The sequence below is a fragment of the Rhipicephalus sanguineus genome, chromosome 10, assembly GCF_013339695.2.
Source record: "Rhipicephalus sanguineus isolate Rsan-2018 chromosome 10, BIME_Rsan_1.4, whole genome shotgun sequence".
In the NCBI taxonomy this organism is placed as follows: domain Eukaryota; kingdom Metazoa; phylum Arthropoda; class Arachnida; order Ixodida; family Ixodidae; genus Rhipicephalus; species Rhipicephalus sanguineus.
In genome coordinates this window covers 123545903-123617991 of record NC_051185.1, presented here as the reverse complement: position 1 = coordinate 123617991, position 72089 = coordinate 123545903, and the positions used below count along the sequence as shown (strand labels likewise).

The window sequence follows — 72089 nt, the reverse complement described above, 5'->3', positions numbered from 1 at the left end:
TCGTACCCTCATCATTGCGACCAGAAGTCCTCCAGGCCCTACACGACGACCCGACGGCTGGACACCTTGTTGTTTCCCGCACGCTCGCCAGAATACAGGAAAAATACTACTGGCCACGCCTTGCTGCCGACGTCGCCCACTACGTTAAGACTTGCCGAGACTGCCAGCGACGGAAGACACCGCCGACTAGGCCAGCGGGACTTCTGCAGCCAATCGAACCACCTCACCGGCCGTTCCAGCAAATCGGGATGGACCTACTGGGGCCGTTCCCGACGTCGAATTCGGGCAATAAGTGGATCGTCGTAGCAACTGACTACCTCACCCGCTACGCCGAGACAAAGGCCTTGCCCAAAGGCAGCGCCGCCGAGGTAGCCAAATTCTTCGTGGAGAACATCGTCTTGCGACATGGCGCCCCAGAGGTCCTCATCACAGACAGAGGTACCGCCTTTACTGCGCTACTCCGGACTCCGAAGGGCCCACGTGCCCCCCCAAAAAGCTACTGCGCGTCATGCCAGTCGCCAGCCCACCTCATGACCAAGCCTCTTATCGAAGTGAATTCTGTCTCTTTGGAAACCGCCCCACCTGTGCACCTCCCTGTTATATCCACTACCTCGAAACCCTTCTCTCGACTAATTCGCCATATATCTCTTTGTTTGCGTCGACAACTGCTCTTTGTATGTTCCCAATGGGCAACCAATAACTTTGGGACGTCTATCGGACCACTTTACTGGACATTACGTACATCCGGCGGATGCACGACAAATACCGTGGGACGTTCAACGGGACGTCCGCAGGACTATATGGCGCAAAGGAATTGAACATCCCGAGTTAATCCCACCGGGCGTCAAAACCGGATATTCGGACGTGCTTGGACGTATGCAAATTCAGTAAAAATATTACCCGACTTACCCAGTAAACGTCCGTGGAATGACCCATATGCTGGACAAAGTGAGGCTTTTGGTCATTATCACGTGCAGAGCTGGACTTTCTGTGTATTTTTGGCACCTTCAGGATATCATATCCTGAAGGTGCCCAAAAATCCACAGAAAGTACAGCTCTGGACGTGATAATGACCAAAAGCCTCACTATATATCCAGCGGGGCACCAATGGGCTCATTGTAAATACAGCTCAAAAATCGAGACGCAGACAATAAAAGGACACAAACAAGCGCTTCTTTGTGACCTTACTTTTCTTCTGCACACTACTTATATCCAATTTCCATGTAGGATTCACATCGGTTTACTACTGAACAAATAATAAATCTGAACATGCAGAGGATGAACACGTACTTCATAAATGACGTTTAGTGTATGGCGCACAAATAATCATGCTTATCAGAAACAATAAATTATCCAATGATCTTGTAAAAGCGGCTTTATTAATGAATAAAGCGCACCGAATGTGGCACAAAATACGACAGAAGGTGACCGCACAAGGTGAAGCTGATTGACGCAGCAGCAACATAAATTCAAGTTCTGCATGAATGCACTCCAGGTCCCGTCAAAGAAACTGCGCTGGCTTTCACACAAGCTGGCGTGGTCTCGGGCCTCATGTCTTGTACAAACAGCGGTGAAGAAAAGCTGCATACAAGAAGAAGCAAGTAAGCTAGGTATAATTTACAACAAATAATTGAGCATCAAGTCATTCTAAAGACAGATTTCCAATTACAGATGTGCAAAAATGCTGTCATGTATTTATTAACGACAATCATAACTACTCACAAAGCGAGGCACCTGTTGTAGAATCGTTGCACTATTTGTCAGCGACAGGCCGGCATGGTTGTAAGCAAGCAAGCAAGCAAGCAAGCAAACACTCGCTCGCACGCATACACCCACCCACACACGAGCTGTAACCCGCAGAAGAACAAGATGACCGACCTGGAATAGGGCAAGTAAGTCTGGCTTACGATTCGCAACGGCGCGTCCTCCGTATATAGTTTCGCGTTCGACCAAGATTCAACCACCAGCAAAGAACTGTCAAAAGTTCTAGCAGTAATGACGAAAAGTCAGGCACACTTAATTTCACTTACCGAAAGAAGTAGGTTATCCGAATAGCTGCTTGCTAGCTGCAACGAAGGTGGCGAGCAGATCAGGCCATTGTTGTAACGGACCGTCGGCGAAAACACACAGTATATCTTGTTTCACGAGTCACTGATGGAAAATATGCGGCAAATGGCATGAGCACAGTTACTTCATGCCAGATAACAGCCAGTGAACCGTACAGAAAAGCTGGCACGCTACACAAAATGCGAAACGATGACAGCCGAGCTGCTGCCAACGCAAAACGACGCGACGACGCCAACGGCGTCTCCGCAGTCGCCGGTGCACAGCACCCCAATGGACAACGAATATCCTGACGACGTCCGAAGAAGAGCCTAACGTCCGCGTCCCAGAACGGCGGTTCACGGGGCGTGCAGCGGACGTCGCGTTTTGGATGTCCAAAGAAGGTCTTCCGACAGACGTCCAAGAATATATAGCACGTGGACGTTTTCAATAATCCAGGCGTGGATATCAAGAGGACGTCGACAGGAGATGGCCGTGCGGACATTTCAAAGCTGTTTGGATGCAAACCGCTACACGCTAGTTCATCTGACAATGCGTGAAACTGATTTTGCAACATATGGAAACCGCCGCTAATTTTTATCTTTCGGAAAATATGTGATTGAGGAAATAATTCATGGATAATTGTGCGAGCATGTATGCATTGCATTCGTGGCATTTCTCGCGATTATTTGCGTGCTTAGGAGAAAGGTGAATGGGTGACGCACATACGTAAACGTGACTGCAGTTTCTTCCCACGAAACACAAAACCTCTAAAAAACGTCTTAGTTTACGAGAAGACCAAAAATATATGCATTTTTTTTAAATATAGCATTAATTCTCCCCTCAAATGTGCTTGCATAATCTTTATTAGCATTTTCAACAGCTACGGCATACCCAGAGTCTATTTTGCCAAAGAAGTTCATAACGCCTAGTTCGAGACATTTTTCAGACATTTTGTCTGAAAGTACGAGTGCACAACGACTATCTCAATGATTCTTCGAATGTTTTCTCGAGAAGGGCCAATATACAAAAACGGCATGTCAAAAGAGCGGTTACCGTCGGTTTTACTCAAACAAATGACGCAGACAACCATACCCCCAAAATAATTTGTTTCACAACGATGCCTGTAACAGCACGCTCGCACAGCAGCGACTGACAACAGTAGTAAAACCGGCAAAACGCAGGCTAGGCTCCCTAACGCAGGCACGCACGCAGCGCACCCGGCGCACCATGCGGCGCACCGTGCAATCAGCTTCGGCGGCACTCATGTTGAAACGTGTCCTTCGCGATCGTGCTGTGCACCGGCGACTGCGGAGACGCCGTTGGCGTCGTCGCGTCGTTTTGCGTTGGCAGCAGCTCAGCTGTCATCGTTTCGCATTTTGTGTAGCGTGCCAGCTTTTCTGTACGGTTCACTGGCTGTTATCTGGCATGAAGTAACTGTGCTCATGCCATTTGCCGCATATTTTCCATCAGTGATTCGTGAAACAAGCTCTACTGTGTGTTTTCGCCGACGGTCCGTTACAACAATGGCCTGATCTGCTCGCCACCTTCGTTGCAGCTAGCAAGCAGCTATTCGGATAACCTACTTCTTTCGGTAAGTGAAATTAAGTGTGCCTGACTTTTCGTCATTACTGCTAGAACTTTTGACAGTTCTTTGCTGGTGGTTGAATCTTGGTCGAACGCGAAACTATATACGGAGGACGCGCCGTTGCGAATCGTAAGCCAGACTTACTTGCCCTATTCCAGGTCGGTCATCTTGTTCTTCTGCGGGTTACAGCTCGTGTGTGGGTGGGTGTATGCGTGCGAGCGAGTGTTTGCTTGCTTGCTTGCTTGCTTGCTTACAACCATGCCGGCCTGTCGCTGACAAATAGTGCAACGATTCTACAACAGGTGCCTCGCTTTGTGAGTAGTTATGATTGTCGTTAATAAATACATGACAGCATTTGTGCACATCTGTAATTGGAAATCTGTCTTTAGAATGACTTGATGCTCAATTATTTGTTGTAAATTATACCTAGCTTACTTGCTTCTTCTTGTATGCAGCTTTTCTTCACCGCTGTTTGTACAAGACATGAGGCCCGAGACCACGCCAGCTTGTGTGAAAGCCAGCGCAGTTTCTTTGACGGGACCTGGAGTGCATTCATGCAGAACTTGAATTTATGTTGCTGCTGCGTCAATCAGCTTCACCTTGTGCGGTCACCTTCTGTCGTATTTTGTGCCACATTCGGTGCGCTTTATTCATTAATAAAGCCGCTTTTACAAGATCATTGGATAATTTATTGTTTCTGATAAGCGTGATTATTTGTGCGCCATACACTAAACGTCATTTATGAAGTACGTGTTCATCCTCTGCATGTTCAGATTTATTATTTGTTCAGTAGTAAACCGATGTGAATCCTACATGGAAATTGGATATAAGTAGTGTGCAGAAGAAAAGTAAGGTCACAAAGAAGCGCTTGTTTGTGTCCTTTTATTGTCTGCGTCTCGATTTTTGAGCTGTATTTACAATGAGCCCATTGGTGCCCCGCTGGATATATAGTGAGGCTTTTGGTCATTATCACGTCCAGAGCTGTACTTTCTGTGGATTTTTGGGCACCTTCAGGATATGATATCCTGAAGGTGCCAAAAATACACAGAAAGTCCAGCTCTGCACGTGATAATGACCAAAAGCCTCACTTTGTCCAGCATATGGGTCATTCCACGGACGTTTACTGGGTAAGTCGGGTAATATTTTTACTGAATTTGCATACGTCCAAGCACGTCCGAATATCCGGTTTTGACGCCCGGTGGGATTAACTCGGGATGTTCAATTCCTTTGCGCCATATAGTCCTGCGGACGTCCCGTTGAACGTCCCACGGTATTTGTCGTGCATCCGCCGGATGTACGTAATGTCCAGTAAAGTGGTCCGATAGACGTCCCAAAGTTATTGGTTGCCCATTGGGACGATCGCGAAGGACACGTTTCAACATGAGTGCCGCCGAAGCTGATTGCACGGTGCGCCGCATGGTGCGCCGGGTGCGCTGCGTGCGTGCCTGCGTTAGGGAGCCTAGCCTGCGTTTTGCCGGTTTTACTACTGTTGTCAGTCGCTGCTGTGCGAGCGTGCTGTTACAGGCATCGTTGTGAAACAAATTATTTTGGGGGGTATGGTTGTCTGCGTCATTTGTTTGAGTAAAACCGACGGTAACCGCTCTTTTGACATGCCGTTTTTGTATATTGGCCCTTCTCGAGAAAACATTCGAAGAATCATTGAGATAGTCGTTGTGCACTCGTACTTTCAGACAAAATGTCTGAAAAATGTCTCGAACTAGGCGTTATGAACTTCTTTGGCAAAATAGACTCTGGGTATGCCGTAGCTGTTGAAAATGCTAATAAAGAGTGTGCAAGCACATTTGAGGGGCGAATTAATGCTATGTTTAAAAAAAATGCATATATTTTTGGTCTTCTCGTAAACTAAGACGTTTTTTAGAGGTTTTGTGTTTCGTGGGAAGAAACTGCAGTCACGTTTACGTATGTGCGTCACCCATTCACCTTTCTCCTAAGCACGCAAATAATCGCGAGAAATGCCACGAATGCAATGCATACATGCTCGCACAATTATCCATGAATTATTTCCTCAATCACATATTTTCCGAAAGATAAAAATTAGCGGCGGTTTCCATATGTTGCAAAATCAGTTTCACGCATTGTCAGATGAACTAGCGTGTAGCGGTTTGCATCCAAACAGCTTTGAAATGTCCGCACGGCCATCTCCTGTCGACGTCCTCTTGATATCCACGCCTGGATTATTGAAAACGTCCACGTGCTATATATTCTTGGACGTCTGTCGGAAGACCTTCTTTGGACATCCAAAACGCGACGTCCGCTGCACGCCCCGTGAACCGCCGTTCTGGGACGCGGACGTTAGGCTCTTCTTCGGACGTCGTCAGGATATTCGTTGTCCATTGGGTTGATATCGCGCACTGGTACTTCCGGTATTGTGCATACTACAATTTGCACCTGGGAGGACACGGTGCGCATGTTATCGACCCCTTTCACCAAAGTCGTCGCTAGTCCTGACGTGCTTGTGCTTGACCAACGTTACTAGATTAGCTTGACATCGGGGCACGCTTTTGGCATTCGCTTTAACGCGGTGGTGTGAAGCAACTAAACACAAAATATCAGTTACAGAGAACCACTTTATGTCACGCTAAAGCTCGAATTGCAAATAAGTGCTCATTGCGGAAATAGATTATCGTTCAGCTGCTCAGAAGGCGCTGTTGCCCCTGCGCGCAGCTCGCGACAGTCGGCGCGTTTTAAATGCACCTAATGTAGGCGCGTTACAATATCCTTGTAACTGTGGCGTCTGCGTCGGTAACTTTTATATGCTATGGGAGCGGCAGCCGCGAGCGCGCCAACGGTAGAAGAGAACGATGGACACGGACATGCTCGCGGCTCGCGCTCAGTGGCCGTTGACAGTGAGTCGCGGCCGAATCTAGGAATGATAAAGACATGTTGCTCAGTGCACGTGGATATCGAGCGGCCGTGCTCAGCGTCTCGTCCTCGTCTCTGAGGGGTTCTGCGCGGCGGCTGGCCCAGACCCCTACAATGCAAACACAGGTGGTCTTCAAGTCAGCACGAGATCCGTGTCGTTAGAACTCAACGAGACACAAAATCTTGTAAGGTTTGAGGCCAGTTATGACGTACAAGACTAATCGAAACAAGCGAGGCACAAGAATCTGCGATACCGAAAAGGTCGTGCGGCGAAATTTACGCTCGAACGTGCGCGGGCGCACCGAGTTCAGCAGACGACAGTTGGCTTCTACCGTAAGTGAGTCATCTTTTCGAAAACTTGCAACGAAGTTTTTCTATATTTCAGCCTGTTTATTTAACTACAACAACTATTATACACAGTGTCAACGGGAACAAGCGCATCTGATCCAAACACCGCTCTTGATTTATGTCGGCTATTGGCCAATAAGCATGCTATGTCTCTTGCGACGTAAACAGGCAGATCCGCGACGTCAACGTGCAGACGCACCGCCCACCGACGAGAGTGAGAACCGGGCTCTGTTTGAAAAGAGGGCGCCTGAGGAAACGGCAACTTCGCGCTCCGCTTGTGGCCTTTGGCAGAGCAGTTCGTAGCCTTGTCAGCTTTCCGCAGGATGTGTTTTTTAAATTCGAATGCATTTCTTAGTCGGGCTATGTCAGGCGTCCGGCGTTGTCCGCGGCACCCTCTCCCATAGCAACAGCTGCGGGCGCACGCGCTTATCCTCGCCCCTAGCAACCGGAGCATGTGGTGCGAGAGAGTGTAGGAAAGGGTAGGTGCAGTGCTTCGCCGCTCCTCTCTCCTCCCTGCGCCCCACTCTCCCGTCCGCTCGCGCCTCACTCTCGACCATTCGCTGGCTGGGCGCCTCTCAAGGCGATGGCAGAAGTCAGTGAAGGCGAATGTCTGACGGCAACGGTACCCTCTCTCGACGCAAGAAATGCATTCGCATTTCCTCACGATTCCCTTCGGGGAGGTGGGGGCATTTTTTTAGGGGCGAAGCTCCTTAAAGCGGCACCCGTTCGTCCCCGTCGTAGTGCGTAACCAGTCTTAACGCTAGTACCAGATCTTGACCTCCAAGGTGGTGCCGGTGGGAGATTTCTCCTGTGCGTTGTTGAACAATAAAAAATTCGCAGCGTGCGCGTTAGCTAAAAGCCGACTTCTTCTGTCTCTCATTCCCATTAGCAGCCATTGTTTACCTCCAAGGTAGTGCCTGGTGAGATTTCTCCTGTGCGTGATTAAACAATAAAAATTTTGTTCAAAACGCCGTTGATTGATGAAATAAACCAACGAAAGACGCCAGATGTCTTCTAAAAGCAAAACGAAAAGACGCCAGATGTTTCTAAAGCAAAACGAAAAGACGCCAGCTGCTTAACGAAAGACGCCAGATGTTTTCTAAACAATGAAAATTCACAGCGTACATGTAAAATTAAAGTGAGCTGCAAGTCGTCATAACTCTCATCGAACCTTTAGTATAAACGCGCCCGATCTCACGTCGGTGATGATGTACTGGGCAGAATTCACGGAAGATTCACGGTTTACCGATGAACCTCCGCAGCTTCGCCCACTCATCATCATTCACTCCGTGGATATGCTGTGATTTTTTTTTCAACTAGCCCAAGGGCAGGGGCGGCGCCAGTGGGGGGTTTGGGGGGGCTCCAGCCCCCCCAAAATTTCCGCCTGCCCCCCCTTTGCCCCCCCAAGAGCAAGCATAGTCAAAATATAATGCATATGTTCCCAGCCTCTCTGCCCCCCCTGAAGGAACCCACTTGTCGTGGGTGCCCCCCCCCCCCCAGTAAAAAAATCCTGGCGCCGCCCCTGCCCAAGGGGTGCTTCATGACCCCTTTAATGTAATTTGCGGGGCCATAAGCGGCGCACGAAGTCACCATGGCCTTGTAAGACGTTTCACTGCTTTACAAAAGTATTCCCAGGTGAAAATTTGAAGTGGGATTTCAAGTGGTTCCACTTGCTGCCAAGTGGTCTCTAAAGTGGTACCACTTGCAGCCAAGTGGTCCCTTAAGTGGTCCCACTTGCTGCCAAGTGGTCTCTCAAGTGGTCCCACTTGCTTTCAAGAGGGACCACTTCAGAGCAAGTGGAACCCATTAATAGGTCCCATTTGCTGCCAAGTGGTCCCACTAAAGGGTTCCACTTGCCACAAAGTGGTCCCACTTGCTTTCAAGTGGGACCACTTCAGCGCAAGTGGAACCTATTACATGTTCCACTTGCCACAAGGTGGTTTTCTGCCCCACTTGTTACGGGACTGTTCCACTTGCAGTTTCTGAAGTGGTCCTACTTGCTTTCAAGTGGATACTAAGACGGTACCGCTTAGACCATAACAGGTTCCATTTGCTGCTAAGCGGTTTGGTATTTTGTGCTTCTGTATAATCATGCTTTACAGAACGAGTTAAACATGCTCAAGTTTTGCTATATCAAATGCATGCCACATGCACTTGCAGTAACTATTGACACTTTCTTGTACTTCAAAAAATTTATTTATTCGGCACAAAAAGGCACAGACAGATATTTACACGATTTACACAAGTAATAGCATAATTATATGTGAAAAACGGAACTTATAAAGCTTTTAGTTTCATACACACTCACCCACGCAAAATAATCAACAGTAGAGCTTATGTATATGCGTAATTGAGTACCATTAAAGGGGGATGCATATAGAAAATCTGCAACATATTATGACAAATTTTCCAAACAAGAGGTTTCTCAGAAATTGATACAGTCACTTTAGCTAAGCAAGAGGCCATAGGGCCACGATAGAATTTGAAAACGTGTAGTCCTTTCCACAGCACATGCCAGACACAATGTTGCGCTCACTTATAAGCTGCCACCCGTCTTGGCCAGCAGCCGATTACAAAACGGGCAGTAAAAGTAGAACTTCATGTCTTCTGGTGAGGTTGCACAGAACTTTCGGAAAAGGTACTTGCTGTCTGGAAGCACACCTGAGCCTAAAATATTATTACACAATCTCAGGAGATCTTCTACAGCGGTCCATGACAGACCATGCTTTATGGCGAAGTCCATAACAAGTACAAGTGCATCCCCAACAGACAAGGAGTTTGTGTTGCCAAGCGGGCGCGCAAACTCCAACCGGAAGAAGTCCGAGTTTGGGAGTCCATCACACGGCTGCGTCGCATTAGAGAGATTATCTTCGGCGAACTCATCGTCAGTAGTGTCGCAGTCACTAGCCGACTCATCTCCCACAAATGAACTCACGTAGTTTTGTCGTCCAGTATCCACGGCTGACTCACCAGCTTCATTATCGTCCGAGGATTCAGAAGCGCTTGAGACCGTACGTTCTCCCGAAAAAACGTCCGTAGAAGGCTGTGCAGGAGCATTCTTCCTTACTTTGTGTTGCGTCGATTTTGGCAAGCGGTCATTCCACGCTTCAGGCTCCAGATATCGCTTGCGAGTTTTTTGACTCGTGTTCATCACGCCTACCACAGATTGTCTATTTTTGCTGATGAGCACGCTGCAGCGGTCTAAAGACGTCCAAGTCAACAATGAATAATAAAAAAGTTAGCGGTAATCGAACATCAATAGCCATGTACGCACGCGTGCGCGTGCGAAGACGGTGGCAAAGATTACCGACATTGCTTGACACGGCTTGGCCTTGGCTTGACCGTAGATGCACAGAACACTTATGTAGATACGTGGACTATTTTTTTAGTGCTAGACAAATTATTATTAGGCCCCTGCATGTAGTACTTTATATTATATATTCTGTTCATTTCATTAAATCAATAGCAATTTATATTTTGACGTTATGACTTGTTTTAACAGTAATCTCTAGCCAAGCCAAAGACGAAGCGCCACGTTTTGACTTTGTCGACAGTCGGACACTTTTGTCTCGTGGTGCACGGCGTGTGAGCGTCAGGATGTTCGCGTTAGTGCGATTCTTGAACAGTTTTGATAAGAAAGAGTATATAATACCTGCCAATAACATTAAGGACTTTTACCCAGAAAGCAAGGAGGACTTCATTAAAAGTAAAGTCTACAGGACAGAGTGGGTTGATCATGAAGACCCGGAAAACACAGGATCGTACACGTGTAGAATTCTGCTGCTGGCAGGTAAGTAAATGAAGCTAGAAATTTATTGCGATTCGACACATGCTATATATATAGGTAGCGTCATTGCATGCCAAACGCATCACCCATCATATCGGGCTCTGGCCACAACCTGTGCCCGCGCTGACGCGATAGCGCGTGGGCGATCGAGAGGCTGGCATATGATTCCACGTGCGTACAGTCATGTGATCTACAACTAACGCTATTCGTTATTGGTATATGCTTGTAGGATTAATATAGGAGTCATCATCTAAATTATGTTGCTTGCTGAACAGTGCCGGCCGCGTTGAATTAACCAGCATTACTCTTGTTGGGAAAAATTCGGACATTTTTATTGTATCGCAGGGTATGTCCTTTCAGTAATGTCGATATATTATGGCTTGTTGCCTTTTTTATCTTAAATTTAATACCTACGCTGAATTTCGTTGCGCTTTTCACTGGCGCAAAACTGCTAAACACACACACACAGTGTTTATACGTATAGCAGCTTTTCCAGACTAATATTGGCGCATTTTGACTTCATACGTGTGCCTAACAGACTCGGAACAAGAGCTACATAAACAAAGGGGCAGCAAGCGCCTTCCACGGCTTCTGATACACCAGTCAGATATTGACCAAGAGGAAGAGCTCATTGACCTGCAGCTGTCAGCAGTAAACACCAAGCAGACTGCAAAACAGTTACTACCCTAATTGCGCTAAAATTTTGCCACGTTTCTGTCGAAAATTGCTTATTGGTCTTCATTTCTTTTTGCAGGCACACAAAAAAATGAAACAGAATCAGGCAGCATCAAGAAGTGCTGTTTATGAGGAAATTTTGAGCAAGCATGCCTCTCGTGCCCTTGAAAAAAATAAAGCCGCCCGAGCTTTGCAAGTAGGCATTAAAATGTACACTTCTCAGTTTTATTCAGCACTTTTCAACTCCTTACTCTCTTTTCTTGTGCACAGACACCCTCAAACAGGCGTGTGGAGTTCAATGAAGACACCACAAACAAAGAACGCAAACACAAGCAAATGAGGAAAGAGACTTGACAGGAACCTTATGAGAGTGTGCTGAAAGAGCGCAATGAACTGCGACAAGCGGTTGCCAAAATCAATGAAAGAATTGATTGAATAGACGTGAAGCTTTCAATGAGTAAGTATACTGCCATTTCTTATATTGCTATATCTTTGTTGTCAAAGGCTGCTTTGGTAGAACCTCTAAAAAAGTGTCAATGGTCTGGACAGCGTGCACTATACCATTTCTAATGCTTGCGGCTGTTCGTGCTTTATTTGACACCGATAGCACAACATCTTATTCTATGTGCTCTTTAGATTTATTTATAGTGTTACCGGCATATATTTCTTAAGTGTTCTTTTCTATACCTGCAGTTGTAGAAATGCTGCAGGCGAGAAGTGCCCCTCAGCCTCAAAAGGCACAAAAAAGTGTCCCACTTCTCGAGCAAGCACAACAGTCCCCTACAGGTAAAGTCTGCACAACTGCATGAACATTAATGTTTCTAAACTTTTTTTGCTGGTCAAAAAGCTGAACCCTCAGCTTTTTGACTAGATATTGAGAATTAGAGTTGTATCTTGATAACAGCCACTGTAAATTGTTTGTACACTGCTCTACTGTGGGTGCAGATCTGTGGGAGGATGGCCAAGACCTTAATGGTTTGGATTACGAAGTTGAACCGTCACACACAGCCCCCACACCACCACCACCAGCACACATGGACACTACATCCAAGCCTGCTGCAGACGCACTCCCCAAAGGTAGAAGCCCAAACGCTTTAAATGCCATTATGTTGCTATTATTTTGCTGTAAACATCAACTTCACTCCTTATTTCTCATCAGCTGCATACCCAAAAGCCCACACTCCTTTTACTGACATTGGTGATGGCAAGGTAAGTGCACGACTGTGTTCCCTTCATTTCTTTTTTAAAGATTTTGTTTTCATTTACAGTATCACGTGAAAGATGGCCTCATGATTGGAAGCAAGCAGGCGGAAAAAATCCTGGGCCATAAAAAACCTCCACTCGTTGTAAAGGATATTGCCACGCCCACTTCTTGTTTCATTTTATGTTTTTTGGGTTTGACCAGCAAGGACGGTTATCAACGCTCGAGGCTGTCCGCGAAGCAGTGTTCTGTCGACAGCCTACACCGAAGCGCACTCGCTAGGCACCGACGACCTACGGGAAACCATCAGAGCGATAGTGCGGGAGGAGCTGCGCAAGCTGTTGCCTTCAGCGCAGCCTCAAGTGGATTCGATCGCCGACATGGTCCGCGAGGAAATCCAGCAATCGCTGGGCACCCCCTATGCAGCGCAGCCGCAGCTGCAAGCAATGAACTATGCTGCTGCAGCCCGACGCAACGCCCCCCCTCCTCGCCCGCGTCAAGACGCCGCGCCGCCGCAGCAGTTACGCCGCCAGGCACCGCCGCCACCACCAACGACGCCATACCGCCCGCCGACAGGACAAGGTTCCCCCCCCCCCCCCGAAAGACCGACGTTTGGCGTGCCCCTGACAACCGCCCGCTCTGCTACCACTGCGGGGAGGCCGGCCACACGTAACGCCGCTGCCAATACCGACAGATGGGGCTACGCGGATTCGCCATCAACGCGCCGCGCCCGCAGCCAGGCGAACGGCCTCGCGACATTGACGACTACCTCACTGGAACACAGTGGCAAGAACGACGACCTTCCCGATCGCCGTCACCCGGCCGCTACATGTCACCGCGCCGCCGGCAGTACACGGGCCCAAACCGGGGCCGGTCGCCTAGCCCGTATCCGGGAAACTAAGGGCAGCAACCGATGGAGGTGCGGTTGCTGTACGACGAAATGCCGAAGATCCTCCGCGGCCGCCGACGACGACAGCGCGACGAGACCTTCAGAACACGACGCAAACCGGACGGAGCCCTCACGACGAAATTTCGCGGCCCGAAGAAACCTGACGACGCAACGTCGAAACAGCGGGACCAATCGACGAAGCCGTGATCCGACGCCACGACCTAACCGCAACGCAAGACGACGGACTAGCGACCTCGATGTTCTTATCGACGGCCTCAGCGTCACAGCTCTCGTCGACACCGGAGCCGACTATTCCGTCGTCAGTGGGCCATTCGCCACCAAGTTGAAGAAAGTAAAGACCGCTTGGAGTGGACCCGAAATCCGGACAGCTGGAGGCCACCTGATAACGCCGATTGGTGTCTGCACGGCGAGAGTCACCATCGATAACCGGACTTATCCTGCGAGCTTTGTAATCCTACAAAACTGCTCCAGGGATGTGATACTCGGAATGGACTTCCTAAGTGACCACGGCGCCGTTATCGACCTGAGGTCTGAGTCGATAACACTAACCTCAGACAAAGCGCTCCCACCCCACGCGACGCCAAGGAACCATGCACTGAAGGTGTTAGAAGAGCAGGTGACCGTTCCGCCGCGCTCCAGCGTCATTATTTCCGTCGGCACCGAAAAACCTGCGAACCTTGAAGGCGTAATAGACGGCGATCAGCAACTACTCCTGAACCGTCAAATTTGCGTCGCAAGAGGTATCGCCGAGCTGCATGACGGTAAAGCAAAGGTACTGCTGACAAACTTCAGCCACGAATATAGGCACCTCAACATGGGTGCGACGGTTGCCTACATCGACGAATGTGTAGCCGCCAGCGATGCTTTCGCCCTCTTCGATGCTGCCGAACCTGCTTCGACGAATAGAGGTCCCGAACCGGATTTTGACGTCAACCCGAGCCTTCCGAAGATCAAGCAAGACCAGCTCAAAACCCTGCTCCTGCAATACAAGGACTGTTTCTCGTCGTCATCTCGGGTCCGACAAACGCCCCTTGCTAAGCACCGCATTATAACAGAAGAAAATTCTCGACCACTCCGACAGAGCCCCTACAGAGTTTCGACGCGAGAACGTGAGGCCATAAAGAAACAAGTGGACGAAATGCTTCGCGACGACATCATCCAGCCTTCAAAGAGTCCGTGGGCGTCACCCGTGGTGTTAGTGAAGAAGAAGGACGGGACACTGCGCTTCTGCGTTGATTATCGGCGCCTGAATAAAATCACGAAGAAGGACGTGTACCCCCTCCCACGGATAGACGACACCCTGGATCGACTTCACAACGCGACGTACTTTTCGTCGATGGACCTCAAGACCGGCTATTGGCAGATCGAAGTAGACGAAAGAGACCGAGAAAAGACCGCTTTTATAACGCCCGACGGCCTCTTTGAGTTCAAGGTCATGCCTTTCGGTCTTTGCTCGGCACCTGCGACGTTCCAGCGCGTCATGGACACCGTACTGGCCGGATTGAAGTGGCAGACGTGCCTTGTGTATTTGGACGACGTCGTCGTGTTTTCCTCGACCTTCGACGAGCATCTCCGGCGGCTTGAGGCAGTACTTCAAGCAATCAAGACCTCCGGACTGACCCTGAAGCCAGAAAAGTGCCGATTCGCATACGACGAGCTCCTGTTTCTGGGTCATGTGATCAGCAAGTCTGGAGTGCGCCCAGACCCGCGGAAAACAGCTGCCATCGCCGACTTTGCGCCACCCACCGACAAGAAGGCCGTGCGCCGATTTCTCGGCTTATGCGCCTATTACAGACGCTTCGTCAAAAACTTTTCACGGATCGCCGAACCACTGACGCTTCTCACGAAGGCTAACGTGGAATTCAGGCGGGAAACGGCGCAAGTGCAGCATTTCAAGAACTTAAACGACGCCTGCACGCGCCACCCATACTTGCGCATTTCGACGATTGCGCCGATACGGAAATACACACCGACGCAAGCAGCGTAGGACTCGGTGCCGTCCTTGTGCAAAAGACTGACGGGTTTGAAAGGGTTATCAGTTATGCTAGCCGGTCACTATCCAAGGCAGAAGCCAACTATTCCACAACAGAAAAGGAATGCCTTGCCATCATCTGGGCTACGTCAAAGTTTCGCCCCTACCTCTATGGCAGGCCCTTCAAAGTTGTCAGTGACCATCACGCCTTATGTTGGCTAGCTAACTTGAAGGACCCTTCAGGTCGTCTCGCACGATGGAGTCTGAGGCTTCAAGAATTTGACATTACCGTCGTGTACAAGTCCGGACGAAAACACTCTGACGCCGACTGCCTGTCCCGAGCCCCCGTCGACGCGCCGCCGCAAGAGGACGACGACGACTGCTTCCTCGGAACTATAAGTACCGACGACTTCGCCGAAAGGCAACGAGCCGACGCGGAACTGGGGGGCCTTATGGAGTACCTCGAGTGCAAGACCGCCGTTGTTCCGAAGGTATTCAAGCGAGCACTGCCGTCGTTTTTCTTACGAAACGGCGTTCTCATGAAGAAGAACTTTTCGGCACTTCGAACCGACTACCTTCTTGTCGTGCCCTCATCATTGCGACCAGAGGTCCTCCAGGCCCTACACGACGACCCGACGGCTGGGCACCTCGGTGTTGCCCGCACGCTCGCCAGAATACAGGAAAAATACTACTGGCCACGCCTTGCTGCCGACGTCGCCCACTACGTTAAGACTTGCCCAGATTGCCAGCGACGGAAGACACCGCCGACGAGGCCCGCGGGACTTCTGCAGCCAATCGAACCACCTCACCGGCCGTTCCAGCAAATCGGGATGGACCTACTGGGGCCGTTCCCAACGTCGACTTCCGGCAACAAGTGGATCGTCGTAGCAACTGACTACCTCACCCGCTACGCCGAGACAAAGGCCTTGCCCAAAGGCAGTGCCGCCGAGGTAGCCAAGTTCTTCGTGGAGAACATCGTCTTGCGACATGGCGCCCCAGAGGTCCTCATCACAGACAGAGGTACCGCCTTTACTGCGGACCTAACTCAGGCGATCTTAAAATACAGCGAGACGAGCCACCGCCGCACCACCGCCTACCACCCGCAGACCAATGGCCTCACCGAGCGTCTAAATAAGACCATCGCCGACATGCTGGCCATGTACGTCGACGTTGAGCACAAGACGTGGGACGCCGTCCTTCCGTACGTGACCTTCGCTTACAACACGGCCGTCCAAGAAACGACGCAGATGACGCCGTACAAGTTGGTCTACGGAAGGAGCCCGGCGACGACGCTCGACGCCATGCTACCGAACGTCACCGACGAAGAAAACCTCGACGCCGCGGCTTACTTACAACGTGCCGAGGAAGCTCGACAGCTCGCCCGCCTGCGCATCAAGACCCAGCAGCACACCGACAGCCGTCGCTACAATCTTCGACGACGCTTCGTGGAATACCAGCCCGGTGGCCGTGTCTGGGTCTGGACGCCGATACGCCGACGTGGACTTAGCGAAAAACTCCTTCGGCGATACTTCGGCCCATACAAGGTTCTTCGACGTCTCGGCGCTCTTGACTACGAGGTCATCCCGGACGGCATTACCAACTCCCAGCGACGCCGCGCACGACCTGAAGTCGTTCATGTCGTGCGCCTTAAGCGGTTTTTTGCACGTTAGCGAACCTGGGGACTCTACTTTTACCTTTGTTATTGTAATTTATTTATGTATGCACTTGTTTTTTTTCTCTCTTCTTTGATCTTTCACAAGCATCGGGACGATGCTTTTACAGAGGGGGGCAATGCCACGCCCACTTCTTGTTTCATTTTATGTTTTTTGGGTTTGACCAGCAAGGACGGTTATCAACGCTCGAGGCTGTCCGCGAAGCAGTGTTCGAGAAGCTTCTCGATTGTAGTAGATTGTTTTGTTAAGATTTCGCGCCGCACGCGAATGTTCCAGCTTTATCGAGAGATAACGCCGCCACCAGCGATATCGCTGGAAAGTTCGATAGCGCCTGTATAAAAGCCGACGCACTTGGCCGCTGGTCAGTTGATCGACGGACGACGCCCTGTTCGCCGCTATCATTGTACAGCGTGTATTGCTGTAGTTCTAGTTCTCATTTTCAAGTTCGGCCAAATAAACAGTTTCATTCTGCAAACGCCGACTGCTGTCTTCGTCGACGTCACGACCACGTGACAATATGGCGCAAGCCATATGGGGTCGCGAAGGATTGGCGGAGCGAAGTTATGGTGGCAAATTAGCACCCAAGGACTACAAGAACCCCAACGCAGTCGTGCGGAAGCAACTGAGTCCACACAAGGTTGCTTTGATTATTGGTAAGATTGTGATCAATTTAGTTGTGCTGTACATAATTATGTATCCCACGGCTGTTTTAATTTCTGCTTCCTTTGCAGACACCGTGACAAATTGGGGGTCAAGCGGAGTCCCAGTTAAGGAAACGCTGGACAATTTGTCTACCATTTTGTCTCAAAAAATTCAAGACGTCAGTAGGACAAAGAGAAAGGAAGATTGAATGCTTCAAAAATCTTTTCTTTTGACTTCACATTATTTCCTTTTTTTTAAGTGCCATTCACTTATCAATAAATTATTGTAAAAACAAGTTTTTGTTTCTAATATTCATTGAAGTGCACCAGTGGTTCCTAAGACCACTTGGCAAGAGGATACGTTAGGCAGGCGGTCCCACTTGCGAAGTGAGACCACTTGGAGAAAATTTTCGCCTGGGTTTAAAGACCACTACAGCGGCGGCGCGACGAAGCGCACTCCGTCGTCTGCTTCTTTCCTCTAGCAAGATGGCGGCGACTGGCTTCAGTTACCCAGCCTCCACTCCAGAAGGCTGCTGACATCTTCGGCGGATGGCGTTTTCTGTGGGCCACGACCTACTTTCACACGTTCGCCGGGCTGTAGCGGAGCGTGAAACTCAGGTGGTGCTTGACGTAACTAGAAATAAATAGCTATGTAAACGCTATGTAACGTCAAAGAGAAAGAGAAGGACGAAACGCGAGTACGCGACGTAAATAAGTATTTCATCAGAGATCACGAAGCGCGTGATTTTTCTTTCTCCGCTAGCAGAATCTCACGATAGAGAGCTGTGCCTGAATCTGTGCCTTTATTAGTACGGCCGAGCTCAAGTCCGTTTCTTCTCCTCGAGAATTCTGGCTCCATGTTTCCAGAGCCGTATATTCCCATGTTTCGTTCTCGGGGGACATGGTTTCTCTTTCGTCTCCTGCCATCATCATCAAGGAACTTTGTCACGTGGGTAGGCAGCAAGATGGCGACTTCTTGAGTATGTGGTGCATCGTCAGCTGATGCGGACTTGCGAATTCGGACCCAGAATCAGGAAACAAGTAACCAAGTAAGAAATCATTCCTCGCCAAATTAGTCAGCCCAAGCAAGCCGTTCCCAGTGCAAACCATGTCCCGGTAGCGCTCTTCCTTCGCTCGCCAGCGAGCGACGCCGAAGAAGCGACGATGGACAGCAAGGACTACGACCACACGAAAAACATGACGCTGATGTTCTTCCTGGACCGACTGATGGACAAGGGTCAGCCGCGCACGCTGCACGACCTGTCCTGTCAGTTCGGCACCAAGGGCTTCACTAAGGAGATGCGCCAGATCGCCGGCGGCAGCCAATCGGGGCTGCGCAAGTTTCTGCAGCAGTACCCGTTCCTCTTCACCATCGACGGCGACCAGGTGTCGGTGACGAGCTTCGAAGGCGACAGCTCGGGCAACTCGCCGCAGCGCGACTACGTGCAAGAGGCCATCGACTACTTCCGGGCCAAATTGGAGCAGTACGGCAACGCCGAGGTGCCCATCAAGTCGCTGCTCGGGCACCGGTCGCAGGCGACGCCCGAGATCAGGCACGTCTCCGGACAGCACGGAAGGTGGGTTCGTTCATTTCATTCAGCGGTGCCTTCCCGGAAGAGAAGATGTCCCTTCTCACCCTTTGCTCCGCCGCATTCCGCGGCGTCGTCACATTTGGAACGTCTCTCTGTTTTTGTTTACTCTTTTCGCGTCCACTTCGCGAGCCACCGAGATGGAGCATTATCGAAAACAAAAGCCACATGGTCACCTGTGGGGTGGCTTGAGCTACTTCGCACATGCTGCTGTAACGCACGAAAAAACGAGGATAAAAAAAAGAAAAAAAAACTAGAGCAAAGACGAAATGACACTACACGAGCTTTCACGGGCCACGCGAGCGCCGCTTCCAATCTGAAGCAGCGGTGTTTTAAGTAGCATCGCAGTGTGATGGTACTGCATGTTTCATAGCGCAACAAGCTTCACACATTGCGTGCATTTTATCGCGTGCATTTTATCAACTGGCGCCTTCTTGCCTTAGCCACATTACACCACTCATCAAAGGGGGTCAGGGCTACATATTGAAGGTTACGGTAAAATAGCGCGAGGCACGAGAGAAAAAACGTCAGGACTGTCGTGTGCTTTGCACTATTTAAACTTTCATCGAGCCTTTCTTTTGCATGCTAGCTACTCAACTATCCTGTGTAGTTGAGCTATTTGGTAGAGATTAATCGCAGAAAAAGTTAGGCATGCGGACACAACTCGATGGAAACGAGCAACATAATTTGTTGTTTAATTCCTGGTTCGTTCAGAACATTGACCATTAAGTCTTCTGGAAATGGCAGGAACACATTGATGTCAACATTGGTGCGAAAGAGTCTTTGTAAGCCAAGCTAAACGTTTGTAGCTGGGTGGCACAAACTCTTTGCTTATTTTACTTTCACGAACAGCGATGATGTTTAAGTAAAAGCTTTGCAGTCTGTGATATGGCATGCTGAAGTCGTAATTCAATTATGAGATGTTGCTCCAAATTAATTTTGATGACCCTAAGTATGAGTAATTGAAGTGCGGTCACCCCCTTATTCAGGAATCAAACACAGCACCGTAGCCATCATGGAAGGTATTAGAAAAGGTCTACTATCCTGAATTTAAAATAATGTACGGCGTTTGGCAAATACCTAAATAAAGCGTAAGAAAATTTCATGAATCACAAACATACGTTACGCGGTGACACACATTGTGGACATAAAAAGCATTAGGGTTTCACAAGCCCAGTTGGCACTTGTTAAAGGTCACTGTGACGTTCATAGATGGCCATGCATAATTTCAAATGAGAATGCATGATCTAAATATTTGCAGTGTACTACAAGTAGAGGCAACACTGAACCTCTACAAATCATCCTCTGTTGTAACATATTTGCCCCACTTGTAAAGCAGGCAAATAAGGTGCCTTTATACATGTTTACTTTTTTTGACAGTAGTGTTTATGACAACTCGGACAAACTCCTACTTCGTGTAGACAAATATAACGACAGTTTTGCTGGAAGGGTGAAGCAGTTGGATGGTTATACCAAGTAAGGCAATACAAATTGTAGCAAACGTAAGTAAGCAGGTGGCATGGCCAGACATGGGGGTGACAAGTGGCTCTCGTTTGCGACCCTGCCAAAACACAGGGCCACTTGCAGAGTGGCCGCAGCAGCATTGAGCGAATGGTTGTGGGCACTCACTCGAGTGCAAACTGAGGGGGGAGAACACATCGTACCAGAAGTTTGACGCGACCACACTTGTTGCCCTCTTTCAAGGTGGGGCCCATGAGGCTGTGCATAGCCGAACCCCAGGCGTTTTACTTGATCCTGCAGACAGGTAGTGAACAAGCCTCTGCAACGCCGAAGAAGCTCAGAGGCACACAGATCACTAACTCCGGTGAATGTCTTTAATAGCTCACCAGTTGTACATACTAGCATCTATGCGCTCATGTCTCAATTAAGGCGTCACACCACAGAGCAAGGGGTCGGTGGTTAAATTCCCTGGTCGCTCACTATGGACAAAATTTTCTTTTTAGGTCTGTTTTTCTTTGTACCTTGAACACACCACACACACATATATATGGAACATCAGGGCAACGGCGGAAATGCATCTGTAGTGCCCGTATGATTGCTTATACAAGTATATAGGAATACATTTATGACATGAAAAACATTTCGTTGCCCCCAAAATTAGAGCTAATGATGCCACTGTTCATTCAACCCTGAGAGGACTGATGAACCTTGAGATGACTTCCTGACCCAGTTCTGCTGCGGCGCACCTTTTGTGTCACGCAAACTTTCAGTCTGACATGGTGCGCTCAGCTTCGATACTGCCTGGCTTTCCATTTCCATGATTAGTATGTCAAATTACATGTGGTATTGTGGATTTTTAAAAAATGGCTATGCCATAAATTGCCACGTCCTACAACTTTTCTATATAAACCACTGCCCTCAAGCTAATAATTAAAACCCTAATTAACGAGTTTTTGTTATTTACTCTTTTCAGTGAAGCTTTAGATGTGGCAAAGTCTTTCTGCCTTGCCGTAGTGTTAATTTGCGAAGACCACAGGGGTGCGACTTCAATAGCATTTTTATAAAAAATCTGTATTGTCTTAAAAAAAACAAGAACACACCCTGTATACCACAAGCAGGGGCCATTGGGACAGTACAGCACTGCATTGATGTTAATGGACACATTCGGTTCCAAAATGAGCATGGGACCAGTGTCAGTGGGTTTCTGGATTTTCATGGATTGTTTTTTGTACAGAGGGACGGCATATGCATCGAGTCGTGCCTGGTTTCAATCCTGTCGAACCTGTTTAAGGCAAAGGGTAGCTGCAGACACGTTTGCAGCAGGGGTGCAATATTACAGGGTGTTTTCTCCATTTAGAGGACCTTTCGTTATGTTTTCCTTTCACAAAGAGTGGTAACGTTAACATCGAAGATATCATATTGGTCAAACATTCTCCCATTTAAACTTTGCTTATGAACTGCCAACGAATGCTGGCATTAAGTTTTGGATATCATGATTCTTGACAGTAAGGAACATACTAGCTGAGATTATGATGTCAGGGGCAACAAAAGCCTTGCGAGGATTCCAGACAATCCAAGCTTGTACAAAGAAGTGTTGGGTATTGTTGAATAGTTGCTGAAAATTATGCCGCCATGTTGTGGCCCGATGAACCACGTGGACAGTCTAAGAAACACCTTGATGGCATGATTGCCTCACTGGCTGAAAAGCTCTTGTAATAAGAATAGTAAGACGACTGTACAACCAAAAGAGAAATCAAAGGAGTGGCCTACTGATCTGCTTTGTGTTCACAGCGTATCGCGAGGAATAAAAAAAAATCACGAGCACATTCCGCATGGTTTTCACAGCTTCCTTCTATGTTCCTGCAGAAAGTACATTGTACAAGTACATTGGGCCAACTGGTAGGTGCATTAACACGTGGCTGCACAAGCATGACTACTATAACTGTAACTAAATTACTCACTGGGGAAAGATTTTTCACAGACATACAGCGCCACCCTGTTGGGCACGGCCAGGGCACATATACGAATACAAGTGACCGTTAAAGCGAAACGGTAAATCAGTTTAGACTGATAAACTATACTCTGAAAAATCCATTGTTGTTAACTTCAACATCATAGGCTCATTAATAGAAGAGAAAATCAAGGTCAATGTCTTATTTTTAAATTTTGTGCCAAAACCTCTGCACATGACGTCACGGATTTCAAAATGTTTCATTCGTATTTTGGCCACACTGGCTCACTTACCTTTTCTGAAAGTTGTCTCTCGCCCCCTCAGAGGACTTCATATTTACCGATTAAGAACTATGTAGGCACTAGATGGCACCAAAGATCTATGATGTGCAGGAACCTGAAAGTGGCGTCGCCACCGGAATTTTCTTTTTGAGCGTCGCTTGCCAGGTGTCTTCTCCTGGTAAGTGTGGTGATTTTGGTATTGCAAGAAAGTAATTTATTAATACAAGAAAAATGGCGTTTCTCTTTAACACGAACCATGCCACCGTGTACAATGATGAAACGATAAAGAAGCATCGAGGGTGGTGGTATAATTGTGTTCATAAATTTCACAATGAAGAAGGCTTTTAATATCTGAAAAATAATACAGAACATAGCTGACTCCCCTCGGGGCAGCTTTCCACCAACGCTTCTGTGCTCATTCAGGGTGTGTACGCGATTGTTTTATTATCAGGGTAGTATTTTGAAGTAATGCCATTTATACAACACACAAGTTGCATGCGCATCCTTCCCTCTGCATCAGCCAAAAAAAGTGGTTGCCACGTTGAGCTGAAAAAGCAAAGCGATAAACGCTTTATGCTGCCAACTTTATTTTGCCATTCACAAAGGAGAGTTGAGCTGCGGGATTGCAGCAAAACGTGACAGCAGTTTGTCCAATCTAAACAGGCCCCGAGTTTTAAATTGTTCTGCAGAGACTACAGCATACAAAAGAAACGCTGACTTTTGCAGGTGCTGTGTCTTCCACGCACAAAAAATAATGCAGCATCATTGAGCAGTTGACAAGTTACTGCACAGACGTGAGATGAAAAATTCCTGAACACAGGGTGTCGCTGGAGCCAACATTTCGACAATTGTCTTCTTCCTCAAGGCCAACCTTAGCGCATGTGTGTGCGTACCCTCTTCTCCAACCCATTCAAAGAAACAAGTGTGCAATTGAGGCTGGGGCGAAGGAACTGTCAGTGTACCAAATTGGGTGAGGCTTGGTCCTAACCGGTTTTCGTCATGTATGCACCATATTGCGTGGATTCAAGAGCCCCCTTTGAAACTTTTATACCTGTTGTTGTGGTGTGTATTGAGCTTGTGAATAAGGTATGACTCTCTACATATTTTGTCTCTCGGGGACCGGAAGGCTGACCAAGTATGTAAAGCTTGAGATTGTCCAAGTTGTGGGCTGCCGTTATGTTTTTCTTGTAACCTGCTCCAGATTTCGATTTTCGTGCTTCAAAAGCAACATTCTGCTGCTCCAAAAATTGCTGCAAATCCTATTTCGGCTGTTGCACCCCTGAACGTCATTTTCAAGGTGTTTGCAAGTCTTATATTTGAGACGAGAACAAAGTGTTATGTGGGCGGTAGAGAGAGGGTTCACTTTTGCATGCACTAACATGTCCTTGAAGTTTCTCTTACAGTGCTACACAACCCTTGGCACTTTGGGAAACACTTTTTGAGGTCGCTCGTTGCTTGCTAATATTGGATAATACTTACGAAGGATAATATTTAATTTTGGTAGCGCATTTCAGTATTTGGTTATAAATGCTAGCGGGGTGCATCCAGATAAGATTGGACGTGAGGTCCCGGTCACCATTCCCGATTTTGATTAAATTTACTATAGGTCTAGGCATTAGACACAGAACGATGGTTTAAAAACTAGTTTTGTGAAAAAAATTTTGTTTGCCTGAAAAAAAATAAAGCTGTTTTAGCCGCAAAAAACACTTTTCCGCCAATTTCATGGTTTCTGAATTTTGAGTCACCTAGGGAAAAAACGGTGCACTGCTTGGTCACAATATTTGTTGCCCTTGAAGAACAATTGAAGTGCTATCTTATGAGTCTATTCTTTCTCTTACCTGTTGAAGCACATCTGATAAAAAAAAAAATCACAGAATGGGGTGGCAAATCGCACAAATTACCTGTATTTCAGGAATTTATTGCTGCAAACAAGTTAAACTGAGGGTAATAAAAATTGGTACATATTAACTTTGATATTTGCGCTCTCTTTTAAAATAATTTCTGTGGTTTTATCGCACTTCATTTTACTCCATAATTGTGCTTAAACGGAAGTGGTTTACCAAAAACTCTGAAGTTTGAAAATATTTTTCTCAAAAGACCATTTCTTTAATTTTTTTTAAATCCCTCCGATTGAAGTCAAGGGTGTCATCGATTATCCTGCGTAAAAAAATGTTGCATTATTTTGGTTGCTAACGAGTTTAATGCGTCACATGTGACCAAATCAACCTAGCAGCCGTGCCGTTCGTTATGTGCTGAAAATCGTATGTAAGTTGTTCAGTGGTGCCTCTTTTGGAATTGCACACATATGTCACTTTTGCAGCAACTGAAGCAGCTATCCATTTCAGAGTTTCTGTTTGCCAAAACCGACTCTAGAATCCAGCAACAGATGGCACTGCAGTGTAATAAATAGAGGCTGCAGAAACAGCCACGTCCTTGGCTGCAGAATGACACACTGCTTTGTTCCTTGTATACCGTAATTGCTGTGCGATCACTGCAATATAATTGAATAGATCCCTGCCAAAGTTTGCATTATCAAATTCTACCTTAATCCGATGAAAGCAATACAACCACATGGGATGAGACGCAGGGTGCGTAGCTGTAGGGTGTTGTGAAAGAACTAGAATGAATTCTTTGCAAGTTCCAACACAGCAGTGTCCAACCATAGGAAGCCTTGTTGAAATGCATTACATGCAGCAAAATGATAGTGAAGTGAATGAAGCTGTTTTTGTGCAGGGAGTTTCGGGACTTTCTGGCCAAACACTCGGATGTGTTTGTGGTGAAGGAGGAGCATGTGGTACTGCGCAGCGTCCTCCAGAATGCTGCCCAGGGAGATGCAGTCATCAAGGTAACATACTTATTCCGAGCACAATTTTGAGAAAAACGACAAATTTTTTAGAAAAACGACGAATATACAGTAAATGGGCATCCCACTCCTCGAACAACAGTTGATGGCTACCGCGAAGCAGCTCCCACCTCGGCCCTGGCATGTTTGTAGACTGTGACGTTTCTTATTTTTAAATGTCACGAAGCATGCAGCATTTGCACATATCCTATGTACTTGCTCAAATTACAACAAAAATACTCTTGTCCTGAATTTTTTACAGATGCATCGAAGTCTCATGCTGGGATATCTTAGCCAACTGTCAGTCCATCCTTTGCAGATGCCGGCATTCTGCACTCAAATGCAAGCATCTTCATAGCAGAGGCCTACGAAATATTACCTGCTGTTAAGTACATTAAACAATCAAACATACCCAAGCCAGTTATATACACGCACTCTTTAAGCATTGTGAAAGCACTGAAGACCTAAATAGCACAGAAATCTAGTAATTTTACTGCTCTCTTCACTTTTATGCACCAGTTATTTGTCCAAGCAGCATGTTGTGGCATGCTGGGTGCCAGGGCACCATGCTATGAAGGACAACGTACTGGCTGACCTGCTTGACGCATCTGTCCATGTAAGCAGTGCCCACACATCCGTGGCAGTCCCGGTAGCGGACCTTAAACCTCTTCTATGGAAAACGCTCAGGGCGTACTGGCAGCGTCTGTGGGACAGTGAAACATAAAATAAACAGCACATGGTTAAGCTATACCTCGGTAACTGGCCACTCACATAAAAAACATATCGTACAGATGTCACACTTTGAGGACAACATTTAGACGAGTAAGCATCACCAGGAAAAAAACGAAGCACAGGAAAAGCACAGGTGGTACTTAGGCGTCTAAATTTTTTCCTCAAAGTTATGTACCAACTAGCCCAGCAACAAGTTCTTGTATGTCGCTCTTTGCAGACTTAGAATAGGACACACGCAGCACACACTCACGCCTTTTGTCCGGCGTTGACCTAACCAGCTGTGACAGATGCGGTGAACCATTTGCGGTGCTCCACATACTTCTACAGTGCACAGATCGTACAGGAAAAAGCGTTTTCTATTATTGTACCAGCAACAAATACCACTTCATCCGTAAGCAACCTGTCTTCAAACATGAAGCACTATTGGCATTTTTAAGAGATGTAAGTACTTGTAACGTTATATGCCCAGCCCAACCATAGCACGGCATCTCAGCAGGGGTTGCTGCTGCGGCAGTTAGTACATTACAGAAAGCACCTGTCTCCCAGCCCCTGGACTCAAGGGTGTTGACGAGGCATTTGAGCTAATGCCACTCCCATATTTTAGCGTCATCATCACTTGTCATTCATTCTCATCACTCATGATTCTTATAAGCGTATATGTTATTATGCATGTAAACTCGACTTATGCACCTTTAGTGTGCAGGATTTTAGGCCCTTATACAGCCACTGAACACCATCATTGATCACATCCTATATCATGACATGGAGCTCTTTGCCCATCAGTGGCCCTTGCGCCATAAAGCATCATATATCATCATCAGTGTTGTCAGCATACTCGATTCGTGATCTAAGGCGCAATACCTATTCTTCAAGTCTAGCTTTGAGAACACTTTGGCTTGTGTGAGTTCCGGCAGTATGTCCTCTATTATTGGCAGTGGGTTCTGTTCTCTCCTGAAAGCTTAGGTGAGTGTCCTTGGGTCGTTGCATACCCGTAGCTCAGCTGACTTCCACACCACAACCATGCACTTGACCCACTTTGTTGGCTCATCTACTCTGGTGATGACCTGTTGCTGTTGAAGCTCTTTACGTGTTCGCTGTAGTATATGCAGTTTGATGCTTCCTGGTATGTTGCCGACTCCTTAGATGCTTGATGCACAGCCCCTGGGAAGCTACCTTCTTCTTCATTGAACAATTCTGGGTACTTGTCAGTGATGGCGTCTTTCAGCGTCGTTTGGCCTTGTGCAGTCATAGACTCCAGGTCTTAATAAGGCCCATCTTTCCTGACATGTCTTTACACAACAAGGGTGCTACGTGTTCCTCTACCACAACAAACTTAATGGAGTATAGTACTTCTATTGCATCTTCAGATTTCTCAGGTGGAGTCGACACTTGCCCTTTGGTGTTATTGTAGTACATCTTCAACTGTTTAGGGACTTCCTCTAATCTCTGCAGTGTGCATATCTTTCAGGGGTAACATTTACCAAGGATCTGCTCTCAACTTGGAGCCTGATCTGTTCATTGCTGTTTTTTATTTCTAGTGTCGCGAAGATTCCATCTTTTTTCCTCGCACTGCCAAGATGTCTTCGGAGTTTGAGTCGCTTTCTTAGATAGCTCGAATGCTGCTTTTGGTCTTGCATTGTTTTGCAAAGTGGTTTCACGACCTGCAGTTGCTGCACTCTTTTTCTCCTGCTGGACATAAAATTTTTTTGGAAATGTGGTTAAAACTGCTCGAAAAATACAAGGACAGGCGGAAGAAATGAGCAGGGCACCACGGGTGCAGAGGTGCACCCGTGCGGCCTTGCTCGTTCCTTCCGCTTGTCCTCGTTTTTATTGCGCAGTTTTAACCTCACTCAAAGTATGAACCAACTAGCCCGCAAGAACGTCCTACTTGAAAATGTCAGCTGTTCCACAATACCTGCTTGTTTTCGTTTGTGCAGTGACAGTTCTTGTCACACTCTTGTGCTCTGTTGCCTTGACTGTGTGCAGAGGGTCGGCGTCTTGGCTCGAAGTTGTCACGTATCTCTGGAGTGCTCGCATTCAGAGGGACTGAGAGGCATGAGGTGGCGGTGGCACAGTGAACATTACTTTATCTAACGAAACAAACATCACGCAAACCAAACCTATGCAAGCAGCACTAACAAACACAATATGCATTTATTTCCATTTCTACGTCACGGCGAGCTCGCCAGCCGAATCTAATAAATAACCAGTAACATGACAAATTCGTCTACTTAGGACAGCTAGTGACCGCGAAGCCGAACCATGGGACTGAAGTAACTAGAATAAGAATGGGGTGGAGCACATTCGGCAAGCATTCTCAAATCATGAATGGTAATTTACCACTATCACTCAAGAGGAAGGTATATTAACAGCGGCATCTTACTGGTACCTACCTACGGAGCACAAACCTGGAGGCTTACAAAGAGGGTTCAACTTAAGGTGGTAGGCCACTCAAAATAAAAAAATTTTTTTAAGAGCAGCCAGCGTTGAAATTATTTTTTCTTCAAAACAAGTATGTCTAATTTAACTTACCCAGTCATTTATAGTGTAAAATATTGAATATTTATTTATTTGGAGGCAATCTTTGTCAAAAATTGCGTTAAAAGTGGTAGTCACGCCAGCCGTGATAAGTGACTAATTGGTGGCTTAATTTAGTAAAGCTTTGGCATTAATGTAACTAAAGGTTGGAGCTATGCAATGAACTAGGATAAATATTATGCAGTAAATATCAAGGAAGTAATGTTAAAAAAACCAAAAAGACGGGGAAAAAGAGCAAGTTTAGCTGTGAATAAAAAAATATTCCATCAATTTCTTTTATTCTAGTTCACTGCACAGATATATATGTTGTAAATTATTGTGCGAAATTTCAGTTCAAAGTACACGCTGAGAAAAAAAAGTTACGAAAGCTTGCGTCACATGATTTGGAGCAAATTCTTATTTTGAGAAAAACGTAAACAAAGATTTCAGAGCTTGCAAAAGGTGTGCGTCCCCCTTGTGGCCGTTTTTAGAGATTTAAAAACAATTAGAAACACAAAGTTATATTTAATGACATCAGGGGCGTAGCGAAGGGGGGGGTTGGGGGGGTTCAACCCCCCCCCCCCCCCCGAAAATTTTTCAGTTTTGCTTGCGTATATAGGCACGCACACATACAAACGCACGCACGAACATACATAAAGTATGGTTGAACCCCCCCCCCCCCGAAAAAAATTTCTGGCTACGCCCCTGAATGACATCCTCTTATGTAACAGTCAAAATAAAATTTATAAAGTATTTTGAACATCATTAATATAGACGAAACAACACTTACTTTTGAAACCAACACAATGCGATTTTGGTTTCGCTATACGAGGAGACGGTATGGAAAACTTGCTGTAGCTCGCAAACTAATGATGATAGGAGGATAATTTTTGTTGCAACATATTTTTGAATGTTTGGGCGTGCTCAGAAAAACAAACTAAAAATTGATCTCACGAAAAAAAATTGACTTTTGAAGGTGGCCTACCACCTTGAGCTGAGGACAACACAGTGAAGGAAAATGATAGGTGTAACCTTAAGGAACAAGAAGAGAGCAGAGTGGGTCAGGAAATAAACGGGTATTAAGGACATCATAGTCAAAGTGAAGAAGAAGAAATGGACATGGGCAGGGCATGTAGCATGTAGGCAAGATAACTGCTGGTCATTAAGAGTAACTGACGGGATTCCAATAGAAGGCAAACGCACTAAGGGGAGACAGAAAGTTAGGTGGACAGATGAGATTAAGAAGTTTGTGGGTAATGGCCGCGAGATCGAGCGGAGTTGCCGCCTGGCGGCTACTGGCTGAAGCGCGCCTAGTGTGAATTGCTTCCGGCGTCATCTACTAGCCACGTTGTGTTTGCATGTGCATGTGCGTCATGCACGTCATAAAAGGGCAGTTCCGTTATGTTAGCGCAACTTTAGCTGCTCGTAAGTATGCCTAACACGATGTACAGCATTTGGCCTTGCTCGGCTGTATATGCATTGTATTAAGATCAGTGAGTGCCACTTTTGAGGAGGCTGTGTATTGTCATCGTTCCCTCCGTTCACCACAGTCATTTCAGTGTGGGTGCCGCTTTCTGGTTCAGGTACATCGTGAAGCTCACTTGGCATCATCCCAAATATGCGGAGTATTAGTGTGTGAATGCAGCGTTTTAGCGACTCGGTGGTAAACAAAAATAAGGTGCTATAGGCCATGCACTTTTGTGCTGTTAAATGTATAACTGCACCACTGTAGGTTATTGGTTATGCGATGAGCTTAAGTTGTGCTTAAGATGTCCTTTTATTGTACGGTCGTGGTCCTACTACAGAGAAATATTTCTGTGAAATGAAGCCTGACACATCGGTACTTGAACTGTCCGCTAAAAAAACAGAAAATTGAATGCCACGGAACGGAGTTGCCATGCTTAATTTTAACTTGGGTCAAAATTTATGCAGAAACACCTGTGTGCTTAGATACAGGTGCGCCTTAAAGGGGTACTGACACAAAATTTCGCGGCCGAGATAGCCTGCTGGATCGATTCCCATGTACGTGTGTGTACCATCTGCAAAATATCGACAGCGAATAAAGCTTGGAAGGTATTTTATATGAATTTTGAAGTTCGCGAGCGCGATCCAGCATTATAGGCCGCACCTGGTGCATTGACACCCTCGGAGGTGACCCGAGGTGACCCCCCTACTTCCCCTACGTAACCGTTGCAGCCGGTACAAGTTATGATGACGTCGTAGCCGCCATTTCTGTTTTGATGCGCTTCCCGACGAATCGCTCCTCGCCAGCGGGTCAAACCTGAAGTGATTCACCACGTCGAAAATTCCTTCCATCTCCGCCGCAAGAAAATCGTCGCCATCAGACGACAATGAGCCTGACGACGACAGACCGCGCGGAAATGCGTCGCTGTTCCGTGTGCTCACGTGACCGAGCGTTTCACTCGCTAGGTGGTGATAGTTGCACCAGGCGGCTTGTCGTTTTTGGAGCTCTGTCAAACCGAAACTGAGGCTGTGTCGGTAATGAGGAGCTTGTAATTAATTATCTGTCGCGCACTGCAGCAAACGATGTGCCATGTTATGATTAACAGGCCCCCAGCAACACATTGCAGCAAAAAAACGCGGGGCGAAAATTTTTGTGTCAGGACTCCTTTAAAGGTACACTAAAGAGCAAAATGATTTTTCTCGTATTACTAAACTACTCTTTCACGATACCAAAAACTTCAGGCTTGTTGCGAGAAGACTCTTTGTAAGCAAAAAATCACGCGAAAAGAAAATGTGGGTGGCGACGCCACCTTGAAGTTTCCGCACCATTCGCCATGACATCACACATTTTGACGGCACCGACTAGGGCCTACATAATTCCTAAATGGTAAAAATGAAGTACACTGTCTTTTGAGGAGGCTATAGAGTTAACATACCAAGTTTGAGGAAATTTTGTTGAGCAAATGGCGCCAAAATACGATAAGTATGCTTTGAAATCCATGATGTCACACATGGAGATTTTGGCGCGAAATTTAAGAATGAAACTTTGAACTTCATTTTCTCCTATATTAATACACCTATGATGGTGAAATTAATGACATTATAGTTCTCAAAGTATAATGTATCAATCTAAACCGATTCATTGTTTCTCTTTAGTGTCCTTTTAAAGAACCCAGATGTTCAAAATTAATTCAGACGGTGTGCCTTACATTTATGTCGTATAATTTTACACAAAACCTCGTCTTTTTCTTTACATTATCTTGAGTGTGTGGTGTTATAGATTGACGGAAGGCAGCAGACATTATTCGTTGGAAAAAAAAAATGCTTGTTTCCTAAAATAACCAGATCTTTGTTGCATCACTGTTGCATCATGACCATGTCCACTGACATGCATGTAATCAATCAGTGAGTGAAAGCTCTGTGCTGAAGTGTTACCTTTTTATACTGTTACTGGAGCAAGAACAAGTGCGTACGTGTTAAACGTCTCCATACCACTAAAGCGCTGTCAGCCACTTAGCTCTCCTGATAAACTTATCAACTGTCCTACATTTCATGGAGAACTGAATAAGAAAAAAAGAATTGTGTATGTGTATTTGTGCAAACAGTGCTATTGAACTCATGACACAGGAATACGAGCTTTCTTTCTTTTTGGTATCCAGATGAGCAAGAAGTAAATACTTCAGTAGTTCAGTCGCACTACAGCAGCGCGTAGTGCAACACAAGCTAAACACGTACAAATAAAACAACAAAAAAACGTCACATAGTGTGACAGCCCAGACTGTCACTCGAGCAAGCATCCCTTTCATTGGCAGATTGCACTTCTCTCACTAGTAATAGTAACGTTGGATGGGCTTCGTGCATTGATTTGGCAATGAAAAGCGTAGATATTACCAGTAAGATGCAGCCAACACATTTTATTCGCCGACAGTCGGCTGAAACCACTCATAATGAAGCGCCGCTAGAGTGTACTAGAATGGGGGAGTGGGTCCACTGGGGTGGGCGGCAAGCAGCGAGGAGCAAAAATCACTGAAAATTTGCGGTGGCACTGCAGTCGCCTTCACCTGAAGCTGCCGTCTGCTCCGGCGGTTGGAACAATGGTCATGGTGGAGCTCTGGCGAAAGTGCCAAGCTATTGTCTGCTCGACACGGCATTGTCTTTTCAACCCGCTGCCGCTCGCATGTTGTTTTTACCGTTTGTTCACTAGCTTCTTTCTTTTAACCTTGTTGGTGCAAAAAACAATCAAATTAAATGAAGGTAACACTGTCTTTATTAGCTACGAGCAGGGTATTTAGCGACATAAATGTATTGACTTCCTCTAATTGAATTATTCCCGAGTCACGGTGCAACGCCGTCCACGACTTTGCACGAGCCCTGCGGGCTACGCTTGAGACGCGACTGATGCGCAATTGCCACGCTGCCACCGCGTGCGGCCATAACCATGCCAACAACAGTGATAACCATGGTAACCATAGTGACCTTCAGGTGAAGGTGATGGTGGCGGCGTCTGGATTTTCAGAAAAAAACGCCTCAGCGCGGAGCCCTGTGTGGACCAACTCCTCCATTCTAGTACACTCTAGCGTCGCTGTGCGGATTTGTATACGCAGCGCCGACCGCCTGCCCACACGACTGCGGTGACGGTGCTGTCACCTATGGCCCGATCTCGGGGTGAAAAGCATGGCAGTAGCAAGCACAGGGGATTGGGTTGATTGGCGGAACATGGGAGAGGCCTTAGCCCTGCAGTAGGCGTAGTCGGGCTGACGATGGTGACAAATAATGCAATATAACGCCAATATAACACACAGAGAACATAACACATACAGTGTACTGCGAATGCGGTGTCGCCGACGTCCGACTCACTACGAGGGCCCGTGGGAAATAGCCACGGTATCACATCCACTGAGCTGACCGTCAGCGAAGGCACAGAACTGTTCTTCAAGTGCCCCCATAACCTTGCTCCCGCCAGGCAGTGCTGCTGGCGCCACCACGCAATACAACACCACCTTTCACTCGGCAACGTTTACTACGACTACAGGGTTCGTACGGGACCTTGAAAACCTTGAAAACCTTGAAAACCCTTGAATTGAAAAAGTACATTTTCAAAACCCTTGAAGGTCCTGGCATTGTATTGTGTCCTTGAAGACCCTTGAAATTTGGGACCAGTGCAGTGTAAAGTTCACAGTGCCACATGCTTTTTGTTGTAAATTAGTGTCGATGCGGCAAACTTGCCATTTCGGGAACAATACGCCGGCATGAGTTTGCATGTACTCTAATTCTTCATGCCTTGTCCTATCGTTCGTTTCACTCCACATTCGTCAGTGCATCTTGTCTCTCTCTTTCCTTATCCCCTTATGACTTCCCTCTTCTATCCTTCATTTATGCTGCTTTTTTCCCTGTCAAGCGAGCGATGCATGTGGTTAGTACACTGTAACAATGTCAAGCTTTGATAATACTGGAAAAGTCTCAGCACCTGTGCTGTACATTTGTTGTTTGTTATGAACTACTTGAGATCGCATCAAGGCTACACTTTTGTATGGTATAATAATACAGTTAAAGCTCGATCTAACAAAACTTCATCCTACGTAGTTCCCAATCTTGCATTCCCTGGCAGGTACTCATAAGGTTCAACGTTGTCTACCCAAATTAACGAAACTGTTGGAACTAAAACTGATTTAACGAAGCTTTTTCTGAAATAAATTAGGGAAAAGAAGTGCTTATTTCTTTCTAATTTTTACACAGATGGGATTTTTCTTCGAGCGGGGGGCTAGCGCTATTGCGTTAAAGCATCACTCGTAGTCATGACCCAGGTTTTATTTTGACAAAGCTGCATGCCGCCCACATGCACAGAACAGTAGACTCAACAGTCGCGCTGTTATGTACCAGGTAGGGCTACGAGTTATGGTGGTTTATCGATCCTGTCAATGCTCCCACAGGAACACTACTGTGTGCTTTCATTATTTTTTCATGATTTATGCGACAGATGACACTAATCGTCTCCTCACAATTTTTTTGCTCGCCCTGTTTGCATAATTACTGCATTCGTTCTCCCTGTATTTGCATTTCGGCTGCATGTCATATTTCATGTGACTGTCTACCTGGCCTGCATAGCCTGGACCACATCTGTGAGGCTCAATGTTCGGTACACCTGAGCAGCTTTTCACATGAGCATGCATGAGTTAGTGGCAAAAACAATGCCGTGGTAGATTTGGGTGTCTCTATACTACAGTTTTAGGTTTTGAAGGACTGAAAAGCCCCTTTCTCAGTTTTACAAACTTCCCGATTTAGCAAAGTAATTTGAGCGTGGTGATGACTGTTAAATCGAGTTTAACTGTATACGTATAAGTTCTGTAAATTCAATTGAAACATTGTTGTAGTAAAAAATCATCATTTGGATGCCGTTTTTTTAGTCCTTGAAAAACATGTGATGGGCTCTTGAAATTTCTTGAATATCCTTGAATTTTCACCTTTGAAACCTGTACGAACGCTGCACGAATCCGCCGGACGCGCATGCACCATGAGGCGAGAACGACTTTACAGGGGGTGATAGCACCCCTGCAACTCCTTACAGAAGTGCTTGGCTCTTGTCTGAACGCATTGAGCTGCTTCACTGAACTAAAATTAATTTTGTGCTTATGATATGTCATGTGATGTTTTTCATCGGGCAATATAAGTAAGCAAGTGCGGAAATAAACATTATGTTGGAAGTTAGCGCCTGTGTTGCGCGTCCTCTTCTTGTGTCCCCATTCATTCAGCGCTACTTATCATCGTCAGTATGTACCAACAAGCCCAAATTTCAACAGTGCTGAGAAAAACAGCTTCCATTTCTCCCGGGACAAGACTGTTGCTGTAGTGTATTCTAAGAAAAGAGGCTTGCAGCCTCTTTTTCTTGCAGCCTCCAATCCTTGAACTGAATGAAACAGTATTACCAGTCAAACAAGAGCATGAGCATTTAGAAGTCATATTTGATAAGAAACTTAACTTTCTAACACGCATTACTAGTCTAAAAGTTAAAGCGAATAGGGCACTCAACATCCTTACAGTTCTGTTGCGGAAGCGCTGGGGCGCTGACCATAAGTGCCTCATGCGCATCTATCGTTAATTGGTGTGTAGCAAATTAGATTATGGTAATGTAGTTATGGTGCAGCGAGACAGTCCTACCTCAAAAGGCTAGACCCTGTACATAACAAAGGGATGCGCTTGGCAACCAGTGCCTACCGGACCTCACCGCTTCCCAGTGTCTACTCTGAGAGCAATGAACCGGCACTGGACGGCAGAAGAACGCAGCTAATGCTTACATATGTCCTAAGAGTTCGTTCATTGCCAAACCACATATGCTGCAACATTATCACTTACCGTGACAGACTACGCCATTGCACTAACAAACCATATGTAGTAAAACCACTCGTGCTCGGGTTCGAAGAAAAATGTTGCGAGTGTAACGTCCCTACAGATGCACTTTCTGTTATTAAAAGGCCAAGAAGATTGCCTCCTTTGAACAACTTTACCGAATTTCTTAACTTCTCATTGACACATCTTAAAAAACAAAATACAAGACGTGAACACACTTTACAAGAATTTTATATTGATGGTTTCAAGACTGCTAGATATGTCGGAAGCAGTGTGGTCCAATGTGCGTGAGAACGAACAGTCAGATTACCACAGTTTGTTTCAGTTTTTACGGCTGAGTGTTATGCCTTGTGGATGGCAGTAAAAAGGATTTAAAGTGCTAAATACGAGAAAACAATCATTTTTACGGATTCCTTGAGCACATAGAAGGCCCTCATACACGTTATCAATACGAACCATTCATTGGCAACATTTTACACACATTATTGCGTCTAAGTGAAGGACAAATTACTCGTGTCACATTGGGGTACCCGGAAATGAAATTAGTGTGCAACAGCAACGAAAGACTTTAGTATCTCAAAAGTAAATGTTCCTGTTGGGGATAGTATGCACGCAAATTATACAGCGCTAACATATAAATGGCAGCGGGAATGAAATATGATAGGCAACAATAACTTTAACTAATCAAGCCATTCCTAAGTGAACGAAAGTCATGTTACCACCAAGAATGTTTTATCGAATTAATCCTTTGCCGTCTTCGAATTGGTGACACGCAAACCACCCATAATTGCCTATTAAAACAAAAACAGCAGCCAACATGTGATAAATGCGATGAACCGCTAACAGTGGTGCACGTTTTGCTTACGTGTCCACATTTGGAAGCACAGTGAAGAAAACATTTTCACTCATTGTACAAGTTACGCATTCCAGGTCACCCCATGCTCATTCTAGGAGATGATGCGCTTTTCATAACTAGCCACGCTTTTCATATTTTTTTGTTTCTTTTGGGAATGGTCGGTTTTCTCTTTTTTGGTCACTGTATAGTATATTGTTAATTTTCATAATAAATTAGTTTATATTCATTTGCAATACCGCAGGTTATAAAATACACCATGCAGATTCTCCTTTCAGAATTGTCTAAGTGGTGCCTAAATGTGTGCTACTAATGATTAGTGTGTAAACGCCCTCTCCATCATATTAATAGAAGTAGAATTTTCCCATCTCATCAGCACTCTGAGGGTGTGTCTTATGGCACTTGTTTTCTCACCCCTTGTTTATCTTAAATCTTGCTTTTTTGCTTTCTGCCCTTGACAAGACAAGCTGGATCAGGTGACATATATATATATGTATGATTTCCCTCCCAATAAATCGTAGGTGCGAGTGTGCACCTGCCATATTCTGTTAAAAATTAACGAGTACCAGCTAGCCCAATTATCTGTGCTATTGCTACTAATGACCTGCTGTTTCGTTACTCTGTGATGCTGTGTTGACGTGAGTAGTGCACGTGTTGTTTCCCGAATATGTGCAGTATCATGCACTTGTATTTCCCGCACTTTCACTGTAATGCAGCCTGGAATGTTATTGCGGGGCAGCTTCAGCACGCTGCCCTGAATTTTTGTTTTGGAGTGTTAGCATTTGGAACAGCCCAACTCCTGATGCATCTCGCGACCAGCAAAACCCATGTGGTATTTGGCATTTTCGGGAATAAGTTTTGACTAAGTTGGAATGTGCCTCCTTGTTAGCTTTACATGTTTTCCTAGAGAGGGATTTCATGGAAAATGCTCTCCTTATACTTTTGCTTTCTGCTGCTCGTGCTATGCATTCATGTGTTCCAGATATATTGGCACTCTGCAGACTTGGGTGTTTAGCCCAGTGGGCGAGACACTTGACTTCTGTGTGTGGGGGCGTAGCTTTGAAGCCCAGCACCACTAAGAAAATTTTGTTTTATACGTTATTTCTTTGGTGAAATTTCTTTCCTGTGATGGACAGCGAGTTTTCTCGTTGAGTCTGCATAGGAGTGCTTGCGCATTTAAAAGATGTATGTGTATGCTGTTGGCTTTGGGGTTGCACAGATTAGTCAGGCATCAGTGTCTTTTGTGTTTTGTGCTGGCTTAATAATTACATGAGATTAATGCACAGCAAATGTCCCTATTGCCAGGTGGCAGAGGAGGCGCCCCTGGACTCTGGATTGCGTGACCAACTGACGTCCATCTTTGAGACGTTCCTGCGGTCACGGGGTGGGTCAGCCAGCCTGGACGCCTTGTATGGGCACCTGACCTCGCGCTTCAGCCGCGACACCTACTCACGCATGATGCAAAGTCCGCAGGACCTGTCGGCATTCCTACGCATGAACACCCATCGATTTCAGGCAAGCTACGAACATTTTCAGTTGTTAGGCATGTTCATTGTTGTTGACATAACGTTGAAATGCCTGTTTCAAGTTTGTGGCCGCGTAGCGAATGGACGCCAACAAGAAAGTGGTTTGCAGGAGAGTGCTTGCCACGTGGAATGCGGGGGCACGAGATAGATAAAAGAATATAATCTGGACAAGCTGAGGCATTTGGCCTCTATCTAAAGGCTTGCCCATCTACAATGTCAAAGCCTGCTCTTTGTACGAGAAGGCTGTCTGTGCTGTGACACAAAAGGACTGTGTGGGAGGAGATGACAGTGGTCAGGTTGAGCACTAACTTTGAATGATCTGCTTGAAAAACACAATAACGCGAGAGCAAAATGTGCATGTTTGCAGCAATTACATTATGAGTACTGCATCATGTAAAAATACTAGAACATCCAGCAAAATACTAGAATCTAAGTGACACAAACCCTCTTTGAAACATGCGTGCTTGCGCTTGTCTATGTGTAAGTTTGTGTATGCAATGTCCGTGTGTTTATGCCTGTTATCGGCATGCTGTGGTAATACTCATGAGTACTTTCATTGAAGGGGCGCTGCACCACTTTTCTAAGTAATTGTTGAATGGCTTCATTAAAAGAGCCTATTGCCTCACGAATCGACTGTCACAAAAATGTTTCGAATCCATCAAGTACAAGTGGAGTTACAGGGGTTTGTCGCACACTTCAAGTGCTTTCCTTTCGTACCAGCGAGCGCGTTACAAGCTACACAGGGAGGCGAATGACAAGTGGGGCAAAGAGATGTATCTGTTCGTCAGCACACATCATGGCGTTGAGCACGTTCTTTTGTCTTTTTTTCTTCGAACGTGTGGTTTACTTTCAGTGAAGGAGGAATAAACTTTATTGATACAGTCGAACACGGATATATTGAACCCACATATATCGAATTTTCGGCTATATCGAACTCGTAAATTATCCCCTTGAAAATCCTTTGTAAAAGTATAGAAATTCGCACGTCTATATTGAACGGTATTTTTACCCACCATCGGATATATCGAACGCCGCGCGACTGGAAGGCGCGCTTCGGCACTCGCTGAGCCCCGCAACTTTCGCGGCACCGCGCCTCAGCCGACACCCGAAATGCTCGAAAGACGTAAGGGCGAGAGGACTCGGACTGTACTCCTGCTGGGCGCGTTCTCCAACTTGTGGAACGGCCTTTTGTTTTCTTTGTTTTCTCTCTCTTTTTCCTATGCTCTCCGCGTTACCGTCGGCTCGGAGAGCAGGAACGAAGGAGCTGGCGGCCTCCTCCTTTCGCCTTTTCTTTCTTTTTTGTTGCTGTTTTGTGAGTTTTGATCAGCCAATCACAGCCCGCCCCTTTCGTATTTGCTCAACCACCCACAGCTCTCGCCTTTCGTACATCGCTGCTGCCCTCGCAGGTAGCCCGGGCGCCCGGGTAGCCATCGCCGCCATCGCGACTGATCGCGAGCGCTTTGTTGGCGGAGTTCACCTCCGTGAGTTGTCGCATACCAACGCATTCCTCTTTTGCGTGCGTGCTCCCCTGCGAGCTCGAAAACATTGAGCTGAAGTTTCTGCTGGCCAACACGACAGCGAAGCTGCAACTGCTCAACCAGGGCATCATCAAGTCCTTCAAGGTGGGCTGAAGGTTGACCTGTTTGGTGCCATTCAAATGGTGACGGGCGCCTGGCGAGACGTGAAGACGGACACTGTGGCCAACTGCTTCCGGAAGGCAGGCTTCGTGACGGCGGAACTTGCGGAAACCAGTGAAGACGGCGAAAACAAGCGCATAGATGACGCATATTCACGAGTTGTCGTCTTTCTTCCCGGCTGCCATTCCACCCGAAGCGTTTGTGGACGATTTTGAGGAAGCGGCCTGCAGTGTTCAGGCTGTTGCGAGCCTCGCTGACGAGGACATTGTAGCAGCGGTCGCAGGGACCCAGGATGCCCAGGCCGGCAGCTCAAGTGGCGACGAAGATCGTCTGGACGAGGCGGCATCTACACGCGGGTACTCCGCCGCTGAAGTGGCCCAGCGTTCGGCTCGATTCGCCGTTTTTGCGGCAACATGGAAGGAACCAGGCTGTCACACCTGGACAGCCTCGATAAGATCAAGGCCAACGTCTTCAACTTTATTTCGAAGACGAAGAAGCAGGCCAAGAGAAGCAATTTTTTTTCGTGCAAATAAAACATTCTGTTGCATCGTGTGTGTGGAATTAGTTGTCGTTCTTGAATGCGTGATTGTAGGTGATCATCTGCCACTGGTAAGGTCTTGGGGCCTGTATTTCTTTATATCAAATTTTTTATATATCGAACTAATTCGCGATCCCCTTCGAGTTCGATATACCTGTGTTCGACTGTAATAAATGGGAGTGGGAATGGGGGAGTTAGGCTGGAACCAGGGGGCCGCCACACTAGCAGACCAGTTTGCTGGCCTGGTCTGTATGTGCTAGTTTGTGCTTCTTAAGGGCCTCTCCCAGGCTTCTGGTGAGGGTGTGGGAATCGAGCGCGCCCTTCCCTTTGGCGCCTCGTTCCCCAGCTAGCGCGCGTGTTGGCCCTGCGCGGCTCGAGCGCCGGGGACCGCCGTTAATCGGCAGTATGGCGACCACGGCGGCAGCGCCAGGCCTCTTTGGTTTGTGCGAGCCATGTGTCGGCTTCCCGGTGCGCGGGCACGCGTCCGGGCATGCCTCGACATGCTCACATGCTCACGCCACCAAGCTAGCTTACGTCACTGCGCAACGCCCGTCCTCATTGGCCGCCAGTGACAACCCCCTTCCCCCTTGAGCTCGCTTCTGTCTGGCGCGGGCTTGCCCGCGTGAGACGCACTCAGGCTGGCACGAGAGGTTGACGCGCTGCTCTGGCAGGCGGCTTCTTGTCCGTGCGCTGCTGCCCTTTGTGTGGTAGTCGTAGCGCCGCTGGCAAGCGTACTCGGTCGGTCTTGCAGAGTTCCCTTTACGGCCTGCAAGCTCGTGACTGTCGTACTGTGCTGCATCTTGGGTTAATAAACCCTTGTTTGTTGACATCCTGCCTCGAGTGCCTTTTCTGCGCCGTGCCGGAGTCGACGAACCCGGCCGTAGCGTCTTTGTTCGCTGCGGCAGTGGAGAACGTCGCGTCCCTTCACGGTCGCCTCGTAGGGTAAGCTTCGTGCTAAACCTATCTCCACAAGGGAGATGGCTGCAGAAGCTCCTCGGGGGACGGGTTGTTGGGGCACCCCCATAATTTGCGGTCTTGTTCTGCCGGTGCTAGGCCACAGTTAATACTTTTGCAGCTTCTCATCTTTCATTATTTCAGCCAGCCTTCTCGGGCTGAATATACTGTAACGGGGTTGTGATGTCAACGAAGGCAGCAGTCGGCGTGTCCAAGATGAAACTCTATTTCGCCGAACTTGTGGCTGGGAAACAGTCAAACTACAGCAATACACACTGCACACTGATAGCGGCGAACAGAGCATCGGCCGTCGATAATCTGCTCTGTGGTAAGGCGCGTCGGCTTTTATACATGCGACATCGAACGTTCGAGTCTTATCGTTGGTGGCCGCGTTAGTTCGAGAATAATCTCAACTGTTCGCGTTTGCGCGCTCAAGCCAGAGGCGTAGCCAGAAATAATATTTTTTCAAGGGGGGGGGGGGGGGGGGTTCAGCCATATTTCATGTATGTTCGTGTGTGTGTTTGTATGTATGCATGTATATATTGCCGCATCCATATTTGTGTCTGTCTATACGCTGGCGATGACAAGGAAGACAACCGGTGCGCTCGAGAGGCGCAGCGGGAAAGACTGAAAAAGAAGACGTTCTTGGCGGCTGCACGCCTTCAGCGCTATCTTGGAGTACGACACGCCGTACGCCTTTCTGAATAAAGCCCCCGTGTTTTATAACCCGCGACACTGGTGGAGGTGCGGGGTATAAAACACGGGGGCACGAGAGAGTAGTTGCCTACGCTAGCAGAACCTTGTCCCGTGCTGAGTCCAACTACTCAACAACTGAGAAGGAATGTCTGGCTGTCGTTTGGGCAGTTGCAAAGTTTCGCCCGTATTTATATGGCCGCGCTTTCCAAGTGGTAAGCGACCACCACACCCTGTGTTGGTTGACCAACATGAAAGACCCGTCTGGACGTTTGGCACGCTGGAGCTTACGGCTTCAAGAGTACGACATGACCGTAGTCTACAAGTCGGGAAGGCAGCACTTAGATGCCGATTGCCTGTCAAAATCACCGATTAAACCACCGAGCCCAGAGGATGATGAATGCGCAGGCTTTTTAGGAGTTGTCGATGCGGCTGTCATCTCCCGGCAACAGCAAGACGATCCGGAGCTCAACTCACTAATCGACTTCTTGAATGGACGAGCCACGAATGCGCCGAAAGTGTTTTCGAGAAATTTATCAGCATTCTACTTGCATAACGGAATTCTCTATAAAAAGAATTTCTCATCAACAGGCAAAAGCTATCTGCTGGTAGTTCCGGAAAGCCTCCGCAAAGAAATTTTGCAAGCCTGTCATGACGAAGCCACGTCGGGCCACCTCGGTTTCACAAGAACATTGACACGTATCAAAGAAAAATACTACTGGCCAAGAATAGCAGTGGAGGTGAAGCATTAAGTGCGAACATGCATTGACTGTCAGCGGCGCAAGGTACCACCGGTCAAACCCGCTGGGCTATTACATCCCGTTCCAGTACCGGAAACTCCGTTCGCTCAAATTGGCATGGACCTTTTGGGCCCATTTCCAACATCGGAGAGCGGTAACAAATGGGTTATAGTGGCGACGGACTACCTCACCCGATACGCCGAGACCAAGGCGATTCCGAGCGGCACTGCAGCTGAAGCGGCCCGGTTCTTCATTGAGAACATCGTGCTGAGACATGGTGCTCCCGCGGTCGTGATAACAGACAAAGGTACCGCGTTTACAGCCGAGCTGTTGTGCACTGTGCTTACGCTCAGTGGTACAGCGCATAGGAAGACGACAGCTTATCACCCACAAACAAATGGACTTACGGAACGACTGAACAAGACTATCGCCGACATGCTTTGCATGTACGTTGACGTGGAACACAAGAATTGGGACAGGATTTTGCCGTACGTCACATTCGAGTATAATACGGCACGCCAACAAACAACAAAAATGACACCGTTTGCACTGATTCACGGCAGAGACGTAACTACGATGCTTGATCCTATGCTGCCTCATGACTGTGATTCAGAGACGGACGCTGCAGATTTCACTGAGCGCGCCGAGGAAGCAAGACAGCTTGCCCGCGTCAGAATAACTAGCCAGCAAGAACTTGACGCTCAACGGTACAATCTCCGCCATCAATTCGTCACCTTTAAGCCCGGGGAAAGAGTCTGGGTTTGGTTCCCTGTACGACGGCGAGGCCTCTCGGAGAAACTTCTGCGCCGATACTTCGGACCCTACAAGGTTCTGCGCCACCTTAGCGACGTCACATACGAAGTCGTCGCTGACGGCTCTTCTTGTTCAAAGCGCCGCCAGCATCTGCCTGAGACAGTGCACGTGGTACGCATGAAGCCGTACTTTTCTGAGTGATGTGACCGCCCACTCGCTAACTGCGCATCGACTGCTACTTCGTGAGCATCGAGACAATGCTCGCTCTGGGGGGAGGGTAATGCTGCGTCCATATTTGTGTCTGTCTATACGCTGGCGACGACAAGGAAGACAACCGGTGCGCTCGAGAGGCGCAGCGGGAAAGACTGAAAAAGAAGACGTTCTTGGCGGCTGCACGCCTTCAGCGCTATCTTGGAGTACGACACGCTGTACGCCTTTCTAAATAAAGCCCCCGTGTTTTATAACCCGCAACAATATATACGTAAGCAAAATTGAAAATTTTCGGTTTGACACCCCGCCCTCTTAGCTACGCACCTGGCTCAAGCCTATAAGATTAATCTGGAAGGTTCCCAGACATTAGGGCGCGGCTTGCGCAAGTGGCGGCTACGTGTGCAACGGACTGGTTACATAAGAATGACGAAAAGAAGCACGCGTGGCAATATCCAGCTAATCTTATGGTGCACACAAAACTGGCACTTTCAGTTTTGATTTCGTAGATGATGGGTGGTCTAACATTTTTGCTTGTATCTTTCGAAAGAAGCTGTGTAGACAGAAACTTTATTAAGCAAAAGGATGTGCGTAAAGAGCGCATTTAACAAGACCAAACACCAGAAAATTACATTTTGAAAAAAATTTGCGTTTTCCACTGGCCTCATACCTTGAAGCCATCATTTTCTTTCCCTTTCTGAACCCTTTTCCAAATCTTTAGGTGTGCACATTTATTTTAATTTATTTTTGTAAGGGCTGCCACAGTGGCTCGGTGCTTATGGTGCTGAGATGCGGCGGTCGCATTTCGATGGAGGCAAATTGCTAGAGGCCTGTGCAATGCTTGTTGAAGAAACCCAGGTGGTTCCTCCACTATGGCATCTTTCATAGCCTGAGTCCAGCCAAGCCAACCATGCGCGTCATTCTCATTGATACTTGCCCTAGAGTGATCACTGGTTCAATGCAGATTCAGGCCAGTGTGGTGACACTGATCGAGAGGACACAACCGGAACCTGCCGCCACACCATCACGTGGCAGCATCCAGCAGAGGCTCAAATCGCATATCCTCAAGGCAGTGGCCGACAACTCGGCCATGGACCACAAGATGGCTGGTGTCAACTCGGCACGTGAGCAAGACCAGACCCTGGGCGACATGCTGCGAGGAGTACGTGTCATCACCAAGGTGTGTTTACTCCTTCTCAATTAGCATGGTTCACTTGTAAAGCATTGAGGCTGTTATGATTCAGCAAAAGAATGCTTCCTTGAACAGATAAGTTAGGGCTTTTTGAAGTTCCATTTAGCCTTTTAGGGCTCAACATACACATCACCCACGCACTTCCGGTTGATGGAAAATTGGGTTTTCTTGACCTGATGTTAAATTTTGGTGATGAGCATGTGTGCTGGGTGGAAAAACCACTACAGTCGAGCCCGACTATATCGAACCCGTTTACATCAAATTATCCCGTATATCGAACAATTTCTAAACACGGTAAATTTACATTGAGAATATATAGCAAAAGTTACTGTTAAATCGAACGAAAATAGCAACGACAACCGATATATCAAACTCCATGTGCCTCAAAAGTGCCCCAGCAAGTTGGCTTTCCCTCGCGGTGGCGGGGAAAACTGCTGGCGCCACCCTAGAAAAAGTGGTTTAGACCCGGTTGTGCACGTGTGAACACCCCCCTGCAAGAAATGATCCTGGCCCGCTCGCAGCGCTTACAGCCAATCAGAGGCCGTCGTGCTTTCTCCGAGGTACAGAGGCGGTAGAAGTGAGCGCCATTTTTTCTTTCTTTATGCTTGTGTGCCTGCTGCTGCCTGTTTTCCTCGAGTCCTCATTCAGCGTGGTCCGTGCTGGTGGTGTTGCCTGTTGGTGCTCTGTGAACCTTCGTGTCGGCAGGGAGCTTAAGATCGACTTGCTCGGAGCTCTTTCTATGTTGAGTAGATCGTGGACAGATGTCACGAAGGAGACGATCCAGAACTGCTTTAGGCGTGCCGGCTTCCGTATGCCCGGTGATGACACCCCAAATTCCGATGACAGCACTGAAAACACCGCAGGTGTTTCCACCGAAGTTTGGAGCGAGCTGGCAGAGTTCCCGGGAGCTATCGACGGATCGACATTCGACGAGTTCGTCAGTGCGGGCGATGATGTCGCCATCATGGGTGAGCTACAAGATGAGGACTACGTTGCAGACGTCGTGCCGACCACGGGCCAAAGCGACAACAATAAGGAAATTGACGATGGCCCATTGCCTACATCCTCCGAAGTGATTAGTGCACTTGCGTTGGTCCGGCGCTATTGCGTGAATGTGGAAGGTTGCAGCCTCAGCTGCTCCGACTCGTTGGACAACGTGGAGGCGTGTGTGCTGTCGCAGGCAGCGAAGGCGTTGACACAGAAGAAAATCCAGGACTATTTTGTTCCAAAGTAGGGCACGCAAGTAAGCCACCATATTAATAAAGTACTTTTCTTATTGTTATGTGCCTTTGTGTCAAAATCCTATAGCGGGCCTATATCGAATTATGCCATATATCGAACTAATAAACGTTTTTTGGCGAGTTCGATATACCCGGGTTCGACTGTACTGCCTTTTCAGTCAGCACACTCCAAATTGGTGAAAAGTAGTGAGGCTTGTTTTTGTTTTAGGAATGCCTTGTCAAAGCCATCTTCCCATCTAATGAAGGAGGCAGTGCAGCTTCAAAATCACAATGCTTATCTCTAGTGGGCTATCCGATGCATCTTCAAGTTTTCGTTGCAGAAGTGCTTCTCAAAAAACTCGTGCAGCCACTGCAGTCACAGCCAAATAACACAAAGAAGAAAGTGGCTATTCCATATAATTCACAAGGTGGCACATAACCTCAAAAGAATTGCTCGGAAATTGCAGGTTTCAACAATATTTTCGGCCCCACGAAAGTTAGCCTCTTTGTGTAGCTAAATCAACCCAACAGAGGTGGTGACGAAACACCGCGCTTCTTTTCAAAATTGCACAGTTGGTGTAGTGTATGCAATTCCGCTTCGTTGTGGGAAGCACTGCCAGTGATTCCACTCCTGCGCCAACTGCGCCAAAGTGTGCCAAATGGGATTTACTGCTCCATCCTGATAATATCGACGAAAATTGCACCAAACTGAGCCAGAATCTCGGGTTTGGGGGCGTCTATCGCCGGCAATCGCACCGGCACGTCGGAACATATTCAGTTCTATTTTGGGGCCGCCAAAGTGGCAGCCACGGATCAAGAATTATTCCGCTGAATAAAAAGCGCTTGCGTGTGAATCCCGAGTAATCCACGATGCCATGCACGCAGCTTCTGTTCTGCAAGTCGGCTTGACAGCAAAACACACTCTCCGCAGAGGCTCGGGACATCTAGGCCTATCGGCAGCGAGACAGTGTGGCGGCGATTCATCGGCGGACGTCGTCTGTTCCAGAAACGCTGCTGATAGCTCGTTTCAAGCGTCGCACGGCACGGAAGGAAAACAATGTTCAGTAATAACTACATGCATGCCGCTAAAATGTCCATCACTTCTGTTTCTGGACATCGCGGAATGAAATCTGGGATCGCTAGCAATAGATATATGAAACAATATCGAATTTTCCGTGCTTCGCGTCTATGGAAGAGCACGTGAACGGTGGGAACGCATTGACACTCTTCCTAAGGTATACTTTATCCATGGATCTTCATCCGGAAGAGCTTTTTCGTAATTTCTTACACCAGCACATCCGAGTTTGTAATCACTCTGACGTAAACACCCTTTAAAAGGCCCTGCTCTTTCGAGCTCATGAGTGCTAGGGTTCTAATTCGAATTTTTGGTTGCTTTTTTAAAAATGTCATCTCGTTAATAAAAGCATGCCTCCTGGTTGGAGCAGCCGCAATTGCGTTTTAATATTCGCAATGCCCACGAACTATAGGTGGCGCACCGTGCTTTTCAAGATGGCGCCAGGAGGAGGGTCAACCCGTTAGTTAGCATAGGAACAGATAGGACGTGCGGACGTACGGCCCGAGCCACTTTCACCAGATGAAGTATGAAGTCATGAGCTGTGCTGAAATGGATATGAGACTAAAATACTTTCCCAAACCATGGAAAGTGCTAAGTACTCGCCACCTAATTATTTGCTGCGGTGTGAAAGGTTACATTTCAGCTCCGTTACCGTGCATAACGATGCTTTGCGAAATCCTGTGCGTGCTACATAAAACTGCATGAACTAGAATTGACGTATGAGATGAACGGCACTCCGAGGTAGTACGTACCGAGCCTGCCTGACGGATTTGCCGCAGTAGTAGGCCGCCAGCGAGTAGCGTCATCGCTGCAGCACGGGACCGCACGTTTAACGTGGTTATGGTTTGCAAACATAATGCGCCGTCGTCATTACTTGCGCAGTCGGGAACGCGGTATTACGTCTTCAACGGAACACGAGCATTTAACATCCCATTCAGTAGCGCTTGTGTCACAGCCATGCCAAGACTCTAGCCGTGTGCAATTCACTTCACTCGCATGTTGCAGGTTCGATCACCATGACCAAACATGAATATCGAAAAGAATACACACGTATGCTTTTCGCAACGTCGAAGAACTTAGCCGAGAGGCGTGGATTGTGGCCGTGACTGCACGTTCCATCGCTCTAACCATTTCGCTTCGCTGTTCGAGCTCGATTGGTTGGCGGCATGCGGCGCTCCATAATATCCACAATAATTGTGATACATGCAGTGCACAATAGGAACTATGCTTTTATTTTAATATCGCTCAAGGATATTATACATTAAATACAATCAAAGTGACTTACGAGCGTGAAAGAACATTAACGCACGAAGGGACGTGAAATGCAGCTCGCTCCTCGTGAGTTAGCAGCTGATCGTTCATCGTCGCTGTCACTCTCGGTGCTTTCACAGTATTCTACGTCCAGTGAAAAATCCTTGTCGTCAAGATGGTTTCTTTCAACATCAGCTACTGAAAGCAATTTCCTCCGCCGAACGACTTCGACCACTCCGCGTCAGCACGTTTTCAATTAGGGAGACGTCTGGGTGCGGAGAACATCTTGCTCTCAGACCGGTCAACAAGCAAATCGCTTGCAGTGTGCTGCCACCTATCAACAAACATAGAAAAACAAGCGGCGCAGCGGTGGCTATGAAGTTCAGAAAAGTGGTAAGTTGGGCTAGTTGGTAATGATCCATACTTAATGTAACTGCGCAAAAAACGGACAGAAACACGAAGGGCGAGAAAAGGACAAACAAGCGCAGACTATCAACTGAAGTTTTATTGCAAGAACGAGGCAATATAAAGGGCAGGAAAAAGCGAGAGAGGGCAAAAAAAGGAGACAAAAGGCACGAGGGACCAAATCAACAAAAACATTGGCCACATCAGGCAAGGCACGCCCGTCATACAAAACCAAGATAACTTAACTCTTTATCATGTATGGTGACAGATGGAACACTGACGCAGGAATCAGAATTCTTTTGAATATGCGCAGCCTCAATTAGTTCCCGCGCTCTTTGGTTCTTATGCCGGAACAACACAGAGGTATCACCAAAGAGCGGAGTGCAGCCGCATTTCTTACAGTGGGCTGCTAGATGAAGACCGGAGTGGCCTTTCAGAGAAATAAAATGTTCTCGAAGTCTAACATTAAGGCAGCGACCTGTTTGTCCCACGTAAACACGTCTGCATGTCAAGGGTATGGAATAAACAACACCAGTGATACAAGATACATAATTATTAACATGACTAACATTACATGTACCTTGCCGAACATTTTGCTGATTTGCGATTCGTCTGTCTACTTTGGCGCATAAAGTCGACAACTTGTTCCTGGCAGATATAACCACTTGGACGTCATATCTTGACGCAACCTTCTTTAGGCGGTGGGTAAAACCGTGAACATATGGCAGAACAGCAAATTTCTTATTCTGCGCCTTCTCATCCAAGTCGCGACCATCACCAGGAGCTCTCTTTATTTTCTTAATCAACTTTTCGCAGACCTTTAATAATACGTCCCGTGGAAAGCCTGCCTGTCGAAGTTTTTTCACCTGCGCAGAAAAACTGCTTTCAACCAAATGCGTGCAGGTTTTCTTCAGTGCAGAGGTAAAACATGAGAGTGCAATGGTATTTTTTACCAGTTTTGTGTGACCCGATTTATAGTTTAGCAGAGGTTTCACAGACCTAGGGGCGTAGCACCAACACACATGCTTAGACGAGAACTGCAGCTGCAGATCCAAAAATTGGATACATTGGTCTTTTAAGTATTCCGAAGTCGGACTCAGACTCACTGAAATTTTTCTCAACCGGACTCACTCGGACTCAGACTCACGAAAATATTACTGAGCCTGACTCACTCAGACTCAGACCCGCGGCTCGATCTGAGTCTGAGTGAGTCTGAATGAGTCGACTCATGAGTGAGTTTGCCGACCTATGGTCACCAGCGCTCACGAGCTTTTACCCGCGACTAGAATGCGCGGGGTGATTTTATCAATTTGGACTTTATATGGAAAATTACGGCAGCAAAAACCCATCAAGAGTGTCCATATAATTGCTATCACAATAACAATTTTTAAAAAGTTTAGGAGCCATTCCACTCTGTGAAGTGGATAATAAGCAAAGCTGTTTCGTGCACGCCACAGAGGTGACATGGTGGAGGACAGTTTGGTATGTAAGGCCAGGTTGTTAACGGCCAGGCTGTTAACGTTCAATACGCAATATTAATGCAAAAGCCTTAGATGCTTCATCAAACACGAAAATTGACCGTCGTCAATTGATTCATGCGAAAAATAATCATCATGTGATGGTGTCATCATCACGTCATAGATCGTCAAAACTTGTGATGTGATCATGGTGTCATATATCGTGATGTCACATGTGATGATGACATCGTCGCTTTCCACTGCTTGCGTGATCGGTGCGCCGATCATGGAGGTAGTGCAAAACCAGGTGAGGTGCAGAAAGCTTGCGGAGAGAAAGGGGGAGGATCAATACATCGATCGAGAAGAAAAGAGGGAAATGCATTAGGGACAGTGTGGCTCTTTGGCATTGAGGCACTGCTCTACATCACGGCGTTTTTTGTCTACCATGTCTGCTGATAACCACATAGATGTATTTAGAGTGTTATATCATAAAGTGCAATTGTATTGATTCGGTATTCTGTTTATTTGCTAGCGTCGAAAATATTCACCGAAATGGTTAATCCAGAACACTTAACTGCATGAGTCCTTATTTTTTCATTAGCGAGTGAAGTATGAAGTATGCTTTACTCCATTTTTGCGAAGGAATTCCTGAAACACGGAGCCTGCAAACTGGGTACCATTGTCCGTCACCACTTCAACTGGCAGACGATAAGAGGCGAACACAGAACGGACAACTTCAACTGTTTTCTGCGCAGTTGTACTGGACATTAGTTTGACTTCCACCCACTTAGAATGCGAGTCAACCATGACCAGAAAGGATTTGCCATCTTTTCCCGCGAAGTCCATGTGTACGCGCTCCCAGTTGTTGGAACACCACATCCATTGCTGCAATGGTGCGGCTGGAACTGAAGCTTGCACGCTGTCACAAATTTCGCATTCTTTTACACACTCCTCAAGGTCTTTGTCAATGTTAGGCCACCACACAATTCCGCGAGCAAGCATCTTCATTTTGGTAATTCCAGGATGCTCTTCATGCAACAAGTCTAAGACGCTCTGTCGCAATGAACTGGGGATCACTACACGGTTATTCCAAAGAAGACAGTCCATATCTAATGAAAGTTCATACCGTCTGATAAAATATGGCTCTAGAGTTTTGTCGACTGCTTTTGGCCACCCGTGCCTTGTCATTTCACGCACCATTCTCAGCTCTCTGTCTTTATCTGTTTCTTTCGCTACTTCTTTAGCCGTCAGCGGTAACTCTGGAATGGGCGAAAAATAGTTCACAGCTTCCTCAGTAGGCACCCGCGGCAACGGTAACCTAGACAGCCCGTCTGCATTTCCACTCGAGCCACCCTTCCGGTACTCAATCGTATACTGATAACTGGCAAGCAGATTAGACCAGCGGTGGATCCTTGCTGCTGCAACGGAACTCGCATGTTTCTTTGGGTCGAAAATATAGGTGAGTGGCTGATGCTCCATCACGATAGTAAACTGTCTGCCATACAGATATTTATGAAACTTCTGAATGCCGAACACGATTGCAAGCGCTTCTCTTTCAATGTGGGCGTAGTTCCTTTCAGCTGCATTTAGCGTTCGAGAAGCGTACGCCACCGGTCTGTCTTCCCCACTGACCACATGAGAGATAACGGCAGCTACGCCATGCACTGACGCGTCACATGTTAGCTTCAGCGGTTTTGCTGCATCGCACAGCTCGAGAACCGCGTCACTACAGAGAAGTTTCTTGCAACATTGAAAACTTTCTTTGCATTCCTGGGACCAATTCCACTGATTTTCTTTCCTGAGCAGTTTGTGCATTGGCTCTAGTGTTTCGGCCAGACGCGGCAAGAACTTAGCGTAAAAGTTCAAAAGTCCTAAGAAAGCGCGTAGCTCGCCTACGTTCTTAGGTCCGGGCGCTTTCAATACGGCCTCAACCTTTTCTTTTGTCAGCTTCAGTCCTGCACTACTAATCTCATGCCCGAGATACTTAACGCTGCTCTGAAAAAATTTGCATTTTTCGGCATTTGCGTGAATGCCATGCTTCTTAAGCTGCTCTAGAACACGCTCAGTGTTTTCTGCGCATTCTTCTCGAGTTTTGCCTGCAATCAGAACGTCGTCCAGGTAGCACGCGGTCCCCGGAATTCCTTTTAGGATTTGGTCCATGACCGACTGAAACAACGCAGGGGCACTTGCCACGCCGTACGGAAAACGTCTGAATCGAAACAAGCCGAGGTGCGTGTTCACTGTAAGAATTTCTTGCGACCTTTCATCTAGCTCGAGTTGCAGATATGCTTTTGATAAATCCAAAACAGTGAAAACTGTACCTCCTGCTACAGTCGCAAAAATATCTTCAGGCAAGGGAAGCGGATAGTGATCTATCTTCAGGTGCGGGTTTACAGTCACATGATAGTCACCGCAAAGTCCCACCCTCGTCGCCATTGTTGTATCTTGACAAAGAAAGACGGGAACCAGGCGAACTTGATAGCAGGGGGCTTACTGCTTTATTTGACGCATCAGGGGCGTCTCAGTACAAGGATCGAAACATAAGACATAAGACTGATAATACAGATAGCTGCCGGCTTTTTATAGCCTTCACTAGGGCGTTACATCATAGACACGTGGACAGGCATGCAGGCAGTCAGCATAGTGGCTGCACCGATCTTATCACAGGTAGCCTCGAGCTTGCGCCCAGCCGAACGGCGTCATGCGTGCCATTATTCATATGTAACAGCCGTCTATTATGCTATTTAATAAACAGTTACAATTCTTACAATCGGCGTTTCCAAGTTGATGGGAAGTGTTTATCTGCTTTTCACTTGTGCATTAAGGTGGCTGATTCCCTGTATATATGCGAGAAAAATATGCTCTAATAAGCCAGCGCTGTTGGGTGTTCCCTTTTCTGTGCCCTGGGTGTATACCTGCACTGTGTGTTTCATAATACACGTGGACAGTAAAAAGACATGGTAAGCTGCTGATTGGACCTAAGATTTTACGATTCACACCGGCAGGTCTTTTTTTGTTCTGTGGTTTGACGGCTTGACCTCAGTCCCGGACCCGCAACGGCAACGTGGCGGTCGACGCGAGAAAGCGTCGTTCGTGCCTCCACGTCTTCTGGTTGCAAGCAGCAGTCACGAGGGCGCCAACTTGAAGGCAGCTGTGCAGGTCACAGGCGTGTTCACTACCCGAGGTGTCTCGTCCGCATTCCTGGCCAGCGGTGAAGGCGATGTGCAGAAGACGACCAGCCGTGGGTTACATCACTCCCTCTGCATACACTCAAAACATTCTCAACAGAACGGTGCAGTAGGCCAATGGGAAGGGAGCTGCGGGCACATCGCTCACGTGGTACGATGTTCAGTATGGCTATCGAAGACATCGGCGGCGACTGAGACGCCAAATTTAAGGGAACGAAGGTTGCTTTTCTTAATTTGTGCAACGCAAGCTAAAATGAGGGAAGCAGAGTGCAACACCTCAATGCCACGATCCAACAGGTTTGTCCCACGTGCGACAGGCAGCTCTGCAGAACCTTAGGCCTAACAGGTCGCTCAACAACAACCTGCATCCAAACAGCCCCCTGCATAGGCTCAGAAGAGGCAGCCACGAAGAGACGTCCCCTATGTGAGGAGGCCCTATGCCACTCGCAGCGCACACAGCAGCTTAACGAGCGATTGGCATCGAGCTGCGATACCAGTAGCAACGACAGCCGTGGCCCCTGGCCACCCGGCTACACAAGCCGCGACTTCCAGAGTCAAGGAGGCAGAAGAAACTATTTACAGAAAACTCAGACCACCTACGAGGCTTCTGTACTCACTTGCTTTGGGCTTGCCTACAAATACGTGCTCTATGCCTCGCTCTGCCAGGATGCAGACCACGTGACTTTTGTTTCGACAAGTCAACGTTCTGAAAAAGTATTCAAGCACTTGCGAACAGAAAAAATAACATGTGCAAGCACGCCACACCAACTGATCTCCTCGCTCTCAAGAAAGCACGCCGCCAACACTAGCAATGAAAATCCCCCCCCCCTCAGGCCTACTCTAACCCAGCTCACACAAAGGTTGCCACGAACTGTGAAAACTGTCGTCCGATGCTCCAAGAGCCCCACTTTGGGTGCCAGTGTGGAGTCTGGAGATGTCGCCGCTCTCTCGGAACACATGGAGACAGTTCACACTGTCGGGCAAGAACTATGTGTACATTTATTAACCTGCTTTTGCATACGATGAGCTCACCAGCAGAATCTAATACAGTGAAACCTCGGTGATACGATCACAGCTCATACGAATTTCGGGGTGATATGAATTTTTCATTGGTCCCGGCCAACGCCTATTGGCCTGCAGTGTAATGGAGTACGGTTGTTGCGAACCGATTTTCACCCAGCGATGTTTGATACGAGCATACGCTACCGCCCAGGTATGAAGAGGTGCTGTCGCGGAAGACGTGCCAAGCACATGCGAGCGCGGGAACGCAAGTGTGGGCATCAGCACATTTACTTGATGCCAGTTAACAACTAATAAATTGTGCAGCATAGTTGACAGGGCTAGACAGCTAGCATTTCAACATTTCAGTCCTTAGTCAGACAGCTGACCGAAGACTGAAATGCTGCATCATGACCATGTTTTGCACGCATTAGCGGCTGTCTTTTTTTTTTTAGTACGAAAATATTTTATGCCAGGGTCTGCCAAGTATTGACTAATGTCATTTCCATCATAGATCTGGCATCAATAAAAAGAAAGCTGGCAGGTTAGAAAGGTATCCAGAGAAGAACTTTGGTTGTGTTACTTGACTAGGAAATCAAAGCCAGGTCTCCACCATTTTTGAGCATGGAAGCTGGGTGCCCTGACCACTATGCCATCAATGCAGACACCTTTCTTGGAGCGAACTCAATACATGTATATATGGTTCCCTTTTTTGCACTGCCATCATAGTACTGTGCCGATGTGCTGCAGCAGTGTTTCGGTGTGGCAAGCGCAGCCATGCATCACCATGCTGGCCTATTAGCAGTACGCATCGCAAATGGTATTAACTTGCAGCAAAGTTTCAGCTACTTCTCTGGAGGCGCGTTTGATTTTTGTTTTAGCGCGAGGCCCACCACTAGGAAAGCATGCGTCACTGTCGGCGTGGCGTGCTAGGCAGGATCGGCGGGGGCGGCATCTGCTTTGGGAGCACAGACACACACTGAAAGCAGAATTTTAGAATGCCACCTGTACTTTCATTATGATCAAATGGGGAGGTTTTCCCGCTTCAGCTGTGCGCTTGACAACACTTCAAAGCACTGCAATCACAATCACAGCAATCGCACTGCAATCACAACCGCTTTCGCAATTATAGTGCAAGAAATCTCTACCATAATACGTATTTCTTTACTTTTTACGTTTTCTTTGATGCTAAATAGTAGGGATGGGCGAATAGCAAATTTGAGGTTCGAAGCGAATCCGAAGCGAATAGTAATTTGGTCGAATAATTTCGAATCGAATAGTTCGAATAGTATATAGTGCATATTATTACGAAAAATGAGTGTTTTTGTCATGACCCTTGCACATATTTTTAAGAATTGGAACTAGGTATGAGTGAATGTCACTTTTTTGGTTTGAAATGAAGTGGAAGCAACCTTGAATAGTATCAAGATTTGAATAGCAGTAGGGTGCAAGTTATAAGTGGTACAATATGTTACAATTTAAAAATTACTATACTTAGCGCATATAAGCCCATATAACATGATTTAAACTTAAAAAAAAAAATGTACACTTAACCTTGAAGTGTGGCTTCGCGGCAGTACAGATTTCTCCTGTAAAGGTGGTTTCACGGTACAGCAACCTGACGCTGCAGCGAAACCACCTTTACAGGGGGTTATGTGCGGTCAAACATACATATATTCGTTCATTTCGAATACTTCGAAATTTCGAATAATATAAATTCGTATCGAAGCGAATTCGAATACTGTAATATTCGTTCGAATATTCGAAACACCCGAATATTCGCCCACCCTACTAAATAGTCTACAAAAGTTAGCATTCACGAACTACATGCAGAAGCATAGTAAAACACGTGTGCGCTTCGGTTTTGTAGCCTTGGCTGTGCTGACACAGAAAGTGGTTGCTAGGTATAGCATGTGAAATGAAAAACAGCGCGAGAAGACAGGGACTGAGGGGGACAAGGGAGCACACCCTTGTCCGCCACATCAGTTGGGCTTCCACAGAGAAGTTGACAGAGGAGGAGAGGCTGAGGAAATGGCATCTTTGCCTATCACGTGTAAAGTGTTGTCGGCAACACTTTGGTTGCACCAAATCATGTACATAAATACAATTCGGCCTCTACATTGCCTCATTCTTGATAAGAGAACTATGAAACACCACCCCGCCAGCGCTTCATCCACCTAGCCAAAAGAAACACTTTTATGTTGCTATCTCATAAGAACATATACGGATTCTCTGCAACTTTTTTCTGTAATTTCACTTCGAAGTATTTGAAAAATGTTTGACAAATATTCTAGAATCATTTGAAAATTATTCGATTCGATTCGCACTCAATTTTTATTATTCGAATTCGCTTCGCACCCAAAATTTTGCTATTCGCACAGCTCTAATTTAGAGCTTTTACGTTGAGAGGGTCGTGTTATTGTTATAGTGAAATGCAAGTGCCATGGTCTAAACCCGGTAAGTATTTCTTTTCAAAATGTTAACAGCGCAAGAACGATTAGGAAGGGACGAGACAACAAAGGTAAAGAGCGCTGTTTACCTTTGTTGTTTACCGGTAAGTATGCTATCGATGAAGTGATGTCAATGGATGACGTTAGCAGAGTATCTTGCATCAAGAAGAAATGATGTGCTTAAACGGGTATCTCTTGTGCAGACTCCCACGTGTGCTGGATTGACAGGTAGCGCTATCTTACTTGCATATGCGCAGATGAGTCTTTGGTGTCTACTTTCTTCTCTTCTGCAATGCGCCCTTTGAGTTGATAGTTGTCTCGTTCTCTTCTCTTGTGTTTGTGTGTTACCTTCTTTTATGATGAACTAGCTCGGCTTTCTCTCACTCACAGCAGGACTAATTGATTCTCCTATTAACTATTGCCGTTTCAGATATTGGTGGCACAATCTGGGGAAAAAGAAAAAACGAGAGTAGTCCGTGTAAACGTAGTCAGTTTCACTTATCTAGCCTCGAGAGGGTGCAGAAGAGGGCGATGATGGATTGGATGCTCCATCGTTTGGAGTCTTTCACCTGGGTGCAGTAGCATGTGCCACACTATTCCCCTTGTTCTCCATGGCAGGTGAAGGAATGCGAGGCACTGGTTTTGCGGCTGAGCAGCCAGCACCAGCTGGTTGCCCTGGACACTGAGGGTGTCAACCTGGGTCCGCAGGGTCCACTGACCCTTGTGCAGCTGGCTACCCCTGCAGCCGAGGTGTTCCTCTTTGACGTGCAGTCGGCACCTCAGCTGTTCACCGAAGGACATTTGCGGGACATCCTGGAGGCTGAGCACATCACCAAGGTGACGTGACATCTGTGTCGAGGCTGGCTGGTTAATCTGAGCGAGGATGTGCAGAGGAAAGTCTCTGTGTGCCAGACATGCTGTTTCATCTTAAAGGCCATAAAGGGGGCCCCGCAGTACAAAACAGGGACATAGAGAAGAGAACAACGAGAAATGCTGTTTCAGTTTAGTGCTGAAATGGGAGAAGGCTGTTCCTGGCTGCCAAAAGCTATGCCTCTCCCTTTTTACCTTCTAGCTTTAAGCTTGCGTATACTGCCAATGTACTGACAACAAGTTGTTTCATCGACTTGTTTGTAGTCGCAGGGCTATTTTGCCAACTTCAGTGCAACGGACTTGCTCCACCTCCCTGCTACCAAACAAACATGTAGGCGAAAAAAAAGAGACGCAGTTTGCAAACTTTATTTCACGTGATTCCAGAAGTGGAAAAGAAGAAACATTGTGACAAAAAATTCATTTTCGAAGGGTGTCCACAGACGGGGACTTTAGTTGCAAATATGACCATAAATATGGCTGATGAACCTGGCTTTCAGTGCATCAGATATTTTTCAAACGATGCCCAAACACGAATAGTGTAACTTTTGTTTACAGTGCATTATATGAAAGAAATATATATATTAATTGCAACACTTTAAGCAGCTAGGCCTAGGCTGCATGATCTGCCCATTGCCATTTTGTTTTGTTTGCACACCAGCTGCTAACGTTGAATTCTGCTGCTCACTCTTGGAGTCTAGCTAAAGAACACTCGGGGCAACAAAGACATGAATTTTCAACCACACTGAGCAGTTGCTTCAGAAGTCATGTCCACAAACATGGATGCAGGTAGCAAAGAGGTTAATATATGGTGAGCCATGATGTTGATAAAGCAGCAGCACACAAAAGGCAGCGCTTGTATGTGTGTGCCTTCTTTATGCGCCCATGAACTTGTCTTTTGTGCAGGCTGCAACGGTGGTCTAGTGGTTATGATGCTAGACTGCTGACCGGAAAATCCCGCATTTTCAGTGGAGGCGAAAATTCTTGAGGCCTGTGTATTTAGATTTATAGGTGCATGTTAACCCTATGAGGGTCGAATTTTTTCGTGAAATCCAGTCCAAAAATGTGTAATTTTTTTAGTGCTGAAATAAATTCTTCAGACGATTCGATTTAGGAAAAATATTGTCTAAATTTTTTTTTTTTCGTGACCGTAAAGTGACAGAAAATCATTTTTGTTGTTACATACACATGGTTTATTCGCAGTAAAATCAAGCAAAATCCTGAAAAAGAAAGCTTAACAGTTTTTTATGAATAAGTATTATGCATTGTATTAAACGTAGCTCACGGACATACAAAAATAAGTGCACCAGAGTACTTTTCCGGTTAAAAATGTTCGTGCTCTGACACTAAACACTTTTCAGCGTGTGATAGTCATTGAAGCATGGCTCGCCGCGCACGCTTTTCAGATGTCGCTCCGTGATCGTCATCGGAGTCTAAACTAGTCAAAAAATCCTCGTCTGACAAACTGAAATCCAATTAATCAGATTCTGATTCGGCACTTGGGGAATAGTCCGCATCGGAAGAATCGCTGCTCCACTCACCGGCGCGCGCTTCTATAGCGTAAGCGAACTGCGTCAGTGAGCGCACGGAAGAAAACTCTATGGTTGTGCGGCCGTCCGGAAAGCAAAACGAGTGAAAAATCTACAGTAATCCTTCGCTTTATCGCCAACAAGACGTAGTCAGTTTTTCCGAGACCCCAAAACAGGAAACGCAATCACGGCGGTGTCGTTTGTGTAATTCAGCGCCGCACGGAAACAGATGTAATCGCGCTCCGGGGTGCAATAAACGAGACAGTAACAAGCGGTCACCCTTTGAGAGATTAGAAACCAAACCGCCATCAGCTTTGCGGGCGCAAGAAGCGAAAACCACCCGAAGGACGAAACCAAAACCAGCCGCAACGCGTGCGCACGCTCCGATCCGGTGCGCAACTGAACGCCGCCGCGCCGCTTTGGAAAGCAAAAAAAAAAAGAAGAACGGCGAGACATCGGCGCATTAAAAATATATTCCACGTATTCTCGAAACGTGGCAGCACATTCCAAGCAAGAGAAATGATCGAGGAAGGCGCGCGTTTGAAACCAACCACTCCGCGGGCGCGCTCGGTTGCGCAAGCGATAGCCGGTGCGCCGTTTTGCGAAGCATAAGAAAAGCAACAACGGAGAGACATCAGCGCATGAAAAAAATTCCACGTATTCCCGAAGCATGGCAGCACATGCAAAGCAAGAGAAATTATCGAAAAATTCGCGCACTTTAAACCAGCTGCACCGCGAACGCACTCGGATGGGCTAGCGATAGCCGGCGCGCCGTTTTGGGAAGCAAGATAAAAATACAACGCAGAGACATTGGCGCAAGAAAAAATTCCACGTATTCCCGAAGTGTGGAAGCACAGGCCAAGCGAGAGAAATGATCGAAAAAGGCGCGCGTTTTAAAAATAAACGCTATGCCGTACATGTACGACGAAAACCCTTTGGTACCAGGAAGCTTCTGCCGTACATGTACGGCGAAAACCCTCAAAAGGTTAAAGAACCCCAGGTGGTCGAAATTTCCAATGCCCTCCACTACGGCATCCCTCATAATCATGTCGTGGTTTTGGGACATTAAACTCGAACAGTTATGATGTGTTTTGTGCACCGCTTCATCAACACATGGGATTGCCCTTCTAGCTTTCTCATATTCTCGACCCTGGCTATTCAAGATGTTAGATAGCATTGCAAACTTTTTGTAACCCTTTCTCTCCTGCTGACGAGTATTGTTGTCGTGAGATTTTGTGCCAAAATGACCGATGACGACTATACTCTAGGTTAAGAAAAATTGGTCCCATGTGGAACCACCCACGTCACGACTATCGTCATAGTTGCGCTTCTTGATGTTAGATGGCGACACTTGTCCATGCTGTGCCATTTATGGCTCGGCTTTCATTTTATTGCCACCTTTCATTGCATTGCCATGCAATGACACCGTCTTTGAGCTATCTTTTTTATGCAATTAGTGAAATAAAGGAACCCAGTTGAATTGTAGTAATGGTACCGTTTTATTCAGAACAAAAAGCTCTATAAATTGAGTGAAAAAAGTTTTCTGGGAAATTCGGTACAATCAATTTTCTTCTTTTTTCATGCTAGGGAAAGGGTTAACATTTTTGGCTATTAACTTAGTTGCTTTGCTGGTGAGGCCTGTGTGCAAGACCTTTGCCTGTGTTGTGGTCACGTTAGTTGTATCTCTTTTTGCTATGTTTGTATGCATGACATTTCAGAAATGCAACCGCTGAACTTGTACAGCTACACCCTACTGGTTCGGTGATTCAGTAGTTAGATTTTAACACTAGTTAAGCTTGTTCATCAGCAATAAGCAAAAGTTTAAGTTTGAAGCTTATGATTGTTTATTACATTCTGTGTCATGTTGTTCTCGATGTGTGCAGTCATATGTGATCAAGAACAAAAAAGGCAGATTAAAGGAGCCTGTCATACCTTCAAATTTTGTTCGGTCAAGTGTGTGTCATCTATGCAGTGGACAAACAAAGACCTGTGCTTTGTTGATGAAGATGTTTAGTGTGCAATACATCTGGTATCGCTGGATGTTGTTTTCACAAAGCAAAGCCCTTCATTCTGTCACTTGGGGCACTCTACCAGCTGACAAAAACACTGTGATCAGCAGCTTCATAAATATTTGTTTGGTGTGTATGCAGGTTATGCATGACTGCAGGAATGACAGTGCAGCCCTGTTCTTCCAGTTTGGCATCAAGTTACAGAATGTGTTTGACACTCAGGTAGGGGCTCAAGTCTGTATTGTCAAGGGCTCGGTGCACATGTGGCATGACTGTGCAGGCGGCACATGCAACACTGCAGCAGCAGGATGTGGGCAAGCCTGTGCACAAGGTGAAGAACGTGTCACTGGGCACCCTGTGCACCCTGTACGGTGGACCAGCCAATCCACGCCGAGACCAGGTAAGCAAGGTCTTTGGTATCCTCACGCAAAACTCGGAGAAGTGAGCCGTCTTTGTGCAGCAGCTGAAGATGAACATGCCCAGAGTTTCAAGTTCATACTGGACTGGTCCGCCAGGAGAGCATTTGACTGCAAAGCAATGACTGATGAACATGGATTTCACTACGCTTTGTGCCTCAGCGGCTTGATGACATGCTTAGCCTACTGCATCACCTCGAGCACTGTAGGGAAAGGCTCAGGACAAAACTGCACTGTGAACGGAACCAGAGATGCATGTTGGCACTCTGGAAACTCCTCAAATGGGACCTCGTAACTCTCACGAAGGTCATGGCAGCTTACGAGATCCAGGGTGCTCCCCGATGCGAAATTACCTGCTCCAAAGTGCTCCAAAATGGAAATTTTGGCTGCTCCAAAAATTGCCCCAAATCAGAAGCCCTCGACAGCATCACTGCGAATTGTAAGAGCAGAAATTTCTCTGGAATACTAATTCGAAAAATTTGTTGTAGTGATGCAGGAGTGTGTTGACACCACAGACTACCAACAGAGCCTCCCAGTGGATGACAGAATAACAACAGCATGCCATGTCCCAAACTATGGCAAGACTTTTCTGTCTTTATATACGTATTTTAATCGGTCGCAGCAGCTAGAATCGAACACGTTCTGCAGAGCTGGGGGCCCTTTTTTTTCACACTAAACCATGCATGAATGAGCAACAGATTGCGGCAAAACACAAAGAAGAGAGCTTAGCTCTGGAATGAAGTATTAAATTGCCATTCACGACTTTACGCCACCCTCCCAGTGCCGACATTGTATAAAGATGCAGTTGCCTACATATCTTTGTAGAAGCAGAAAGCTTCAGGTTTTCATAAACTGGCGTTCCCAAGTTTTGTCACTGGTGACAAGGAGTTCCGCACTTGGACGTCCAAAAATAACCCCATTATAGCCATGTAGCCAACTCGGAATTTTCGACGCCAACCAGCAAAAAAAGTGGCCCAGTTTGGCTATTACAGTCGAACCCATTTATAACAAACTCGAAAGTGTCTCGAAAAGTGGTCGTTGTACTATCAGTAGTTCGTTGTTTATGGACTCGCCCTTAAAAACGTGCGCTTAGCGGCCAAGTGTTTTTTTTTGTTTTTTTTTTTCTGTGCACTCTTATTAAAGTGCTAACAATACCTCCGGTGACAAGCTAAGCCTTTTCTCGTCGTGAAGCTACGCCCGCTGCGTGCTCACGAGTGAATTAACCGCCTCTGCAACGAACTGATCCGTTTCACCGATGCGCGGTATCGCCACGTGGGGTCGATGATCCCTGGCTAGTTGCGTGCAGCGCATCGCCTACTCGGCTCGCGGAATCACTGCCGGGCCGCTTGCTGTATGCCGTATACGCGCGTTTGTACGTTCTTCTTGCCTGCTTCACTTGGGACCGTGCATGGGTGCGGCGAGTAGACTGTTCGTTCAACGTGGCGAAAACAAGCATTTTGCAAGCAACGCGCACGCTACGTCTCCGCGATGCTCTCGCGACCCTGCTGGCCCTGCATGACGATTTGCGGCGCACTTAAGTTGTCACCTAGTCAAACACGCAGTTTACGCTCGCTGTCAGTGCACCAACGTTTCTCGGTGCCCGCACCACTCAACAACAGCGAGCTACTTTCGTTTCTACAAACCAACGTGCACTTTAAAGCGGTCTTGCACGACACGGCGGCAGTGAACTTGCGAACGGCAGCATGGCCCGCTTGTACCACCGTCAATCCGCACAGTGTACGGCATACGCCACGCGCGTAGCCGACCAGATATCTACATATGACTGTGATAAGATTGTCGGCTATAAGTCATAATTGCACATTCATCGACGGCTGATGCTTATTCGCGAAGACATCACCGCAATCGCGCGGCAGTCGTTATCACCAATCGACCGGTCTCTGCCGTTACCAAAAAGACAGACGACCTTTTGCGGCACATTGTGGCGTCGACGAGTTCAGGAACGCAGTGGACCTTTATGCGATGGAAAGTTATCGCGGTTATCACTTCTTGCATTTGTGCCTTCTTGCGTTCCAAGGCATTCTTTGGTTCATCCTAGGCGATCGTAGCTGCAGGGAATGGCGTCAAGAAAGGTTACCATGTGAAAGCTGACCGCAAGGCTTCGTGCTGCCTCCTATTTTTTATTTTTTTTTTCCCCACTGCCATTCTGCCACTGAAGAAACGGCTGGAAAGTGAGTGACCTTGCTCGCAGCGTCCGAAATCTGCATGCGGTGCTCGGCTATCTGGGATATCTTAGTCGCGAGTAAACTGGAGCAGGGCACGCGCGAGCGCGCACCCCTCTCACGCTTTAGAAGGCCTGTTTTAACTTTTTTTTACCGCGACCGTGTCTGAAGTGTTCGTTATAAAAGTAGGAGGATTTGAAAAATGTTCGCTATATGTGGACGCAGCTTCAATGGTTAGCATTGGAAAACCGTAAATGCACCCAAATATGGTCGTTTAACCAATAGATCATTAGATGCGGGATCGTTATAAGTGGTTTCGACTGTAATAGCCTAATCTGGCAACCGTGCTCTCTTCCACACATAGAATAACTTCACACTCAAAGCTATCCTTATGGTGAACATGTCGCATCTTCAAGGTCACTGTGTCCATTCAACAAGATATCCTCTAGGGAAAATTGCTCTGAGTTCCGAACTTGACCAAGACTGGCAGAGGCAACAGAGCACTCTTGAGACACAGAAAACGAGAAATATGGTACCACCATGGGGGCCAGCATTGCACCATTCCTTGAGCAAGTGAGCTGCTTCCATGGAGGAAGGAAAAACACTAGGACAGACCGTCACGTGACAGTCCTGAAGCCAAGTCGTGAAATAGGTAGAGGCACCGTGCCGGAGAGTGGGTGGGACGCCATTGGAGGAGGTTGGCTTGTCCTTCCTTCATGGCTAGCTGTGACCACCACTCAAGGGACAATGGGCTGAATAAGGGCCAATTTTGGTTTTTGCCACATTCTAATGCACATGTGACTTTGACCTCCTTACGCTGTCACTGACATACCAATGTGTTCTCCATTGTGCGTTCAAAAATTCGCACGGAAGCGCAAAACTGGTATGTTTACCATGATTTTATGAGCATTTGTCGGATCTTGCTAGAAGCACATATTTTTGCCCCTTGCCGTGTTGGTACGTGTATTGAAGAATATGGAGCGATCGCGCCCACCCTTCTTTGCTGGGGGGCATGGTCGCTCTGCACATGCTACTCTTTCGGGCTGAGCGACCATGCGGAACGCGTGCGATTACGGGTACAGCGGTTGTTATGCCATCTGCCACAGGTTTGCGGTAGTGGTTTTTTTGTTTGTTTGTTTGTTTTTTGTATTCTGTTGGCATGTCTGCGATAGCGTGTCAAGTTCAGGGGTGTCCACTGTTGCCTCTCCAATAGACCGAAACATGACTCGATCGCTGCTTTCGCTTGCTCTCCGCAGCCTCCCTTGCTGCTATCAGCAGCAAACGAGGTTGTTGTATCCCCTTTCCATCCCTCTCTGTCATCTTGACGTCACAATGTGCCATTTCTCTGCCTTTCAAGCTTCTCTGTCAGCTTGGTTCCGAAACCAAGCTGACACTGGAGGTGCATCACAGCCAGAAACAGCTTAGGGAAAGGGTTAAGTTGTCTTTCAGGATTAAAAGTGTACATTAGAGGGAGGTGATATATTTTGGGGATTTCCTGTAAAGTGAAGAAAGCACTTGTTGTGCAGGTGAAGAGCTTGTACCGAAGGGACCAAAAGTTCTGGAGCCGGCGTCCCCTGAGTGAGGACATGATATTCCACGCGGCCTTCGACGTGTTCTGCTTGCTGCCCGGTGTGTATGGGGCCCTGCAGGGAGCCCTGCGACCCGAGTCTGAGCCTCTTTTGTGGGCCCTGTGTGAGGAGCAGGCCTTGGCACACATCAGCCCCGACGAGGTGAAGCAGCGCAAGAAGCAGCGCAAACTGGACCACGAGGTGGATGATTTACGCCGGCGCCTGGATGCGGCCCGGCATACGCAGCGCCAGGTGGTGCTGAGCAATCGTGAGATACGCCTTCTCAGGTGAGTCTACGCTGTACTGAAATAGTGTATGGCCTCTGTGCTGTAACGAGTCTCATTAGTGCTCTAGTATAATTAAGACTAGCATCTTTAATTATGCTCACTTCAACAGTCACCCTCAAATAAGGAGCACCATAAGATCATGTGCACTGAGAGTGTGCTTTTTGAATCCCAGTGTGCCTGACAGGAAGAAAAAAGTGTTCAACACTCGCTGCCATGGCTGCGATTGGCGCTGACTAACACACCTAGGTATAAATGTACTAATTGCAACAGGAGAAGAAACCGGGGTATCCTTAACAAGAACCATCACGCCGCCTCCCCTGCGATCAAGTCTGTCACGCCGAAAAAAAAAAAGAAATATTGCTTATAGGAAACTCTCCTCCAAGCTCATATGTTAGAAATGGCAGTATGCCCTAATTGTGGAATTGCCTGTCATGAATTGGGAATGTCCACCATATGCTTACCTTTGACGCTACTTGGACACTTTTTTGGTTAAGGTCTTGAGTCAAATTTGCAATACATGCACATCATTGCTGAAGAGTGCGACTTCATCTGCAAACCATAAATTGCTAAGATAGTCTCCATTATGCTTCATTCCTGTTTCTTTCCAATGTAGTTGTTTTAATAGTACTTCTTTTAGGCAAGCAGTAAATAAGAGCGGAGAGATTCCTTGATCGGGATTTTTCTGCTTGTCTTTCTAATTTTGAAAAAGAGCTTTGTTGCTTTGCAGATATGGTGTTTTTTTTTTATTTGTTGTCTGTATTTGCAATATTAGTCGCATTAATGTGGCTCAGTAGCATGCTACTAAGACCTTTAAAATAGAATTAATTAGTGGCACGAATATTTTTGCATATAATAAATGATGCACCTATGTGGAGAATGTAGGTTAAGAACAGCCATTACTCATGGTTTTCATTAGAGCTGTGCGAATAGCAAAATTTTGGGTGCGAAGCGAATTCGAATAATAAAGATTGAGTGCGAATCGAATCGAATAATTTTCGATTATTTCTCAAACATTTTTCGAATAATTCGAAGTGAAATTACAGAAAAAGTTGCAGAGAATCCCTAAGTATGTTCTTGTGAGATCGCAACATGAAAGTGTTTCTTTTCGCTAGGTTGATGAAGCGCTGGTGGGGTCATATTTCATAGTTGTCGTTCTTATCAAGAGTGAGGCAATGTAGAGGCCGAATTCTATTTATGTACATGATTGTCGTATGTACATGATGTCGGCAACCAAAGTGTTGCCGACAACACTTTACACGTGATAGGCAGAGATGCCATTTCATCAGCCTCTCCTCCTCTTTCAACTGCTGTGGAAGGCCAACTGATGTGGCGGACAAGGGTGTGCTCCCTTCAAGTCCGGAGTTCCAAATCTGCCTCGTAGACGTCGATATATAAGAACATCTGAAATTTTGGATGCTAAAAAACTTCGGCGTCCGATTTTTCAGACTTCCTGCACAAATTTCAGGTCCAAAACAGCATTAATTGAGCCCCCAACTCTGCCACATCTTTCATCTCCATGTTGGAAGCAGCGTTTTCTTGAGTTAATACATTTGCGACCGTAGCGGAGCTCTAAAGGTAGCTTTGCCGCAATACGGGGGTGTGATGAGGTGAAGCATATTGAAAATCTAGGGACCACTTCCAAACGGACGTTGACTGTCTTTTGGCCAAGTTCGACCGTAACGGACCTTAAAAGGCAGCTTTGCCGCAATACGGGGGTGTGAGGAGGTGAAGCATATTGAAAATCTAGGGACCACTTCCAATCGGACGTTGACTGTCTCTTGCCTAAGTTCGACCGTAACGGAGCTTGAATGGCAGCTTTGCCGCAATACGGGAGTGTGATGAGGTGAAGCATTTTGAAAATCTAGGGACCATTTCCAAATGGACTTTGTCTCTTGGCTAAGTTCAACGGCAAGTCATCGGTCTCGCCCTAACCGCCGCCACGTCCCAAGGGATCCCGGTCGACGGTTAGGGAGGATGAGTGTGGGTTTAGGCTGACGCCTCTACCCTGTCATCTATTTGACGGGTGCCAATAAAGTTACTTCTCTCTCTCTCTCTCGACCGTAACGGAGCTTGAAAGGCAGCTTTGCCGCAATACGAGAGTGTAATGAGGTGAAGCATATTAAAAATCTGAAGGGGTCACTTTTAACCGGACGTTGACTGCATTTGTCTTTGGGAAGTTCGAATAGTAAAATTTCAGTGCGAATCGAATCGAATAGCAAACACTATTTGAAAAATATTCGAAATTTCGAATATTCGCACACCCCTAGTTTTCATGCTGCAACTTTCGCTTTGGTTGCGGCATGATGCATGTTATGTTGAAATCTCTGTGATTTAATTGGGCACAAATACTATAAACTGCAGCAGCAGCCCATTTTGTTTAGACTGCTGGGATGAATCATGCATCATCATAAAAATGGCAGATTTATTTTCTGCTCTGCCTCCATCAGCTTCTAATTCGATCCAAACAAATGAGAAACCTGTGCCTCCTCAACGTAATGGAAATTATCGACCTTCCTAATGACTGTATCATACACTTGTTCTTTCCCGGCTTGACCACCCAATTCTATAGGTGTTGTGCCAAATTACTATATACTGGTAAAGTGTGCTAAAATCGCCCGTTTAGTTTCCCTCGCAGACTGTCTGGTTCATTGGTGTCTTCAAGGCACGACTAGGGTGACCACCCTCCTGCTACCAAAATGCGGGATGCATTGACCGGGAGGTGGATCATACCAGTTGAAATTCAAATACACGGGTGTATAAACAAAACTGTTTTAGCCATCGCTGTCGTATATATGCTCCGACACGAAACAAGGTTATTAATATCAACATCGGCAACTCAGTAAATGGCCATTCGCAATGTGCTCAACACCGTTTCTTTTACTTTCTTGATGTCTTATTTCAATGTCATGGAAACTGAAGAAACTGCAGCTAGCTGACTTTTTTGGAAGCTTGGAGGGCTTGCAGCTAGCACATCCTCAAACAGTGTGGCAGATGCAGCTGCACTCTATGCACTGCTGAACAATAATGAAGTCTGACATTCGGGACATTTCTGTGGGACGGGTGGTCACCCAAGGCACGACAAGTTCCAGACATTTGTCAGTCTCACTCAGAATGGCAATAATGGGATGACCTGGAAATGGTCCTTCTTGTGCAGGTATGTGAACCTAACGGAAGAGGAGTGTGCCCGCATTGATGGAAATCCCAAGGTGGCCCGCAAACTGGATCGCCTACGGAACCGTGGTGCGGGAGCAGCAGGGACTGGTGCAACAGATGGCTCGCCAGGTATTGGCGATGAGGACGATGAAGAAGACGAGGATGCAACTGAGTCAGAGTCTGAGTCCACCGATTCTGACCTTCCGAGGTCAGGTGACTGGAGCTGTGATTCACTAGGTGCCGCAGTGTCACCCAGCCACTCAACGGACTGTTCGGGGCCAAAGGCACCTAGCCCAGTGACAGCCAATGGACACACCTCAAGGGATGGCTGCTGCTACTGCTGCTGTGGGGAAGGCCGAATGCCACGGGAGGGTGTGGACGCGACCTGTCAAACACTTTCCACAGGCGACATTGTCATAACTAAAGTGTTCTTTGAAGAACAGGAGCACGGAGGAAAAACAATCATCCAGTGAGATTTTGCATGCCTTAGGGAACAACTAAACCAGTGAATGTAGTGTGCCTCAAAGAACCATTATTGTTTGTGACATGGCATTTAGGAGGGCTTTCCTCAACTGGCACCGGTGAACCAAGTGATAGCCCAGACGAAATAGAACAGCAGGTTTTGCAAGGTGACGTGTGACCCGTCTATGGAGTTCCACAAACACTCAAGAAAGAACATACCTGCCATGTGAGATTTCTTATGCACTAGTTTTTCTATGCAGTGCTTGCTTGTCCAGAGCCTATATGTATAAGTGCCTTGATATAGCCGCTCACTACCTTCAAGGATTTGTGTGACGCTTTCTGGTTTGAGGGAACCTTTTTCTCACAAGTGTGCACAGCCTGTTGCAGTGAGTTAACCAAGTGTGGCTGCACACAGTGCATTGAAAGCAATGACGCTGGATCATTTAAATAGGTTCTACATTAATTCTTAGTATGAATGACAGGTGGTGTATTGCACATTTGGGCATGTAAACTGCTCTGTGTGAACTTGCGGGGATGATGTTTTTGTGTTTTGAAAATAAAAATAATTCTAGATGCTCTGATAGCCATCTTGTTGGCTATCGCAGTATGGCATAAACATGATTAAATGGACTGAGGGAAAGATGGCAGCTTGAAGGGAGGAAAAACTCTTGAACAGTGGACTTTTCTTCGTCAAGGCAGCAGCTGCCTACCTCAGCTTCGCATGTACTAGTATGTGTATGCTTCGTACACCCAAGGAAAAGAGAGGAACTGGCAGGACGAATTGGGTAAATCAAACGAAAGAGGAAGCACACCGGTAAACAAAGCGAGACTAGAAGGGTGTGTTGCTGAATGACGGTTGTCAAAAGTAAGCACCACCTAAAAATTATAATTTCATGATGATCCGAGTGGTTAGAAATTGTTGGAAAAAAAGGCTCGAGTCTCACTGGTTTTCTTTCTGTATTTGCCATATGGGATGGATTCAAGAGCCCACTTTTGAAACTTTTATACCTATTGGCTGAAGTGTATTAAACTTGTGAATAAGGTATGGCTCTATTCTGTCTCTCGGGGACCGAAAGGTTGACTGATGTAAAGTCCGAGCTTATCGAAGTTGTGACCTGCCACACCAAAATGCTGCACCACTGTTTTTGGTGATTTCTTAGTCGTGTTCACACGATGCCCATTTAATATATATTAACAGGCTGTCCTGTTTCGCCAATGTACTGTTTGGGACAATGTGGTAAATTTATATGGCAATATGGTAAATCCATATAATAAACTTTCTAGTCTCGCTTTGTTTACTGGAGTGCTTCCTCTTTCGGTTGACTCTCCCAGTGCTTGTGTGCAAACTGCTGTTGTTACAGGTGGGAGGACCACTTCAAGGTCCTCTCTTTCCTAAGTGTAATTTTGAACACTTGAATAAAAATTAAATTTAATTTTAAAAAATCCATCCGACACGGTAAATACATAGTGAAAAGCAGCGAGACATAAGCCTTCGTTGTAGAAATTTCTAGCTGTGTTCATCATTGGGAAATTGCCATTTTTACGTGGTGCTTATCTTTGACAACCAAGATTCAGCAAAGTGCCCCCCTTTTTTCGTTGTTTGTTGACTGATGTGCTTCCTCTTTCTCAGTCAATGCCAGCTTATCGCAATATCCCCCGTTTTCACGCTTTCCCTCTCCTGTTTTGTTTCGGGGCTAAGATTGCTGCCTTGAAGAAGACATTACCATTCGACGAAGCATTGGCTCCAGCGACACCCCGTGTTCAAGGATTTTTTATCTCAGTAAGCATGTTTAAATGAAATGAAAACTCTGGCATCAGTTTCATGAACATGGTAGCCACATAAGTGACAGCAAGCCACATAGCTCAGCCAGCACATTAGCTTATGGCTTGTGGTATTTCTGGCTTGTAATGTTATCTTTAATCTCAAAGAGCAGCAATTTTTTTTTTCTTGTTGCATCCTTATGCAGCACACATAGCAGTGTGGCCGCTACTCTGGGCACCATAGACAGTGTCCTGATCAAGTGTTGAAGGTACAAACAGTTTTATTTTTGCACCAAGCTTTCATAGATGACTCGCGC

The 72089-nt window shown here is 46.8% G+C and overlaps 1 protein-coding gene and 3 long non-coding RNA genes across 6 annotated transcripts; 3 read left to right on the top strand and 1 right to left on the bottom strand.

The window, feature by feature from the left end:
• Positions 1-1378: 1378 nt before the first annotated feature.
• On the bottom strand, positions 1379-2059 carry LOC125760214 (uncharacterized). Its single transcript, XR_007417843.1, has 3 exons — positions 2031-2059; positions 1723-1878; positions 1379-1581 (listed from the first exon to the last, which is right to left on the bottom strand). It is a non-coding gene; the product is annotated as an uncharacterized LOC125760214 (long non-coding RNA).
• A 1549-nt stretch (positions 2060-3608) lies between these two features.
• Positions 3609-4122, top strand: LOC125760205 (uncharacterized). Its single transcript, XR_007417838.1, has 3 exons — positions 3609-3637; positions 3790-3945; positions 4087-4122. It is a non-coding gene; the product is annotated as an uncharacterized LOC125760205 (long non-coding RNA).
• A 7916-nt stretch (positions 4123-12038) lies between these two features.
• On the top strand, positions 12039-12685 carry LOC119371758 (uncharacterized). 2 transcript variants are annotated; one of them, XR_007417818.1, is made up of 4 exons: positions 12039-12110; positions 12270-12401; positions 12484-12533; positions 12593-12685. It is a non-coding gene; the product is annotated as an uncharacterized LOC119371758 (long non-coding RNA). The 2 variants fall into 2 exon arrangements; XR_005179286.1 differs by having other exon boundaries at positions 12484-12663.
• Positions 12686-18683: 5998 nt separating this feature from the next.
• LOC119372421 (egalitarian protein homolog) lies at positions 18684-70589 on the top strand. 2 transcript variants are annotated; one of them, XM_037642902.2, is made up of 9 exons: positions 18685-19298; positions 25737-25848; positions 38561-38770; positions 45268-45483; positions 58159-58377; positions 62087-62167; positions 62226-62345; positions 66068-66396; positions 69551-70589. In XM_037642902.2, the coding sequence occupies exons 1-9, from the start codon at positions 18886-18888 to the stop codon at positions 70020-70022; spliced, it is 2172 nt and encodes a 723-aa protein (XP_037498830.1). In that variant the 5' UTR covers positions 18685-18885; the 3' UTR covers positions 70023-70589. The 2 variants fall into 2 exon arrangements, with proteins under 2 accessions (XP_049276217.1, XP_037498830.1); XM_049420260.1 differs by lacking the exons at positions 62087-62167; positions 62226-62345 and having other exon boundaries at positions 18684-19298.
• Positions 70590-72089: the final 1500 nt, after the last annotated feature.

Coding starts and splice junctions, on each gene's coding strand:
- LOC119372421 (XM_037642902.2), top strand. CDS start 18,886: ATGGACAGCAAGGACTACGACCACACGAAAAACATGACGCTGATGTTC. Junction 19,299..25,736: donor GTCTCCGGACAGCACGGAAG/GTGGGTTCGTTC, acceptor GTTTTTGTGCAG/GGAGTTTCGGGACTTTCTGG. Junction 25,849..38,560: donor AGGGAGATGCAGTCATCAAG/GTAACATACTTA, acceptor CCCTATTGCCAG/GTGGCAGAGGAGGCGCCCCT.